The 72,089-nt window shown below is 41.6% G+C and overlaps 3 protein-coding genes across 3 annotated transcripts in view; all 3 read left to right on the forward strand.

The window, feature by feature from the left end:
• Positions 1-7,909: 7,909 nt before the first annotated feature.
• Positions 7,910-22,582, forward strand: LOC311227030 (caspase-3-like). Its single transcript, XM_084312537.1, has 6 exons — positions 7,910-7,992; positions 15,311-15,601; positions 16,059-16,132; positions 18,694-18,793; positions 19,458-20,106; positions 21,800-22,582. The coding sequence occupies exons 2-6, from the start codon at positions 15,313-15,315 to the stop codon at positions 21,960-21,962; spliced, it is 1,275 nt and encodes a 424-aa protein (XP_084168663.1). The 5' UTR covers positions 7,910-7,992; positions 15,311-15,312; the 3' UTR covers positions 21,963-22,582.
• Positions 22,583-31,910: 9,328 nt separating this feature from the next.
• Positions 31,911-45,300, forward strand: LOC311227870 (caspase-8-like). The gene is made up of 7 exons (XM_084313715.1): positions 31,911-31,942; positions 38,460-38,750; positions 39,209-39,303; positions 39,696-39,807; positions 40,423-40,550; positions 40,911-41,260; positions 43,838-45,300. The coding sequence occupies exons 2-7, from the start codon at positions 38,462-38,464 to the stop codon at positions 43,971-43,973; spliced, it is 1,110 nt and encodes a 369-aa protein (XP_084169841.1). The 5' UTR covers positions 31,911-31,942; positions 38,460-38,461; the 3' UTR covers positions 43,974-45,300.
• Positions 45,301-64,317: 19,017 nt separating this feature from the next.
• Positions 64,318-72,089, forward strand: part of LOC311226919 (uncharacterized protein) — a 60,884-nt gene continuing 53,112 nt past the window's right edge. The window contains exon 1 of the mRNA XM_084312385.1: positions 64,318-64,374. The gene's annotated coding sequence lies outside the window, so the exon portion shown is untranslated. The remainder of the gene's footprint in view (positions 64,375-72,089) is intronic.

The following is a 72,089-nucleotide window of genomic DNA, read 5'->3' on the forward strand; positions in this document are numbered from 1 at the left end:
GCAACGAACATCTGGCAAAGGGTTTTATTCCCCAAATAGATGTATTTGGGATTTATAGGAGCAAAACCCCTTCAGTCATTCTGCCCCGAGAGAAAAGATAATCTTTTGTTTTCATTTACGAGAGTGAGAGCTTTGTAAAGCATTGGACACTAACAACGTCCATGCTGTGGTTTCAAGTTAGGAGGATGGTGGGATGGGATTGGACACAGTCAATAATAATAATAATAATAATAATAATAATAATAGATTGGATTTTAAGAGAGAAGCGCCTTTCTCAGACTCAAGGACACTGCACAAGGAAAGGATGGAAAAATATAAATTTTGATAAAAAAATTAAATATAAAAATAAAAAAAACGATGAATATCTGTGTATAGTAACAACAGGAAGAAACAAATAAGATAAAAGAGATTAAAAAAAGGAAGCAAGGTGCTGTCCAATTGGATGAAGTGGTTGAAATTAACAAACAAAACAAACAACAAAACAAAACTACGGAATCTGTGGCTTAAGAGAGTCTGGGGTGACAGTAAATGTCACATGTCACCAGTAGCAAGTGCACTTCTACCCAGAAAATAACTATGACACTTTCACTACCACACTACAGGTTAACCCTTTACTACCACACTACAGAAGGTTAACCCTTTACTATCACACTATAGATGGTTAAGCCTTTCACTACCACACTACAGAAGGTTAACCTTTCACTGTAGTGTGTGATAGTAAAGGGTTAACCTTCTGTAGTGTGGTAATGAAAGGGTTAACCCTTTGTCGTGTGGCAGTGAAAGGGTTAACCTTCTGTATTGTCGCGGTGAAAGGGTTAACCGACTGTAGTGTGGTAGTGAAAGGGTTAACGACGTATTGTCCAGGATGCTTGTCATGTGACATTCAAGGGGCAAAGAAGTACGTGTTAGGGTGTGTCCTCTACAGAAGAACCTACAGCAGATTATTATTAAAATAAATCCAGTAGTGTTGCTTTCTCTTGTGCTATTATTGGTCATCACATTATGTAGTCATCTGGATGCGATGACTTGTTTTATAATAATAATAATTGTTATTATCATGATCAACGTGAGCAGTAACTCGGAGACCCACAGAGGAAGGTGGCACCCCCTGGTGTCTTCTTTAGGAATGGACAATAATACACAAAGCTATGGATGTATGCTGTTCAACATTTAGGCTATTATTTTATTACTAGATTATCTTTAAATCCCAAATCTGTGACCCCCCCATATCAATGTGCATGCATCATGATGCATGCATCCCGAAGTTGGTTAAGGTTAGAGTTTGGAATCAGGGCTGGTGTTCTATCGCCCTGCTCTAAGACAAACTCCCCCCTAACCATAACACTTTCAGTGCCCATCACGTCATGTGACGTTTTATCAGCCCAATGCCTGAATGCCCACGACGACAATTATCGTTTTATTTTTTTTATTAGCGATCTGAATTCATATTTCATCAACCGAGTCTCCCGTTGGTACACCAGCCCCATCAGCAGCTCAGAATGGAAAAAAGCGCCCCCTATCGTCTATCCCTGAGTAACTGCACGTCAGTCGCTTAGACTGACCTGGGATCAGTCGATATGTAGAGGCGGGGCCAGCTGGCTCCCTGAGCTGGCAAGCCGTCTGATGAACTTGGAAGTGATCGCGGGACGGGAATCAGCCTGGAATATATATTCACAGTAGCCAATCGATAGTAGACAGTAGTGATCGATTTTTGGAATGGCGATCAGGAATTGGAATGATCTTTTTGGAGAACATCTGATCTGAGGTAAGGAATCTATTTTACCAGTCTTGGGATAATCAGAGTTGTATTCGCTGAGATATCAACGTGTCCCCTATGTGTGTGTGTGCGCGATCGCTGTTGAGGAAATCAGATAATCGATTTTCAGTTCGCGTGTATACGTACACACTATCGATAATCTAGCGTTTATTTGAAAACGATTCATAAATAGGCCGAAAAATGACAAAGTTTGTGTATTCTAGAATATTCCAGTAAACGTCTTTTATCATGGAATCTTTTTATTTTCCTTGAAAACGAGGGCTTTTCAAAATGCTATAAAACGAAAATGAGCCGATAAAAAAACAATCCGCTTCGACAATGTTGACTGGAAAACGAGTCATTGATAAGCGACGGGCAGATTAGACACATAGCCATAATTTAAAACATAGATTAGGCGTTATTAACGCTAACATTGAAGTGGATGGTGGGCATTCAAGCACTAAATCGTGCGCCCCCAGCCGTCACTGAAAGTGTTAAGTACCAACTTCGAAAGAGTCGCCTAAACTTAACCAGTGATAAACTAGGCGTTAGGTAGTTTGCAGGCTGTTCGAGGCGGAAATAGGCGCAGAAGAAACAGGCGTCACGCGATTGGCGCACATGTCACACATGACCAGAAACAGTCAGTGGCCAATCAGATCGCGCAAACCGAACGCGGAAGTGCAACCCTGTTAGGGAAAATATTCACGCTGGTCAGGTGGAAGTAGTGGCTGTAGGCCCCCTGGTGGTCAGGTGGAAGTAGAGGCTGTACGCCCCCTGGTGGTCAGGTGGAAGTAGAGGCTGTACGCCCCCTGGTGGTCAGGTGGAAGTAGTGGCTGTACGCCCCCTGGTGGTCAGGTGGAAGTAGTGGCTGTACGCCCCCTGGTGGTCAGGTGGAAGTAGTGGCTGTAGGCCCCCTGGTGGTCAGGTGGAAGTAGAGGCTGTAGGCCCCCTGGTGGTGGTCAGGTGGAAGTAGTGGCTGTAGGCCCCCTGGTGGTGGTCAGGTGGAAGTAGTGGCTGTAGGCCCCCTGGTGGTGGTCAGGTGGAAGTAGAGGCTGTACGCCCCCTGGTGGTCAGGTGGAAGTAGAGGCTGTACGCCCCCTGGTGGTCAGGTGGAAGTAGAGGCTGTACGCCCCCTGGTGGTCAGGTGGAAGTAGAGGCTGTACGCCCCCTGGTGGTCAGGTGGAAGTAGAGGCTGTAGGCCCCCTGGTGGTCAGGTGGAAGTAGTGGCTGTAGGCCCCCTGGTGGTCAGGTGGAAGTAGAGGCTGTACGCCCCCTGGTGGTCAGGTGGAAGTAGAGGCTGTAGGCCCCCTGGTGGTCAGGTGGAAGTAGAGGCTGTACGCCCCCTGGTGGTCAGGTGGAAGTAGAGGCTGTACGCCCCCTGGTGGTCAGGTGGAAGTAGAGGCTGTATGCCCCCTGGTGGTCAGGTGGAAGTAGTGGCTGTAGGCCCCCTGGTGGTCAGGTGGAAGTAGAGGCTGTACGCCCCCTGGTGGTCAGGTGGAAGTAGAGGCTGTAGGCCCCCTGGTGGTCAGGTGGAAGTAGAGGCTGTACGCCCCCTGGTGGTGGTCAGGTGGAAGTATAGGCTGTACGCCCCCTGGTGGTCAGGTGGAAGTAGAGGCTGAAACGGTCGCACCTGTGACAAGATCTGGTACCTGCTTGGCGAATGTGATTCTGTCTTAAACTCAAAAGCGCGTTCCTGTTCAGGTCATTTGCATACAAAACAACGCCTCCAGAGCTCCTTATAAGGCAACTAGTGACGCAGCTGTGTGAAAATGGATGCGGAAGCGCGTTGCAAGTCTTGCGACCCATCAAAACTAGATTAGATTAATGTATTGGCATCATATACACCTGCCGCAGCGCGCACGTGCACACACACACACACACACACACACACGCGCAGTACTGTATATGAATGAATTAATGAAATATAATATATATAGCCTACTGCGTAATGAATGAACGCAGTATGGCTTGTTATTCCATTAATGACTTGTTTCATTAGGATTTGGTAGATGCTGTATGTGTGCTCTGCCCTACGTACAGTTTAGGTACAGTCTGTATACATGCAGACTGTGCTTGTACTGTGCATGGGGCAGAGCATGTGTATAGTGCTGGATCCTAATGAAACAGGTAACTGGAATATATTTATATTTTTTTTATCCACTTTTTCTCCCATTTTCTATATTTTCTCCCATCCCAATTTCGTATCATCCAATTCAACCCTCCCCTGTCATGAACGCTGTTTCTTGCCTCCCACAAGCCGGCTGCAATGTGGACTAAGTCATACATAGCACAAGTCCCCTCCGGTACTTGAGGTAACAGCAGTCGCATCTTTTCACCTGCGCAGCTCGATCTCTCAGTGGCGAGGAGTAACGCGTGGGAGGCTCACGCTGCCCCCGACACTTCCTGATTCTACTGCGCAGGCGCACCAACCGACGTGTAGGAGTCGCTGTCCACAACGCCCGATCCCCACCCATCAGTTTCCCACCCCCTAATACTGCCAATGTGTATTAGTATGAACGACCAGCTAAACTGAAAGCAAATGTGGAGCGCTGGGCTCGAACAGGCAAGCCCAGCGTCTCCAGATTTCATGGTGAGCGCCTTGCCCACTACGCCACGTAGCCGCCCTGTAACTGGAATATATTAAGCCTATACTGTTCATTCATTAGACACGTAGGCGCACACAAGACTTGTTATGGAATATTAATGCAGTCTATTTCCACTGATTAGCTTTAGTTCTTATTTATTTATTTATCCACTGTCATTTCAGTGTTGGTGTATAGGCTATATAGTGTATTTCAATATAAGTTTAATTGATTAATGATATATTTGAAGGAATGCAGGTTTATAGCTATATCAACCCCCTCCAATGTACAGTAAATGACCAAGTATGGTTTTGTCAATATTCCAATGTACAGTTTTGCTTGTACAGTGTCCCCCACCCACCCCTCCTACCCAACCTCCTCCAACAGTTTCTACGTCAAATGTACTCTCTTTTCTGGACTCTTTTTGTATCACAAACAGTACTGTATTTGCAAATCTGGTATGTCATAAATGTATAGATGTAGCAGTACTGTCTATCTGTATGTCATGTGTGTCATATGTTATGATGAATTGAAAATGGGGGACCCTGATGTAAACAAGACGAACGTCAGAGATGATTTGTGAATTATGGTAAATAAATCTTTATTGCGCCTCAGATACAACGCTCAACGTGATGTGATGCAGAAGCTGCGTTTATGGAAATGTTCCCTCCCTGGACATATTTTACATATTATTCTTATTCTTATTATTATTTTTTTTTTATTATTGATATTTTGCACAAATCTTTCCAATATTCACAAGACATCTTTCCACAGCATAATATGCATGAAGGGGGTGGGTACCTATTTATACGTTTTAACATACTACTACTACTACTACTACTACTACTACTACTACTACTACTACTACTACTACTACTACTACTACTACTACTACTACTACTACTACTGATGATGATGATTCAGATTCAGATTACTTTATTCACCATATTGTATTGATTGATTGATTGATTGATTGAAAACTTGAATTCACATATTGCAGAATGGGTACAGTACAGTACAGCTCAATATACACAATTGTTAAGGGGATGCAGACCAGAGAAAGACTTTCGTCTTGTTTACATCAGGGTCCCCCATTTTCAATTCATAATGACATTTATGACATACACAACATACAGATATAAGAATCTAATCTAATCATCTAATCTAATCATGACATTTATGACATACATGACATACAGATATACAGTACTGTTACATTTTTTTTTTCTTTTTTTAATTAATAGTTTGAAACACAAAACAGCTCAACATAAATACAGTACAATACAGACAAAACTAAACTCACAAACAGTACAATACAAATAATGCTAAACTCACAAACAATAAACAATACAATACAGACAAAACAAAACTCACAAACGGTACAATACAGACAAAACATACTAACAAAATGGGGGGGGGGGGGGTGCAGATCAAACACTCCTGCTTTCAGTCATAAGTATTCTCCAAATATGTCCTTATATAGATCCAGGGACCGTCCTCTCCATGGTCATGTTCAGCGAGCGTTGAGGCTGCTCGTTCCATTGTCAATAGGTCCATGAAATCCCTCATCCAGGTGTCCATGCAGAAACAATTTGGCTTTTGGATCTTCCAGTTCATCATGATTGTACGCTTAACTGACATATGTGCTAGTGTAATGATGCGTTGCGTAAGTGCTGATTGTATACCAACTACCCCTATGCCCAAGAGGCAGACTTTTGGACATAAGGGTATCTTAACACTGAGAATAGAGGATAGTCTTAAAATGACCTTGTGCCAAAAACTCTTCACTGTGGGGCAATGCCACAACATGTGGATGAGTGTTCCTACCTCCCCACATCCATGCCAGCACAAATCTGAAATGGCTTGATCCATTTTTTTTATTTTACATGGTGTAATATAGGCTCGATGAACTACCTTTAATTGTATCATTTTATATCTTACACATTTTGATGATGTTGTTGTATTTTTTAAAACCGTCTCCCATTGTGGAGCAGTCAAGGAGACCTTCAAATCCCTCTCCCACTATCGAGAGAGAGAGAGAGAGAGAGAGAGAGAGAGAGAGAGAGAGAGAGAGAGAGAGAGAGAGAGAGAGAGAGAGAGAGAGAGAGAGAGAGAGAGAGAGAGAGAGAGAGAGAGAGAGAGAACAACTCATTGACTGCCTTAAATTAGCACACACATCCCATCTCTCCAACTAATGTTATTTATTTAAATTGTTCCTGTTAATTAATAATTAACATAAGTAGCATAGTAATAATACGTAGGTTATTGATCAATAAATGTATTGATAAATTAATTTATATTACAAATGATACACCAGTAGATGTCATGTTATTTCCTCATTGTCCTTGCTGTGTCGCCTGCCGTCGCCTAAAAAAATAGGATTGAGGCAATATTTAGCCAGGCGACAGAAGTTGCTGTGCGATCGTCGCTCGAAAATCTCCTGCCGTGTGGGCTGTCTCATTCATAACAATGGAAGCGATACAATTCTGTCTGTCGCCTCGCTTAAACACCTGATATCAGAAGAATAGACAGTCAGAAAAAAAGTTTTTAGTTTTACTTTTTAGTACTTAACCCTAGAGTCACCCTTGTCACAGTTCTGGTCAAAAAGCCAATTTTTTTACGTGTGTTTGTGGATAGCGTTGGCTAGATTGTATGTATATGCCAAAAAAGTTGCTCAGTATCACATCTTGGACTCTCTTTCTTCCTGGCAGAAGGTTCAAACTGAAACAGGGGGGTTGCACAATGGTCACGGTCTGCTTTGACCCTAAAAATACACCAACCCCTCCTTCCTAATGTCCGGAGGGGTAGGCTTTTATGACATTACTGACCTCGCTGTGTGGGGTGTGGGGAAACGGTAATTTAACCCTACACAAGATGCATTCCTTACTGCTCGCTTTGACTTGTTCTAGTTGACTATTTTCTGACTTCAGAGCGTCATTCCTCCTTAAAGCTGTGAACATATATTTCCTTAAAACCCTAACCTTACTGTACCGTACATTTTTGATTCAATTAATTTACGACAGTACCTTTTTATAACAAGTAACACTTGAATTGGTACTTTTTTGGATTTACAATGGATTTGACTAACTAATTACTAATTAGTAACAAAATATATAAAAGTCATAATACAAAAGATTGTGTATCTTGTAGTTTAACTTGTATCCAACTTCAATGTGTAAAGTCTCACCCAGCACTGGGAGGGATTGATTGATTGATTGAAAACTTTATTAACAGATTGCAGAATGGGTACAATACAGTACAGCTCAATACACACAATTGTTAAGGAGATGCAGACCAGAGAAAGACTTTCGTCTTGTTTACATCAGGGTCCCCCATTTTCAATTCATCAGGACATATGACATACATGACATACAGATAGACAGTACTGCTACATCTATACATTTATGACATACCAGATTTGCAAATATAGTACTGTTTGTGATACAAAAATAGTCCAGAAAAGAGAGTATATACATTTGACGTAAAAACTGCACATTGGAGGAGGTTGGGTAGGTGGGGAATAAGGGGTGGGGTTGGGGGGGGGGGGGTTATCCTGTGTAGGAGGGGCGGTGATTGAAATCTGCACGCAACCGAAAGTATAAAGATGCTGAATACTCTGACTTGAAACAAGGACAAGGACATAGAACACATGAGGTAAGTTCCATTATTGTGTCGTTCATGTAGTAGGTTAAAGCTTTTACAGTAACCTTTAAATGGCTTTATTTAAAATGTATTTTAAATAGCCCTAAATCCAAAATGATAGCCTACTGTAATCCGAGGCGACGACGTGTCTTATGAGAAAATACTGTTTGTAAATCGAACATAACGTTTTAATGTAGAACGAACTTCTTGGAAGAAAAACAATGTTCTTGCAACAGAGTTCATGTTGGAAAGAGTCTGATCATATGAGCTAAAAACTGAAGTATGTTATTTTGTTGCAAGACATTGTCGGCTGTCCTAGAATACTTCCTTCCTATTATGTCATAATGTGTGTCGATTTTATAATAACCGTATCCGCACATTACGACTTTTAATCTGTAGAACGAGCTTCTTAGAAGAAAACCAATGTTCTGGCAACAGGGAATTGCAGCCTTAGTTGCGTCAGAGATGATTTGTGAATTATGGTCAATAAATCTTTATTGCGCCTCAGAGATACAACGCTCAACGTGATGTGATGCAAAAGCTGCGTTTATGGAAATGTTCCCTCCCTGCCTGGACATATTTTACATATTATATGTATTATGGTACTGTACTGTACGTGATGACGCTTTTATCCATTCCATTTCCATGGCATGTCATAGTATCTGTTGCATGAAGGGGGTGGGTATAGCCATGTATACGTTTCAACACGCTACTACTACCATAGAGGCTAGAGTTGTGAATCGCGCGGAGCGGCAATTTCGTTTCCTTTTTTGCGTTCACAAGTTGCGCAATGAAGGAAACGTTTTTCGTAATTTGGATCTGAATGAATGAATGAATGAACACTTTATTTAACAGATTGCAGAATGGGTACAATACGGATCTAGTCGGGCCACGTAGCATTATGTCGACAAAATAGAATAGAATAAACAAGTCTAAAACAAAGAATTTTAAACGAAGTTTAGCCTATTAAATCATTTTATAAGCGTTTGTTTATGGTCTGTGTGAGAACTGAGAAGCTCATCTGCAGAACAACAGCCAGCCCAGCTTTCTCTGTCCCCACGCTGGCGGTATATAAAGCAGACAGAGATAATAAATACTATGGTTCCCAAAGTCGGGGTCGCGACCCAAAGGTGGGCCGCGAGCAGCCACGGGAGGGCCGCGAGATGATTAAAAAAAGAAAAAGAAATACTTTTTTTTTTCTTTTTTCTTTTTATGCCACTGAACTTCAGGCCAGGACAGTGTTTCTAGTTGTATTCTAAAATTCTATTCTATTGTATTCTAAAATGTGACTATATGGTTTTATATTAACTTAATAAATAAACAAAAACGAAAAATATACTTACTTCAACGAACATTTCAAACTAAATAACAGATTATGTACATAAAACGCTGAAAACAACCGAAGCAACAATAGTATTTTAATGCGGCTATTATTATTATCATTATTATTTTGCAACAAGTTAGCCCTCTCATAAATAGCACATATAAACGAATAACTAACTTGAACTAACTTAATAGGATTGAAGTGATATTTGGCAAATCGGTCACCTGGCAAAAAAAAAAAAAAAAAAAAAGCCTGACGATGTGCATTGGGCCGCGGCTCTCTGACGCCTTATTTTCTGGGTCCCAGCCTGAAAAGTTTGGGAACCCCACTAGAGTAAGAAAAGGGCAGTTTACTCACCTATTTCAATGGCATACGACGAGCCTTGCGTTGTGCAAAATCCTCGACAATGTCTTTAATGTCCAACTCCCGGGCTCTGGTGTTTTCAATGGACAGGATTGCAAGCCCACTCAGTCTCTCCTGACCCATGGCGCTCCGCAGGTAGGTCTTAATACGTTTTAACTTGGAGAAGGATCGCTCGGCTGTCGCCACAGTCACAGGTAACGTCAGGAATAATAATATAATTAGGTGGGGGGATTGATTGATTGATTGATTGAAATGTTTATTAACATATTGCAGAATGGGTACAATACAGTACAGCTCAATACACACAATTGTTAAGGGGATGCAGACCAGAGAAAGATTAAGATTAAGATTTGTTTATTAAGGACAATGCAAATTAATGAACATCATTTACATGAGTGTATGCATAACATCACAGCATGACAAGGACGTAAATATGCCGGGAATAGCACAGGGCTCATTTCCACCCGTAGTCCTAACATAAAACAAACACAAAACGGACCTTACAACGTTCATTCATAAAAACTGACATCACTGACATGACCACGCACACTCGCATGACATTCAGTCAGTACAACATCACTAACATCCCTAATGAGTGCATATTTGGCTGTCTAACAGCCATTTCCTGAGTTGGCCCCTAAAGAAAGACTTTCGTCTTGTTTACATCAGGGTCCCCCATTTTCAATTCATCATAACATATTATGACATACATGACATACAGATAGACAGTACTGCTACATCTCTACATTTATGACATACCAGATTTACAAATACAGTACTGTTTGTGATACAAAAAGAGTCTAAAAAAGAGAGTATATTTGATGAAGAAACTGTACATTGGAGGAGGTTGGGTAGGTGGGGTGGAGGGGGGGTGGGGAAACTGTACATTGGAGGTGGTTGGGTGGGGGGGGGGGGGGTAACTGTACATTGGATAATCGACGATCCCTTACTTGGTCCCAAGAAGAGGGTCTCGTGTATTATTGGGTTAGGACATTTACTGTATATTGGAGGGGGTTGGGTTAGGACATTTACAGGGGCCAGTTTCGAATTGCAGTCTCCCGTAGGTGCTCTTTGAGAGTGGTTTTGAAAGTGGGTAGTGATTCACATTCCTTTACAGCTGTGGGTAGGGCGTTCCACATTGATGTGGCATAATTGCGAAAGGTGTTTAGTCCCTTGTTTGAGCCGAATCTGGGTTTAATTAACATGATTTGTGGTGCTCCCTCTGGTGTTGTGGTCGTATTCACTGACCTTTGGGAAGTATTTTGACATGTACATGGGTACCTTAGTCGTGTAGTGTATCTTGTAGACCAGGCCCATTGCAAGTTGCTGTACTCTGTCGTCTACTCTAAGCCATCCTAGGTTGTCAAAATGGGCAGGGGTGAGGTGGGTTTTAGGAGTAAGGTCAAGTAGTCTGACCAGTTTGTTTTGTGATGTTTGTAATCTTGTTTTTAGTGCATTTGAGGTGCTTTGGTACCATGAGTAAAACATTTAACATAGTTGTTAAGTTATTTAAAAAGAAAACAGGTGGACAGGAATTCAACAGGGTGGAAAGGACCCTAGGGTGGAATCACCAACAATGATATATTATACACTCCATATATAGTAACAACAGGAAAATATACCAATTTAAATTAAAAAGGAAGCAAGGTGCAGTCCATTTGGACAAAACAGTAACAAAAAATAATCAAAAAAACAAAAACAACAGGATCAGTAGTTTAAAAGAAAAGAGTCAGGGGGGGGAGGGGGTGGGCTACTTTGGAGCAGCGCCATGTTGCACGAAGGAAAGTTTGAACAGGTGTGTTTTTAGGTGGGTTTTGAAGAGGTTGATGGTCTCGGAGCCTTAGGTCGCTTTCACATATAGTTTTGGTGGACTCGGTGCGGTTCTGGTGGTGAAGTTGCAACATTGTTGCATTCTTCATTTGGTTCGTCTGCGTTCACATAGCAATTTGTGAGGCGCACTGAACTTTCTGAACAATGTCACGCGGTCGAAAAGGGCGCGTCTATTGGACAGTGGAAATGTGTGTGTGTGGCTGCGAGCCTGTGTGTGCGCGCGCGCACGTGTGTGTCTGTGTGTGGACTGCGAGCCCTCCAGATCAGCGGAGGCGAGTTTTGACGTGGCATTGATCCATTGTTCTATTGAAGCCCATTACCACCATCCTCTCGCTAAACAACTTGTACACCACGTTGTTTTTATGAGTGCCCACAAGTAGCTGTTTTATTTGGTCTTCTGCCCATATGTGTACAGTGTGCTTGTTTTGCAGTGAATGCCGTTCGCCTCGGTAATAATATAATAAGCCCCGTTTTTTCTTCCTTCTTCCCAAGATGCACAGTTAGATAGATAGATAGATAGATAGATAGATAGATAGATAGATAGATAGATAGATAGATAGATAGATAGATAGATAGATAGATAGATAGATAGATAGATAGATAGATAGATAGATAGATAGATAGATAGATAGATAGATGGATGGATGGATGGATGGATGGATGGATGGATGGATGGATGGATGGATGGATGGATGGATGGATGGATGGATGGATGGATGGATGGATGGATGGATGGATGGATGGATGGATGGATGGATGGATGGATGGATGGATGGATGGATGGATGGATGGATGGATGGATGGATGGATGGATGGATGGATGGATGGATGGATGGATGGATGGATGGATGGATGGATGGATGGATGGATGGATGGATAGATAGATAGAGATAGATAGATAGATAGATAGATAGATAGATAGATAGATAGATAGATAGATAGATAGATAGATAGATAGATAGATAGATAGATAGATAGATAGATAGATCATATCTATCTATACTGGGCGAACAGGGAGCTGAGGGAGAAACCTGCGGACAATGAATGCCTTATTCATGTTGACTTCAGTAAGAATTATGGCTGCAAGTACACTAATGAGGTTCAGTCTGTCCACTTTGGGGGATCCCATCAGCAAGCCACCCTCCACACTGGTGCTCTGTACACATCCTCCCAGTCCCCTCTGAGCATTTGTTCCATCTCCCCTTCTCTGAGGCACGACCCATCGGCCATCTGGGCCCACCTGTACCAGGTGCTGGATTTGACCTTTTGTTTAGTGCTTGAGGCTCTTCAATCAGGCGCAACCTGACTGTCAACATACCAGCTGAGATCTCTGCGAGGCCAGAAGGATTTGTTGACACCATTTCAATGCCGTAGACTAGAGGAAAACAACATCCAGGTGAACTGCATGGTATCAACAAATTCTTCTGGCCTTGGCCTCGCAGAGATCTCAGCTGGTATGTTGACAGTCAGCTTTGTCAGGTTTGGGTCGAGATGAGGGGAGATTACAGGTTTGATCATATTTACAATAACCCTTTTGAAACACTTCATGACCACACTTGTTAATGTAATGGGCCTAAAGTCCTTGTTGTCAACTGGAATAGGAATGATAGACTTTTTCCACAGCTCAGGGTCTGTGTAACTCTCAATAGAACTTTGGAAGATGGGGCACCAAGCCTCCGTTAGCTCGGCTGCACACTGCTTAAGCAGGAAGGAGGGCAAGCCGTCTGGGCCCACAGATCTCTTGCTCCCTGCCTTTGTGAAAACTGACTGTACCTGTTTTGGGTAAATTTTCACACAATCAACAGAGACAAATTGAGGAGGGTCAAGCGCCATCAAAGGAGAAGTGTTCTGTGCATCAAATCTTAAAAATAAGTCATTACGTTTATTAGCTCTGTTCTCGTCATTTAAGGTAATTAGCTGCTTTTTGTTAGAGTTCATGTTCGTTATTTTCTTCATAGAGTCCCACAGAGTTTTGTTGTCCATAGATCTGAAGCTCTGTTCAGCTTTAGCTCTGTTTTTCCCTGGCATTTCTTAGCTGCAGGTTGATCTCTTTCTGTGCTGCAGCTGCATCTGCCCTGTCCTTGGTGATGTGGGCCCACTTCTTATTGTTTATACAGGCCTCAACCTCTTTGGTGATGTGGGCCCACTTCTTATTGTTTATACAGGCCTCAACCTCTTTGGTGATGTGGGCCCCACTTCTTATTGTTTATACAGGCCTCAACCTCTTTGGTGATGTGGGCCCACTTCTTATTGTTTATACAGGCCTCAACCTCTTTGGTGATGTGGGCCCACTTCTTATTGTTTATACAGGCCTCAACCTCTTTGGTGATGTGGGCCCACTTCTTATTGTTTATACAGGCCTCAACCTCTTTGGTGATGTGGGCCCACTTCTTATTGTTTATACAGGCCTCAACCTCTTTGGTGATGTGCGGCTTATTGTTGCATGGGAAAGTGAACAATCACCTTTTGTGGGACCACATTGTCAATGCAGAATCTGATGTAGTCAGTTGTAGATTCCTTAGCCACATCTAGCTCCTGATTGTGGAAAATGCTCTAATCCATGGAAGCTAAACAGCCTCTCAAAGTCTCTATACTGTCCTTAGTCCACTGCAACACAGTCTTTTCCTGGGGCTTACTGTATTTCAGCGCTGTTTTGTAAGTGGGCAAGAGATTGACTGTAAAGTCCAATGCATACGCCGGGCGATTTTTGCCAGGCGACCGATTTTTTAAGACAGGCGACTGACAGAATTGTATCGCTTCCATTGTTATGAATGAGAGAACCCACACAGCAGCAGATTTTCGAGCGACGATCGCGCAGCAACTTCTGTCACCTGGCTAAATATCGCCTCAATCCAATTTTTTTAGGCAGACACGACTTCTACTGGTGTATCATTTGTAAAATAAATAAATGTATCAATACATTCATTGATCAATAACCTACGTATTATTACCATATTACTTGTTAATTATTATCATTCAAATAAGCTTTGTTCTTATTTGACACAAAAATTTTCAAACCAAGATGAATTTCCCTATATTGGGATTGAAGTGTAAACCTAACTTTCACCAATCTTCACTTAAAAATAATAATAATAAAAAAAAATATATATATATATATATATATAAAAGGTTACTTAATCAAACAAAGATGAATGTCCCTATTGGGATTAATAGTGCAATAACTTGCTTTTTCACCAAATTTCACTTAAAACAAATAAAAGGTGCCTCTTGATCATCAAACAGGAATGAATTTCCCTATTGCGATTAATAAAGTGCAAATCTAACTTTCACCAAACATCACTTTTTGTAAAATAAAAGGTGACAAAAAAAATCGTTTTGAAAATCGTTTTCTTTTGGAAAATCGTCCTAAATCATTCATTTGAATCTCCCAGCCCTACTATACTACTACTATTACTACTACTACTATACTACTACTATACTACTGCTGCTGCTGCTACTACTACTACTACTACTACTACTACTACTACTACTACTACTACTACTACTACTACTACTACTACTACTACTACTACTGCTGCTGCTGCTGCTGCTACTACTACTACTACTACTACTACTACTACTACTACTATTACTACTATTACTACTACTACTTCTATTACTATTGCTACTACTAATACTACTACTACTACTACTACTACTACTACTACTACTACTACTACTACTACTACTACTACTACTACTACTACTACTATTACTGCTACTACTATTACTACTACTATTATTATTATTATTACTACTACTAATACTATTACTATACTATTACAACTTCTTCTCATGTCTTTCTGTTTGCAGTGATGGAAAGTAACGTGACAACCCAGTTGAAGAGATATCTGGATCAACTGAAGGCTGATCAACTAAATGTGTTTATATGGCACCTGACTAAAGAGGGCCCAGATGGCCTTTCAGACATACCACCTGGTGATCTGCCACGGAACTCCCCAACGCAAGATGTTGTGAACAAGATAGTGGAGACCCATGAAGATGATGCCATTATTATTGTCTGTGGAATTCTGAGGATCATGCAACAAAACAAACTGGCCACAAATTTGCAGAAAGAAGCGACTCGTCTTGGTCTCAAAATAGGTACAGCAGTGATGCATGATACATATTCATTCTTAGCCTACAATAATTAATCTGGAGTAGAAATGTATGAATTTAGAGTTTAATGTGGAGTAGAGATGTATGAATTTAGACGTTTAATCTGGAGTAGAGATTTCTGGGTCAACTGAAGCCTGATCGAATTTATATGGTACCTGACTAAAGAGGGCACAGATGGCCTTTCAGACATACCACCTGGTGATCTGCCATGTGGTTCCTCAAAGCTACATGTTGTGGACATGATAGTGGCGACCCATGCAGATGATGCCAGCCATCATTATCACCTGTAGAAATCTGAGGGAGATGAGCCTAATCAAACTGGCCTTAAATTAGGAGAAAGCAGGTATCATAATAGGTACAGCAGCGATGCATGATACATATTCATGGAAAAATAGAAGACCTGTTGCTCTTTTGATTTTTTTTAAATATTTTTCCATTACAGCAGCTCCAGCTCCACGCCAAGCTGCCTTCACAGCTCCAGCTCCAAGTAATGGAAGTAATGCCATTGCAGAAAGGGTACGCAAAGCTTTTCCTTTGTAACAAAGTATATCTGTTGCTAAATAGAGATACTCCAGGTTAGGGTTGGACGGTATGGTCTTAAATGTATATCACCGTATAATTTGAAGCATAGACGGTAACGGTATATATCACGGTATATTCATTTATCTTAAAATGTCTATATAAATGCTTCTGAAGGGGTAAAACACTGGCAGCTATTACTGTACTCTTGTATTACTAGGACATATTTCACATAGTACAGCGGTATTTAAGAACATTTATTGTGCAAAACTGCAATAGAAAAATGTGAAAGTAAAAACGACTGCAGGACAGGAGGTTTCTTTCCCTCAAACAACTCAAACACAATAAAACTCCAACATAACTTCAATTTAGTGTACATGTTTGACAACGTAGAGAGAGAGCGAGAGAGCGTGATGTAATAGGTTTGAGTTTGAGGTTTGAGCGTCCTAAGTTGCCGTAGTTGATGATGTCACACCAGGATGTCATTGTCAACACAGAGTTGGAAACGAGAGCAGCCCGATGGATAAAGCGATATAAAGAAACGAATAGCCAATAAATGTGAAGTTATCTTTGAACCTCTGTTGTCAAGCCTCGTCAATATACCCCCCCCCCCCCCCCCCCCACCTTTCCTCACTAATGAAACTGGTGCTGCGGAGTCATGTTAGAACGTTAGCTTAGCGGCTAACGTTACCCCGTTGCTGCGCTAAAGCAAGTCTCCTCTCAGCCTCCTTAGCCAAATTGAAATGCCCAAACTATATGGCAAGTTCCGTGAGCAAGTGGAGAAAAACTGTCGCTTTCACATAGAGTTTTGGAGGACTCGGTGCGGTTCTGGGGGTGAAGTTGCAACATTGTTGCATTCTTCATTTGGTTCGCCTGCTTTCACACAGGTTTCTGTGAGGCGGACCGAGACCTTCTGAACAATGTCACGCGGTCGAAAAGGGCGCTTGTCTATTGGACAGTGGAAATGTGTGTGTGGCTGCGATCCTGTGTGTGCGCGCGCGCGCGTGTGTGTGTCTGTGTGTGTACTGCAGAGCCCAGATCAGCGGAGCCGAGTTTTGACATGGCATTGATCCATTGTTCTATTGAAGCACATTACCACCATCCTCTCGCTAAACAACTTGTAGACCACGGTGTTTTTATGAGTGCCCACAAGTAGCTGTTTTAATAATATAATAAGCCGCGCGCCTCGGTAATAATAATAAGCCGCGTTTTTTCTTCCTTCTTCCCAAGATGCACAGACATATATAGATAGATAGATAGATAGATAGATAGATAGATAGATAGATAGATAGATAGATAGATAGATAGATAGATAGATAGATAGATAGATAGATAGATAGATAGATAGATAGATAGATAGATAGATAGATAGATAGATAGATAGATAGAGAGATTAGATGCAGTGTGCTTGTTTTGCAGTGAGTACTGCGAGCAGTGGTAATAATAATCACTTCCTATATTTGGTTCGCGTTTGGTCCGCTGAAGCCGAACCGAGACCTACGTTTTCAGGCGGACCAGAGTTCGCCTGCTTGGTCCGCGGACCGAGTTCGACGCGCATTCACACAGACCCGAAAAACCGGACTATCGAATTCTGGTCCGAAAGTCCGGACCAAACAGCCCCTGTGTGAAAGCGACCTCATCAGAGTACAATGAAACACTATGCAACGACCACTACAAACGTCGAGTGAATCGTCAAGTAACGTTAACGATTCAGCTGTTAACGACTAGAGCAGCTGTGACTAGCTGCTCTAGTCTACCGGTCACAAGGTATATATAGTCAAAGGTAGTCAAAATCCATACCGTAGCGCAAATTCATACCGTTTATACTGTATACCGGTTATACCGTCCACCCCTACAGGTTGTAAGCACATTTTGAAGCATGATAATCATCTGGTCACAGCCGTGGTCTTCATCCTGGTCACAGCCATGGTCTTCATCCAGGGTGCAGCCAGAGCAGGAACGACCCATGTTTCAGAATCAATGGAATCCAGCAGCACACCTGGAGTTCAACATCAACTTTAGTTTAATTCAGAAACATTGGAGTCTAAGGTCCACTTGTGCTGCCGGATTACTTGGTATATTTAGTAGTAGTTTAGTACTAAATATTGGCTGACTCAACCCCAGACGGATTTATACCTTGTTTATGACAATCATCTTTCCCCTGGAGATTATTATTAACAGTTTCTATTAATTCATTGGTCAGTCGTCCCTATGAACACAATGTTCACGGGTGGGAAGCCGGTGAGCGTATGACATGTGGTAGTCTACACCCTCCCGACACCAACAGAGAAGACATGTGGTAGTCTACACCCTCCCGACACCAACAGAGAAGACATGTGGTAGTCTACACCCTCCCGACACCAACAGAGAAGACATGTGGTAGTCTACACCCTCCCCAGACCCACAGAGGAGACATGTGGTAGTCTACACCCTCCCCACTGATTGTAGGGCAGCGCAATGACCAGGAAGGGTATAGGCATAATGACTCAATTGCGGGACGGGAGAAAAAGATAGAAAGACAAAATACATCTTTGATTCATTCTGTCACCTCTCTCTAGAAATACAAGATGGACAGCTTGCCTCTAGGTGTCTGTGTGATCATCAACAACAGGTTTAATGAAGACGAAAAACCAAGATATGGAACTGAGAAGGACGCCGGTGAGTCATTCTCATAATATTGTTTTATTTCTCTTTATGTAAGTCAATTATCAAATGTCCAGAAATAATTTTTTAACACGCAGCAACGTTGATGTTCAATGTGTGAAGAATTTTAGGGAGAAGAATCATATTACAGTGAGAAACAACGTAATGATGAGTTACCCTATTATAATCAAACCACATTCAGACGTCATCTCTAATAACTAAAGCAAGATATCATTTTCAAATGGATAGAGTTAGTGGGCACCCTTTCCTTGACTTTATGTTTATTTTTAATTTTTTTGTAGGATCCTCATTAGCTGTTAGATTAATAACGGCTAGTCTTGCTGGGGTCCAAGTAGTTAACAGAATACAAATACAGAATGTGATTGATAATAGAGTAAGTTAAAATAAGAAAATACAATGAATGGTTGTATAGATTCACATTCCCCCTAAAAGACTCATACAGTACCTGAAAGGGTAACTGAAATTGTAAAAAAGAAAAATACAGTACAAATAATCTCTCCTCTCCTCTCCTCTCCTCTCCTCTCCTCTCTCTCCTCTCCTCTCCTCTCCTCTCCTCTCCTCTCCTCTCCTCTCCTCTCCTCTCCTCTCCTCTCCTCTCCTCTCCTCTCCTCTCCTTTTTTCCATGTTCTCTTTGCACTGCCCCCTTCTTCTGATGTAGAGGACCTGGCGAAGGTGTTCAGCTGGCTGGGCTTCAAGGTGGTGATGTGTGAAGAGAAGACCAAAAAGGACATGTCTGTAATCTTGGAGCTCATCAGTAAACTAGATCCACTCACCCAGAAGCCGTCCCTGAGCCTTACAAATGATCTACTAAAGCACAAATTGAAAAAATGGGACGGCGGTAACTTTGTTGAGCTGAAAGAGCTCCCCAGACACGGGGACGCCTTCGTCTGCTGCATCCTGAGCCACGGGAACAAGGAGGGCGTCCGGGGAGTCGACAAGAAGATCCTTCCCAATGACAAGATCTACTTGCCCTTCTATGGGAATAACTGTCCCGCTCTCGCCGGAAAACCCAAGATCTTCATCATCCAGGCGTGTCGGGGGTCAGAGGAAATGGCTGAGGCGTCGTTCGAGGCGGACGACGGGGCGGACGACAGGGTCGCCATCTTCGACTTCTTCTTGGACTCCTACAAGCCGGACCACTTTGAGACCGACGACAATGACTGCGAGCCAGATGGAGCTAACTTCCTGATCGCGCGGGCGGTCGTTTCCGGTTTTGTCTCCATCAGAGCTACTGATCCTAATAGAAGCTCCTATGGATCCTGGTTCATCCAGACCCTCTGCGACCAACTGAAGAAGGACTGCCAAAGGTAATACCAACCCCCTACTAAATACTCACACACACATGTGATTGGTCCTAGTCTTTCTTACTTAGAGATAGGGTTGCTGTGGTGATGTGGAATTTCCTATGATTAACCTCTTAACCTCTTAACACATTCGGGGCCATTTGGATCCGTCTAATATCACTCTAGACGGCCAGCATTTCTAAACAGACTTGCATAGTTCGTGAGGCTGTTTGTAGAGCTAAATCTATACTTTATAGTATTGCTATCTGTCCATTCTCATTGTCAATTGAGACCATAAACCGTCCCTTCAAAATGGCTTAAAGAAATATTTTTTTCATCAATACGTTCTCATTTGATAGCTAAGCTAAGCTAGTAACGTTAAATCCAATGGTATTTCGGCACTACAGAAGCTAGAGTTAAAAATCAAACTGCATATGATCGATATGATGGTCCACCATGAATGCATGAAAGGGGGGGGGGGGGGGGGGGGGGCGGGAGACGTCGTTTCTGATTATTGATTACCAATAACCGCGTTAGCCTCAGTAGCCACATTCGCTGATCGGGTGGATGGCTATCATAACAAGGCCTGATCAGCATGTGATTTACGTGAAAATTATCTTACCATGGGCTGGTTGGATCCCCAAAAGGATTTCCCAGTTATCGATCGCCATCTGGTAGATCGATATGTCCATTGGCATTCCTTTACTGCACACTGAAATCAGCGTCCCAAAACGTATTCCGTGCTACAGGCTACAGGCATAGCTTCATGTTAGCAGAAAACTACATTGGAGACCCAGAAAAAACAAGACAACTTCTGCCACAGGGAACACTGCATTATCGAGATAGCGCCCCTAAGAGGATCTGGCCGGTAATGCACTTTTTCGAATTCAAAGAGTAGGGTACTTCTGCAGTGCTGCTCGTGACATTGAGTAGGTTATTAAAATGGAATAAAAGCCAAAACAACCTTGCCACGGACATGTCCGTGGATGGCCCTCTAGCGGTGGATCCGAAACACAGACATCTCCGTGGTTGGCCGGGAAACGGTTAAGCATCAGGCAAAAACGGGGCAATTTTTTGTTGTGTTTGTGACGATTTATTATACTTTATACTTATAGCACATGCATGAGTCTGGTCTCTTTTGAAAGGTAACATTCTGACGTTTCTTACACAATAAAGACAAATCTGTGCTAATGAAATAGAGTAACAGAGATTTGAACACACTGAAGTAAAAGTTTTGTGTACTCACATTTCTGTTTAGTGGTTGCCAGATGCCTGTTTTTAAGTTCCAGCTGAGAGGAAAAACATAACATAGCCTGAAGTCTTATGTAGTACAGGTCCAAAGTTTAAAAAAATCCCACGGAAAATGAGTGTTTCACAAAGGTTTTTGTAATGTTTGTACTGGTAAAGATTCTGCGTGATTATCCAAAATGGCCTTCCACTTCCATTCATTTCGCCTCTTGAGTCAAAACAAAGGACTTCTTTGACTTCACACACAAACGGCAGAGGCAACCATGCAAGGTGCCAACCTGCTCATCGGGAGCAATTAGGGGTTAAGTGTCTTACTCAAGGACACTTCTACACACTTCCCGGGAGGAGCGGGAATCAAACTGGGAACCTCCAGATTACCAGACGACTGCTCTACCTCCCTCGGGAGACACTGTCGGCCCCAGTTGTTGATGTTTTAACAGCTATTGTTTGCTCTGTGTTCTCTGTCCAGGGGAGAAGACGTCTACAAAATTCTTCAGGAGGTCAACTACCGGATTGGACAGTTTGCATGTAAACTATCACCATCATCAAAAAGGACCAAACAGGCCCCAGAGTTCTCCAGCACCATGGGCAAAGCTCTGGTCTTCCCTCAGCCCTCTGTCCAGTACGAGTGACGCATTATCCGAGAGACCTACCCGTCATGAAACCTTTGGTCGATACCGATGACACATGTTCTGTTTTGGGCTCATAACAAGTGATATTTACACATATCAATATGATTTGGTTTCTATAAAAATAATTGTGGTGCTATAGATAACAGTAAGATTTATTGTAAATTGTAGATTTATAATAAAAAAATACATCCGGATACTCAAGTAGAGATATGCATAGATAATGTTCATCTTGAAAGAGTAGATGAATATACTTTTTTGGGTGTCGTGATAGACCAAAACCTCAGCTTTTATTTTATTTTTATGTACTCTTTTATTACCATATCTAACTTACTGTATAGAAACTTGGGGAAACACATACAAAACGAATCTGAATCCTATTATCATCTTACAGAAAAAGGCAATAAGGGTTGTGAACAATGTTAGTTATCTCCATCCTACAAACACACAGTTTTTTTTAACTAAGGGCATTAAAGTTCCTCGACTTAATTGACCTTAAAACAGCAGAGATAGTTTTTAAAGCTAGAAGTTATCAACTGCCATGTAACTTAATTTTTTTTAAAGAACGAGAGGTGACGTATAATTTAAGAAGAACACTCAATTTGAAACAGCTTAGAGCTCGAACCACACTTAAAAGTATGTCTGTGTCAGTTAAAGGAGTGAAACTCTGGAACAATATACCGGATGAAATAAAAAACAGGAGTTTTTTTTTTTTTTTTGATCCACTTTTTCTCCCATTTTCTATATTTTCTCCCATCCCAATTTCGTATCATCCAATTCAACCCTCCCCTGTCACGAACGCTGTTTCTTGCCTCCCACAAGCCGGCTGCAATGTGGACTAAGTCATACATAGCACAAGTCCCCTCCGGTACTTGAGGTAACAGCAGTCGCATCTTTTCACCTGCGCAGCTCGACCTCTCAGTGTCGAGGAGTAACGCGTGGGAGGCTCACGCTGCCCCCGACACTTCCTGATTCTACTGCGCAGGCGCACCAACCGACTTGTAGGAGTCGCTTGTTCACAACGTTCGATCCCCACCCTTCAGTTTTTCCCTCCCCGTAATACGGCCAATGTGTATTACTGCGGACGACCAGCCAAACTGAAAAACAATGTGGAGAGCTGGATTCGAACACGCGAATCCTAGCGTCTCCACACTGGTGGCGAGTGACTTGTCCACTACACCACCTAGCCGCCCAAAACAGGAGTATTTTTAAGTTTAAAAAGATGTTAAAAAACAGGGTTCTAGAATCTTATATAAAAATGTTACCTACAATCTGTTTTTCTCTACTGAAACTCTGGTATTGCAGATGAATTTTTGATTTTCCTATGTTGGCTTATGTTCTTTTCAGGGACGGTTTTTGTTGATTGTTGATTTTTTGTTTATTTGTTTGTTTTATCTTGCAAACTTTAACTTTTTTTTGTTCTTTTCTGGATCGGTTTTTGTTGATTTCTGATTGTTGATTTATTTTTTTGTTTGTTATATTTCGAAAACTTTAACTTTTTTGAATTTGTTTTTTGAATTAGGGGTAGGTTGCTCTATAAGCCTTCGGCTTCAAACCTATCCGTTTAGTTTGTTTATTTGTAAACATTTTCGAAAAATTATTTGTTTGTTTATTTATTTGTATTTGTAAACATTCTAAATAAAATAATTCATTCATTCATTGTGATGGATAAATCCATGGATTTGTAAGAGTCCATCTGACATTTGGGTAAAAAAAAAGTTGTTCCTATAATGTAAAAGTATTTGTCTCTATATTTTTACAAAGTTAGATTTTTTAACATATTTAAATGTGCTATAGATACAAATAAAAGTATTGCTTCCCCCCAAAAAAACAATTATTGATTAATGACTTCATCATAAAGATCATAAAAAAATATTTGGCGGGTCCAAAATGAATGTTGTTGTTTACATGTTGTGTGCTCCCTACTTCCTATTTCCCCACATGGAACACCAGACATAGCTGTACACCAGACATACAGTAGCTGTACACCAGACATACAGTAGCTGTACACCAGACATAGCTCGACACCAGACATACAGTAGCTGTACACCAGACATACCTTTATACCTGACATACCTTTATACACGAGCTTGATTGTAATCATGTACACACTTTTCAAAATGGATTAACTGTGGGGTTCCACAAGGAAGCTGCCTAGGGCCTTTGTTATACTCCATCTTTACTAATGATTTACCGTTGGGTGTAAAACATGTTAGAACAATTATGTATGCTGATGACAACATTATACAGTGCAGCTACATCTGAGAAAGCTGTAACTGACACCTTAAACAGGGCCTCAACAGACATTTATGAATGGATTGAGTGTCAATAAATGTAATATCATAAAAATGGGAAGAGGAATTGTTATGACTAGGATTGATTGATTGAAAACTTTATTAACAGATTGTAGAATGGGTTTTGATTGAAAACTTTATTAACACATTGCAGAATGGGTACAGTACAGTACAGCTCAATACATACAATTGTTAAGGGGATGCAGACCAGAGAATGACTTTCGTCTTGTTTACATCAGGGTCCCCCATTTTCAATTCATCATAACATATATGACATACATGACATACACATAGACAGTACTGCTACATCTATACATTTATGACATACCAGATTTGCAAATACAGTACTGTTTGTGATACAAAAAGAGTCCAGAAAAGAGAGTATATACATTTGACGTAGAAGCTGTATATTGGAGGAGGTTGGGTAGGTGGGGTGGGGTTGAGTGGGTGGGGGGGGGGACTGTACATTGGAGGTGGTTGGTTGGGTGGGTGGGGGGGGGTTGGGTAGGAGGGGACACTACAACTGTACAAGCAAAACTGTACATTGGAATATTGACAAAACCATACTTGGTAATTTACTGTACATTGGAGGGGGTTGGGTTAGGACATTTACAGGGGCCAGTTTCGAATTGCAGTCTCCCGTAGGTGTTCTTTGAGAGTGGTTTTGAAAGTGGGTAGTGATTCACATTCCTTTACAGCTTTGGGTAGGGCGTTCCACATTGATGTGGCATAATTGCGAAACGTGTTTAGGAAATATATATATATATAATATATATAGGAAATGTTCTGCTTTCATCACTCCCTCCATAATGAAATCAGTTATTAATTCTTTGGTTCTGTCTCACTTAGAATACTGCCCAGCTAACCTGGTCGTCAGCTACAACATCTGATTTGAAAAAGTTGCAGGTTTCTCGGAATAAAGTGGCTCGTCTGGCACTAGGCTGTTCATACAGGACATACAAGTATTAGTTTTATGCATGAACATCTGGCATGGCTAATGGTTGAAAATAAATGATCGGTGAGTCTTCTAATGCTACTGCAGAACATTATCAGCACTGGTAAGCCATCTAGCTTGGCTCATCAGTTGCAAATTACTTCTGAACATGGTTACAACACTAGAGTGGCTGCTTCTGGTAACATCAGAACAAAAACCCACCAAAATCTAATTTTCTCAAACTCACTGGCATAGGTCAATAGTACTCTGGAATGCTCTGCCGAAAAACATCTTATCTACAATAAAACAGGCGAAATAGTTGGTATGTATGTACATATATGTGTAATAAAACAAAAATATGTACATGCAATAGCAACTGGGGTACATACAGTAAGACATTTTTTTAAATATTGAAATAGAATAGACCTAAGAACAACAAAAGAGAAAGCATAGGGAAACGAGCACTAGTATGATAATAGGATAAAGGCTAAATGTCAAGGCTCGGAGCTCAAAATATCAGTCATATTCCGTTTGCACATGAGTATGTATTCCATTCGGATCCATTTGAAGTATGGGGGCGACTAGAGAGGATTGCATCATCTTGGCCATCACCACGGGACATCCACCACCTTCGTCATCACCATGAGACATCCACCACCTTCGTCATCACCATGAGACATCCACTCACAGAGAGACAGGGAGACGGGGACAGGCGTTAGACAGTTTGCGTGTTTGTGATGGGCGGACATATAGCAATAGATACATGTAGTAAGCATATGTGAATAGGATAGATACACGTAGTAAGCATGTATGTGAATAGAATAGATACATGTAGTAAGCATATGTGAACAGAAGAGAAGTATTTAACCCAGCAATGAACTAGAGTAGGCATGGTTTAGACTTGTAGGTCAGACAGAAGACGGTATGAAGCTGATCCATGACCTCAATGGTGCTCCTAACCAATGTGGGGGTAGAACAGTCATATTAGGGTCTTGAGGTGGGACCAAGTCATTGTTTTGCAAGTCTCAAGTCAGTCTCAAGTCTTGGTACTCAAGTCCCGAGTCAAGTCCCAAGTCAAGACAGGCAAGTCCCGAGTCAAGTCCCAAGTCAAGACAGGCAAGTCCCGAGTCAAGTCCCAAGTCAAGACTGACAAGTCCCAAGTCGAGTCCCAAGTCCTAACCTTTGAGTTTCGAGTCCTAAACAAGTCATAATACGCGCTTCACCAAGAAATTTCATTATCAACTTGTTGGCAAAACATAATCTAATTTCTATAAATGTAATAATATTCAGAATCAGGGTTAGTCTTACAACTAGATACAACTGGGCAAGAGCTGCTTGAGAAAACCAGTTCAGGAGTATATTGAGAAAAAAATGAATAAGGATCACCATATCCATTTTAAAGGTAGGATAACAATAACCAACATATTGTCTTCCCACTTGGACCAATCATTTATTTAACGTCTGCCTGCCCTGTATATACAGTCTAATGAGTCTATGGCACATTATCCATAATAGCAGACCTCGGTTGAACTAACTAGTCTACCTTAACCCTTTATCAATTTTGGGGTATAAAAAATCTGTACTGTAATGACAAGGCATCTCTGCATTTCATATATTAGGTAGTTTATTAGGTATTAGAATTAGGTAGGGCCTAATTCGTGTGCGAGTTCTCTCTCTCTCTTGGATAAAATAACAAACTCAGCAAGGCCAACGGCTTCTCTGTTACAGTGGGTGACAATATTGTCACAAGGAAAGATGAAATTACCAACCTGGGTTCCATCCTGTGACAAAATGGCAACCAATGTAATAAAAAAAGTCAACCAACGAACAAGATTCTTGTACCGGATCTCCTCACTGGTAAACAAGAATACCTTGAAGACTAACAGGAGCACTCATTCAAGGGTACTACGACTATGCTTGTACCTCATGGTACCAAAGCACCTCAAAGGCCCTAAAAACAAGACTACAAGCATCACAAAACAAACTGGTCAGACTACTGCTTAACCTTACCCCTGTCCATTTTGACAACCTAGGATGGCTTGAGTAGACAACAGAGTACAGCAACTTGCAATGGGCCTGGTCTACAAGATACACTACTACACCACTAAGATACCCATGTACAAGTCGAAATACTTCCCAAAGGTCAGTGAATTCCAGGACCACAACACCAGAGGGAGTTCCACAAATCATGTTCAACCCAGATTCAGCTCAAACAAGGGACTAAACATGTTTCACAATTATGCTAAAACAATGTGGAACGCCCTACCCACAGCCGTAAAATAATGTAAATCCCTACCCTCCTTCAAAACCGCTCTCATATAGCACCTAGGGGTGGCTGCAATTAAAAACTGGCCCCTGTAAATATCCAATCCCCCCCCCAACCCCCTCCAATGTACAGTTTCTTCCCCTTCGAATGTAGTATATATTTCTGTTTCTTATGATCTATGTCTCTTATATAGTACTGTATACTTGTTGTATGTCATAAATGTCTTGATAAAACAGTACTGTATAGCTGTATATCATGTATGTCATAAGTGTCATGGTGAATTGAAAATGGGGGACCCTGATGTAAACAAGACGAGATTTCTCTGGTCTGCATCAGGGGCGGGGCTAGGCGGTGGCTACTTGGGCTCAAGCCCTGAATGTTTTCTGAAAAGCCCAGAATCTATTTAAAAAGAAATATATATATATAATTAATTTTTATTTTTTTATTTATTTTTTTGGACAATTAATCATTGTTACATGAAAATATGTTTGCACCAGATTTAGCAGAAGCTAATTTCCATCTGTAGTCTATCCAGCTGCTAACTGTATTTGAGTGAGTTAAGTCTTGGTGTTATGGTAGACTCAGACCTAAGCTTTAAATCACAATCAACAAGTTGACAAAAACATAATTCTTCCACCTTAGAAACATAGCTAAAGTACGGCCATTTATAAATCAAAAGGACGCTGAAAACCAGATCCATGCCTTTATCTCAAGCCGACTCGACTACTGTAATGCACTCCTTACCGGCCTCCCGAAAAAATACGATGATAACTATTTTATTGCAATGCACTATTGCATTATTTTATTCTATTTTACTAACTATTTTATTGCACTGCACTATTTTACTTTGTATCAGTGATAATCAAACCGTAAACAAAGACGCATATTAACACTTTCAGCGCCAGATGGCGCTGTTTACTGTTACTGTTGAAAGGCCAGCGCCTTTTAACATGGGGATACGTGGCTGTGTTTGCAGGCCTAAAGCTATATTATATATATACTGTATTAGAGAGAGAGAGAGAGAGAGAGAGAGAGAGAGAGAGAGAGAGAGAGAGAGAGAGAGAGAGAGAGAGAGAGAGAGAGAGAGAGAGAGAGAGAGAGAGAGAGAGAGAGAACAACTCATTGACTGCCTTAAATTAGCACACACATCCCATCTCTCCAACTAATGTTATTTATTTAAATTGTTCCTGTTAATTAATAATTAACATAAGTAGCATAGTAATAATACGTAGGTTATTGATCAATAAATGTATTGATAAATTAATTTATATTACAAATGATACACCAGTAGATGTCATGTTATTTCCTCATTGTCCTTGCTGTGTCGCCTGCCGTCGCCTAAAAAATAGGATTGAGGCAATATTTAGCCAGGCGACAGAAGTTGCTGTGCGATCGTCGCTCGAAAATCTCCTGCCGTGTGGGCTGTCTCATTCATAACAATGGAAGCGATACAATTCTGTCTGTCGCCTCGCTTAAACACCTGATATCAGAAGAATAGACAGTCAGAAAAAAAGTTTTTAGTTTTACTTTTTAGTACTTAACCCTAGAGTCACCCTTGTCACAGTTCTGGTCAAAAAGCCAATTTTTTTACGTGTGTTTGTGGATAGCGTTGGCTAGATTGTATGTATATGCCAAAAAAGTTGCTCAGTATCACATCTTGGACTCTCTTTCTTCCTGGCAGAAGGTTCAAACTGAAACAGGGGGGTTGCACAATGGTCACGGTCTGCTTTGACCCTAAAAATACACCAACCCCTCCTTCCTAATGTCCGGAGGGGTAGGCTTTTATGACATTACTGACCTCGCTGTGTGGGGTGTGGGGAAACGGTAATTTAACCCTACACAAGATGCATTTCTTACTGCTCGCTTTGACTTGTTCTAGTTGACTATTTTCTGACTTCAGAGCGTCATTCCTCCTTAAAGCTGTGAACATATATTTCCTTAAAACCCTAACCTTACTGTACCGTACATTTTTGATTCAATTAATTTACGACAGTACCTTTTTATAACAAGTAACACTTGAATTGGTACTTTTTTGGATTTACAATGGATTTGACTAACTAATTACTAATTAGTAACAAAATATATAAAAGTCATAATACAAAAGATTGTGTATCTTGTAGTTTAACTTGTATCCAACTTCAATGTGTAAAGTCTCACCCAGCACTGGGAGGGATTGATTGATTGATTGAAAACTTTATTAACAGATTGCAGAATGGGTACAATACAGTACAGCTCAATACACACAATTGTTAAGGAGATGCAGACCTGAGAAAGACGTTCGTCTTGTTTACATCAGGGTCCCCCATTTTCAATTCATCAGGACATATGACATACATGACATACAGATAGACAGTACTGCTACATCTATACATTTATGACATACCAGATTTGCAAATATAGTACTGTTTGTGATACAAAAATAGTCCAGAAAAGAGAGTATATACATTTGACGTAAAAACTGCACATTGGAGGAGGTTGGGTAGGTGGGGAATAAGGGGGGGGGTTGGGGGGGGGGGGGGGGGGTTATCCTGTGTAGGAGGGGCGGTGATTGAAATCTGCACGCAACCGAAAGTATAAAGATGCTGAATACTCTGACTTGAAACAAGGACAAGGACATAGAACACATGAGGTAAGTTCCATTATTGTGTCGTTCATGTAGTAGGTTAAAGCTTTTACAGTAACCTTTAAATGGCTTTATTTAAAATGTATTTTAAATAGCCCTAAATCCAAAATGATAGCCTACTGTAATCCGAGGCGACGACGTGTCTTATGAGAAAATACTGTTTGTAAATCGAACATAACGTTTTAATGTAGAACGAACTTCTTGGAAGAAAAACAATGTTCTTGCAACAGAGTTCATGTTGGAAAGAGTCTGATCATATGAGCTAAAAACTGAAGTATGTTATTTTGTTGCAAGACATTGTCGGCTGTCCTAGAATACTTCCTTCCTATTATGTCATAATGTGTGTCGATTTTATAATAACCGTATCCGCACATTACGACTTTTAATCTGTAGAACGAGCTTCTTAGAAGAAAACCAATGTTCTGGCAACAGGGAATTGCAGCCTTAGTTGCGTCAGAGATGATTTGTGAATTATGGTCAATAAATCTTTATTGCGCCTCAGAGATACAACGCTCAACGTGATGTGATGCAAAAGCTGCGTTTATGGAAATGTTCCCTCCCTGCCTGGACATATTTTACATATTATATGTATTATGGTACTGTACTGTACGTGATGACGCTTTTATCCATTCCATTTCCATGGCATGTCATAGTATCTGTTGCATGAAGGGGGTGGGTATAGCCATGTATACGTTTCAACACGCTACTACTACCATAGAGGCTAGAGTTGTGAATCGCGCGGAGCGGCAATTTCGTTTCCTTTTTTGCGTTCACAAGTTGCGCAATGAAGGAAACGTTTTTCGTAATTTGGATCTGAATGAATGAATGAATGAACACTTTATTTAACAGATTGCAGAATGGGTACAATACGGATCTAGTCGGGCCACGTAGCATTATGTCGACAAAATAGAATAGAATAAACAAGTCTAAAACAAAGAATTTTAAACGAAGTTTAGCCTATTAAATCATTTTATAAGCGTTTGTTTATGGTCTGTGTGAGAACTGAGAAGCTCATCTGCAGAACCCCAGCTTTCTCTGTCCCCACGCTGGCGGTATATAAAGCAGACAGAGATAATAAATACTATGGTTCCCAAAGTCGGGGTCGCGACCCAAAGGTGGGCCGCGAGCAGCCACGGGAGGGCCGCGAGATGATTAAAAAAAGAAAAAGAAATACTTTTTTTTTTCTTTTTTCTTTTTATGCCACTGAACTTCAGGCCAGGACAGTGTTTCTAGTTGTATTCTAAAATTCTATTCTATTGTATTCTAAAATGTGACTATATGGTTTTATATTAACTTAATAAATAAACAAAAACGAAAAATATACTTACTTCAACGAACATTTCAAACTAAATAACAGATTATGTACATAAAACGCTGAAAACAACCGAAGCAACAATAGTATTTTAATGCGGCTATTATTATTATCATTATTATTTTGCAACAAGTTAGCCCTCTCATAAATAGCACATATAAACGAATAACTAACTTGAACTAACTTAATAGGATTGAAGTGATATTTGGCAAATCGGTCACCTGGCAAAAAAAAAAAAAAAAAAAAAACCTGACGATGTGCATTGGGCCGCGGCTCTCTGACGCCTTATTTTCTGGGTCCCAGCCTGAAAAGTTTGGGAACCCCACTAGAGTAAGAAAAGGGCAGTTTACTCACCTATTTCAATGGCATACGACGAGCCTTGCGTTGTGCAAAATCCTCGACAATGTCTTTAATGTCCAACTCCCGGGCTCTGGTGTTTTCAATGGACAGGATTGCAAGCCCACTCAGTCTCTCCTGACCCATGGCGCTCCGCAGGTAGGTCTTAATACGTTTTAACTTGGAGAAGGATCGCTCGGCTGTCGCCACAGTCACAGGTAACGTCAGGAATAATAATATAATTAGGTGGGGGGGGGGATTGATTGATTGATTGATTGAAATGTTTATTAACATATTGCAGAATGGGTACAATACAGTACAGCTCAATACACACAATTGTTAAGGGGATGCAGACCAGAGAAAGATTAAGATTAAGATTTGTTTATTAAGGACAATGCAAATTAATGAACATCATTTACATGAGTGTATGCATAACATCACAGCATGACAAGGACGTAAATATGCCGGGAATAGCACAGGGCTCATTTCCACCCGTAGTCCTAACATAAAACAAACACAAAACGGACCTTACAACGTTCATTCATAAAAACTGACATCACTGACATGACCACGCACACTCGCATGACATTCAGTCAGTACAACATCACTAACATCCCTAATGAGTGCATATTTGGCTGTCTAACAGCCATTTCCTGAGTTGGCCCCTAAAGAAAGACTTTCGTCTTGTTTACATCAGGGTCCCCCATTTTCAATTCATCATAACATATTATGACATACATGACATACAGATAGACAGTACTGCTACATCTCTACATTTATGACATACCAGATTTACAAATACAGTACTGTTTGTGATACAAAAAGAGTCTAAAAAAGAGAGTATATTTGATGAAGAAACTGTACATTGGAGGAGGTTGGGTAGGTGGGGTGGAGGGGGGGTGGGGAAACTGTACATTGGAGGTGGTTGGGTGGGGGGGGGGGGGTAACTGTACATTGGATAATCGACGATCCCTTACTTGGTCCCAAGAAGAGGGTCTCGTGTATTATTGGGTTAGGACATTTACTGTATATTGGAGGGGGTTGGGTTAGGACATTTACAGGGGCCAGTTTCGAATTGCAGTCTCCCGTAGGTGCTCTTTGAGAGTGGTTTTGAAAGTGGGTAGTGATTCACATTCCTTTACAGCTGTGGGTAGGGCGTTCCACATTGATGTGGCATAATTGCGAAAGGTGTTTAGTCCCTTGTTTGAGCCGAATCTGGGTTTAATTAACATGATTTGTGGTGCTCCCTCTGGTGTTGTGGTCGTATTCACTGACCTTTGGGAAGTATTTTGACATGTACATGGGTACCTTAGTCGTGTAGTGTATCTTGTAGACCAGGCCCATTGCAAGTTGCTGTACTCTGTCGTCTACTCTAAGCCATCCTAGGTTGTCAAAATGGGCAGGGGTGAGGTGGGTTTTAGGAGTAAGGTCAAGTAGTCTGACCAGTTTGTTTTGTGATGTTTGTAATCTTGTTTTTAGTGCATTTGAGGTGCTTTGGTACCATGAGTAAAACATTTAACATAGTTGTTAAGTTATTTAAAAAGAAAACAGGTGGACAGGAATTCAACAGGGTGGAAAGGACCCTAGGGTGGAATCACCAACAATGATATATTATACACTCCATATATAGTAACAACAGGAAAATATACCAATTTAAATTAAAAAGGAAGCAAGGTGCAGTCCATTTGGACAAAACAGTAACAAAAAATAATCAAAAAAACAAAAACAACAGGATCAGTAGTTTAAAAGAAAAGAGTCAGGGGGGGGGAGGGGGTGGGCTACTTTGGAGCAGCGCCATGTTGCACGAAGGAAAGTTTGAACAGGTGTGTTTTTAGGTGGGTTTTGAAGAGGTTGATGGTCTCGGAGCCTTAGGTCGCTTTCACATATAGTTTTGGTGGACTCGGTGCGGTTCTGGTGGTGAAGTTGCAACATTGTTGCATTCTTCATTTGGTTCGTCTGCGTTCACATAGCAATTTGTGAGGCGCACTGAACTTTCTGAACAATGTCACGCGGTCGAAAAGGGCGCGTCTATTGGACAGTGGAAATGTGTGTGTGTGGCTGCGAGCCTGTGTGTGCGCGCGCGCACGTGTGTGTCTGTGTGTGGACTGCGAGCCCTCCAGATCAGCGGAGGCGAGTTTTGACGTGGCATTGATCCATTGTTCTATTGAAGCCCATTACCACCATCCTCTCGCTAAACAACTTGTACACCACGTTGTTTTTATGAGTGCCCACAAGTAGCTGTTTTATTTGGTCTTCTGCCCATATGTGTACAGTGTGCTTGTTTTGCAGTGAATGCCGTTCGCCTCGGTAATAATATAATAAGCCCCGTTTTTTCTTCCTTCTTCCCAAGATGCACAGTTAGATAGATAGATAGATAGATAGATAGATAGATAGATAGATAGATAGATAGATAGATAGATAGATAGATAGATAGATAGATAGATAGATAGATAGATAGATAGATAGATAGATAGATAGATGGATGGATGGATGGATGGATGGATGGATGGATGGATGGATGGATGGATGGATGGATGGATGGATGGATGGATGGATGGATGGATGGATGGATGGATGGATGGATGGATGGATGGATGGATGGATGGATGGATGGATGGATGGATGGATGGATGGATGGATGGATGGATGGATGGATGGATGGATGGATGGATAGATAGATAGATGGATGGATGGATGGATGGATGGATGGATAGATAGATAGATAGATAGATAGATAGATAGATAGATAGATAGATAGATAGATAGATAGATAGATAGATAGATAGATAGATAGATAGATAGATAGATAGATAGATAGATAGATAGATCATATCTATCTATACTGGGCGAACAGGGAGCTGAGGGAGAAACCTGCGGACAATGAATGCCTTATTCATGTTGACTTCAGTAAGAATTATGGCTGCAAGTACACTAATGAGGTTCAGTCTGTCCACTTTGGGGGATCCCATCACCAAGCCACCCTCCACACTGGTGCTCTGTACACATCCTCCCAGTCCCCTCTGAGCATTTGTTCCATCTCCCCTTCTCTGAGGCACGACCCATCGGCCATCTGGGCCCACCTGTACCAGGTGCTGGATTTGACCTTTTGTTTAGTGCTTGAGGCTCTTCAATCAGGCGCAACCTGACTGTCAACATACCAGCTGAGATCTCTGCGAGGCCAGAAGGATTTGTTGACACCATTTCAATGCCGTAGACTAGAGGAAAACAACATCCAGGTGAACTGCATGGTATCAACAAATTCTTCTGGCCTTGGCCTCGCAGAGATCTCAGCTGGTATGTTGACAGTCAGCTTTGTCAGGTTTGGGTCGAGATGAGGGGAGATTACAGGTTTGATCATATTTACAATAACCCTTTTGAAACACTTCATGACCACACTTGTTAATGTAATGGGCCTAAAGTCCTTGTTGTCAACTGGAATAGGAATGATAGACTTTTTCCACAGCTCAGGGTCTGTGTAACTCTCAATAGAACTTTGGAAGATGGGGCACCAAGCCTCCGTTAGCTCGGCTGCACACTGCTTAAGCAGGAAGGAGGGCAAGCCGTCTGGGCCCACAGATCTCTTGCTCCCTGCCTTTGTGAAAACTGACTGTACCTGTTTTGGGTAAATTTTCACACAATCAACAGAGACAAATTGAGGAGGGTCAAGCGCCATCAAAGGAGAAGTGTTCTGTGCATCAAATCTTAAAAATAAGTCATTACGTTTATTAGCTCTGTTCTCGTCATTTAAGGTAATTAGCTGCTTTTTGTTAGAGTTCATGTTCGTTATTTTCTTCATAGAGTCCCACAGAGTTTTGTTGTCCATAGATCTGAAGCTCTGTTCAGCTTTAGCTCTGTTTTTCCCTGGCATTTCTTAGCTGCAGGTTGATCTCTTTCTGTGCTGCAGCTGCATCTGCCCTGTCCTTGGTGATGTGGGCCCACTTCTTATTGTTTATACAGGCCTCAACCTCTTTGGTGATGTGGGCCCACTTCTTATTGTTTATACAGGCCTCAACCTCTTTGGTGATGTGGGCCCACTTCTTATTGTTTATACAGGCCTCAACCTCTTTGGTGATGTGGGCCCACTTCTTATTGTTTATACAGGCCTCAACCTCTTTGGTGATGTGGGCCCACTTCTTATTGTTTATACAGGCCTCAACCTCTTTGGTGATGTGGGCCCACTTCTTATTGTTTATACAGGCCTCAACCTCTTTGGTGATGTGGGCCCACTTCTTATTGTTTATACAGGCCTCAACCTCTTTGGTGATGTGGGCCCACTTCTTATTGTTTATACAGGCCTCAACCTCTTTGGTGATGTGGGCCCACTTCTTATTGTTTATACAGGCCTCAACCTCTTTGGTGATGTGGGCCCACTTCTTATTGTTTATACAGGCCTCAACCTCTTTGGTGATGTGGGCCCACTTCTTATTGTTTATACAGGCCTCAACCTCTTTGGTGATGTGGGCCCACTTCTTATTGTTTATACAGGCCTCAACCTCTTTGGTGATGTGGGCCCACTTCTTATTGTTTATACAGGCCTCAACCTCTTTGGTGATGTGGGCCCACTTCTTATTGTTTATACAGGCCTCAACCTCTTTGGTGATGTGGGCCCACTTCTTATTGTTTATACAGGCCTCAACCTCTTTGGTGATGTGGGCCCACTTCTTATTGTTTATACAGGCCTCAACCTCTTTGGTGATGTGGGCCCACTTCTTATTGTTTATACAGGCCTCAACCTCTTTGGTGATGTGGGCCCACTTCTTATTGTTTATACAGGCCTTGACCTCTTTGGTGATGTGGGCCCACTTCTTATTGTTTATACAGGCCTCAACCTCTTTGGTGATGTGGGCCCACTTCTTATTGTTTATACAGGCCTCAACCTCTTTGGTGATGTGGGCCCACTTCTTATTGTTTATACAGGCCTCAACCTCTTTGGTGATGTGGGCCCACTTCTTATTGTTTATACAGGCCTCAACCTCTTTGGTGATGTGGGCCCACTTCTTATTGTTTATACAGGCCTCAACCTCTTTGGTGATGTGGGCCCACTTCTTATTGTTTATACAGGCCTCAACCTCTTTGGTGATGTGGGCCCACTTTTTATTGTTTATACAGGCCTCAACCTCTTTGGTGATGTGGGCCCACTTCTTATTGTTTATACAGGCCTCAACCTCTTTGGTGATGTGGGCCCACTTCTTATTGTTTATACAGGCCTCAACCTCTTTGGTGATGTGGGCCCACTTCTTATTGTTTATACAGGCCTCAACCTCTTTGGTGATGTGCGGCTTATTGTTGCATGGGAAAGTGAACAATCACCTTTTGTGGGACCACATTGTCAATGCAGAATCTGATGTAGTCAGTTGTAGATTCCTTCGCCACATCTAGCTCCTGATTGTGGAAAATGCTCTAATCCATGGAAGCAAAACAGCCTCTCAAAGTCTCTATACTGTCCTTAGTCCACTGCAACACAGTCTTTTCCTGGGGCTTACTGTATTTCAGCGCTGTTTTGTAAGTGGGCAAGAGATTGACTGTAAAGTCCAATGCATACGCCAGGCGATTTTTGCCAGGCGACCGATTTTTTAAGACAGGCGACTGACAGAATTGTATCGCTTCCATTGTTATGAATGAGAGAACCCACACAGCAGCAGATTTTCGAGCGACGATCGCGCAGCAACTTCTGTCACCTGGCTAAATATCGCCTCAATCCAATTTTTTTAGGCAGACACGACTTCTACTGGTGTATCATTTGTAAAATAAATAAATGTATCAATACATTCATTGATCAATAACCTACGTATTATTACCATATTACTTGTTAATTATTATCATTCAAATAAGCTTTGTTCTTATTTGACACAAAAATTATCAAACCAAGATGAATTTCCCTATATTGGGATTGAAGTGTAAACCTAACTTTCACCAATCTTCACTTAAAAATAATAATAATAAAAAAAAATATATATATATATATATAAAAGGTTACTTAATCAAACAAAGATGAATGTCCCTATTGGGATTAATAGTGCAATAACTTGCTTTTTCACCAAATTTCACTTAAAACAAATAAAAGGTGCCTCTTGATCATCAAACAGGAATGAATTTCCCTATTGCGATTAATAAAGTGCAAATCTAACTTTCACCAAACATCACTTTTTGTAAAATAAAAGGTGACAAAAAAAATCGTTTTGAAAATCGTTTTCTTTTGGAAAATCGTCCTAAATCATTCATTTGAATCGCCCAGCCCTACTATACTACTACTATTAGTACTACTACTATACTACTGCTGCTACTACTACTACTACTACTACTACTACTACTACTACTACTACTACTACTACTACTACTACTACTGCTGCTACTACTACTACTACTACTACTACTACTACTACTACTACTACTACTACTACTACTGCTGCTACTACTACTACTACTACTACTACTACTACTACTACTACTACTACTGCTGCTACTACTACTACTACTACTACTACTACTACTACTACTACTACTACTACTACTACTACTATTACTACTATTACTACTACTACTTCTATTACTATTGCTACTACTAATACTACTACTACTACTACTACTACTACTACTACTACTACTACTACTACTACTACTACTACTACTACTATTACTGCTACTACTATTACTACTACTATTATTATTATTATTACTACTACTAATACTATTACTATACTATTACAACTTCTTCTCATGTCTTTCTGTTTGCAGTGATGGAAAGTAACGTGACAACCCAGTTGAAGAGATTTCTGGATCAACTGAAGGCTGATCAACTAAATGTGTTTATATGGCACCTGACTAAAGAGGGCCCAGATGGCCTTTCAGACATACCACCTGGTGATCTGCCACGGAACTCCCCAACGCAAGATGTTGTGAACAAGATAGTGGAGACCCATGAAGATGATGCCATTATTATTGTCTGTAGAATTCTGAAGATCATGCAACAAAACAACCTGGCCACAAATTTGGAGAAAGCAGCGACTCGTCTTGGTCTCAAAATAGGTACAGCAGTGATGCATGATACATATTCATTCTTAGCCTACAATAATTAATCTGGAGTAGAAATGTATGAATTTAGAGGTTTAATGTGGAGTAGAGATGTATGAATTTAGACGTTTAATCTGGAGTAGAGATTTCTGGGTCAACTGAAGCCTGATCGAATTTATATGGTACCTGACTAAAGAGGGCACAGATGGCCTTTCAGACATACCACCTGGTGATCTGCCATGTGGTTCCTCAAAGCTACATGTTGTGGACATGATAGTGGCGACCCATGCAGATGATGCCAGCCATCATTATCACCTGTAGAAATCTGAGGGAGATGAGCCTAATCAAACTGGCCTTAAATTAGGAGAAAGCAGGTATCATAATAGGTACAGCAGCGATGCATGATACATATTCATGGAAAAATAGAAGACCTGTTGCTCTTTTGATTTTTTTTAAATATTTTTCCTTCACAGCTCCAGCTCCACCCCAAGCTGCCTTCACAGCTCCACCCCAAGCTGCCGTCACAGCTCCAGCTCCAAGTAATGGAAGTAATGCCATTGCAGAAAGGGTACGCAAAGCTTTTCCTTTGTAACAAAGTATATCTGTTGCTAAATAGAGATACTCCAGGTTAGGGTTGGACGGTATGGTCTTAAATGTATATCACTGTATAATTTGAAGCATAGACGGTAACGGTATATATCACGGTATATTCATTTATCTTAAAATGTCTATATAAATGCTTCTGAAGGGGTAAAACACTGGCAGCTATTACTGTACTCTTGTATTACTATAGGACATATTTCACATAGTACAGCGGTATTTAAGAACATTTATTGTGCAAAACTGCAATAGAAATTCGTGAATTCATTAACAAATCGATTGATTTGAAATCAATTACAAAGTTGTCATTGGAGCAAATTGTGTTTTCTTTTTTTTGTATACGTGTACACTTTCCTGCAGACGGAGTGCTACACACTGACCCATAATCCTCGTGGGTTATGTTTAATCATCAACAACGAGCATTTTGCGGGGAATGAGCTGAAGAATCGACCAGGAACTCGGGAGGACGAGAGTAAGTACCACTGTATTTGATTAGCTCAGGGCCAGATGCCACTCTGATCCGGTGTGTGTGTCTCTCTCTCTCTCTCTCTCTCTCTCTCTCTCTACAGCTAGGGCTGAGCCCGAACATTCGGACCTTCGTTCGTTACGTTGTCATTCGAATTCTAAATCAACATTCAAATTTTTTATTAAGAAATATTATTATTATTTTATCTTTTAATAATTTTTTTCATGTGTCTATTCATTCTGTTTAAACCAATGGGGTTTTTCTTCACAGTTGCAGATAAAGATTAGGCTACACTAATATTATAGTATTAAAACTGATGAGTTATATTCATTAAAGAAAGTTGATTTAATAAAAAAAATATATATACTAATTTAATCAGATTAATCACTTTATTCAAATTGAGGATTTAGTTTGAGGATATTTATATATATATTTTTTTATTATTAAAAACGAAGGTTCGAACGTCCGTTCGAAAAACCCTGACGAAGTTCGCAGCCCAAAAACGGGCTTCGGGGAAACAGCCCTATCTACAGCTAGAGTCGATGTAGTTCTCTCTGTTCAGAGTTGGCATTAATCATCTTTGATATGCTATTCAAAGTTCTCTCCGTCCATCTCTCACAGAGGCTCTGCGTAGCGTCTTCTCCAAGCTCGGCTTCGCGGTGAAAGTGCATAAAGATATGACCGCGAACGAAACACGGAAAGTCCTGGAGTCTCTGGGAAAAGAGGATTTCATGAAGGCAGACGCCTTGGTGAGTGACATGACATTACAGTTTATCCAAATGTACATAATCTCTAGCGATATGCAATCCCCGTTCTTTCAGACGGCTCGACTGAAGTCATGACCCATTCGACCTCTTAATACCCACCCACTACCGTCTGACACTGTGATTGTTATTTTGTATATTGTTATTTTGTATATTGTTGTTATTTTGTATATTGTACAGTATTGTAACATTGTTTTATTGTATAGTATTTTATGTTTCACTTTTATTACTTGTGTGATTTTATATTTGCTTCCACTACTGCACCTTAAGTTTTGAGTCCCAAATCTCGTTGTATGCCAATATAATGACAATAAAGGCATATAATCGAATCTAATCTGACCTCAGGTGGTGTGCGTGCTGTCCCACGGAGATATGGGGTGCGTGTTCGGGACCGACGGGCAGAAGGTGTATCTCCGCGAATTAACCCAGCCCTTCACGGACGGGCGCGCCCCCACCCTGGCGGGGAAACCCAAGCTCTTCTTCATCCAGGCGTGCCAGGGCAGGGCTTACCAGCGGGGCGCGTTGCCCAGCTGGCAGGAGGACGCCAGCTCGGCCCCGGGCGAGTCGGTCCCGTGGGCCGCTGACGTCCTGGTGGGCATGGCGACGGTGGAGGAGTGCAAGTCGTTCCGCAACACTAGCACGGGTTCCATCTACATCCAGGAGCTGTGTCGGCAGCTGGAGATGGCTGCGGCCAGGTGAGAGGGGGGAGGGGCTCCAGAGACCAACGCACGTGATGTGAACCATAGACGTATATAAAGGCTAGATGACTCACCCGCGCTGCTGGCCAATGGAGACCGACGTTGCCACATGGCGGCCATCTTGCCACAGGCAGCACGCCCACTCATAACATGAATGTCTATGGTGCCTGTACTATTGAAATAACCATAGCTTGCTCAACTTTCAACCGATTTTCAAAACGGTTTGGTTTGTTATAAACGCCAGAGATGTAGTTATCATATTGCATTACTTATAATGGACTTTCATATGAAAATAATTTCAACATGTCCAAGCGTCCTGAATCATAGCCACGTAAATAATGTTTGTAATAAACCAAACCGTTTGTACATCGGTTGAAAATTGAGCACGCTATGGTTATTTCAATAGTACATGCACCATAGACATTCATGTTATGAGTGGGCGTGCTGCCTGTGGCAAGGTGAACTACGCTGGAGACTCCGCCTTGCACCATCTAGTTATATATATCTAGGATGTGAACAGCTCGGCTTAAAACTCACACGTCACAGAGGGTTAAAGGGGAATACCGCCCAATTTAATTCACAGATTCCCAGGGCCTTAAACGGTGTAATACAAAACAAAACAAAAAAAGTGAAAGCTCAAACAGGGTATCTGCAGGGTATTAAAATGTCTTAAATTCATAATTCTCTATTTAAGGCCTTAAAAGGTTTTAAAAAGTCTTACATTTAATTTGCATGGGATATATATTGAATATATTAAATGTTTTTGTATTCAAGGCGTTGTTTCTTGCAGGGCTACCAGGAGCTTGGTGCGTCTGGCAAGAGCTTATATGGAACGCGCAAGAATTTTGCGCAAGTGCAGCCGCCAGTTTGCATGGATAAAAATGGACTCCAATCTTACATTTAAAAAAAACAAATCAAATCGGTAGTAAACAACGCAAAGTTTCACTTATCAAACTTCCGTCACATCAGAAACTCTCGGTCAACAAAAGCAGCAGCACTGTATTTTAATGCCATTATTATGTCACATTTAACATACTGTGGGGCGGCGTGGCTCAGGGGTAGAGCGGGGCGTCCAATGATCGAAGGGTTGGTGGTTCGAATCCCGCTCAAGCCCATGTCCATCCCATTGCCGTTGTGTCCTTGGGCAAGACACTTAACCTACTTGCCTCGTATGAATGTGTATGCATGTGAATGAATGTTGGTGGTGGTCGGAGGGGCCGTAGGCGTTGATTATTCGCCACGCTTCCGTGAGTCTGCCTCAGGGCAGCTCTGGCTGCAATTGTAGCTTACCACCACCGGTATGACTGTGTATGAACGAATAATGGACTCTGTGAAGCGCTCTGAGTCAGAGCAACAGTCAGTCAGAGAAGAGCGCTATATAAATCCAATCCATTATTACTGTCTGACTAGCTGGACACAAGCCTCCTGTACAACACTACGATCTGAAAAGGTAGTTTACCATCAGGCTGTGAAAGTTCTGGACAGGAAAACAAACAGCCACCACCATTGTCATAGCATAGCAAACCAGAACCTACTGAGCTGGGACAATCTCGTCAAATTCAAAGATGCCTGCCTTACCTATAAAATCCTACATGGCTTGGCTCCTCCCCCCCTCTGTACTTTCATAAAACAGAAAGCATCTGCTGACAGATATACCAGGTCTGTAGTCAGAGGGGACTGTGTAGTCCCAAACAGGAGGTCTGCTTTTAGTCAGGCAGCCTTTTCCATGAGAGCAGCCCACACCTGGGAACAGTCTGCCAATACGGCTCAGGGAGTATCAAAGTTACATTTCATTTCAAACTAACTTAAAATCATGGTTGAGAGATGGTCATGTGTGCGACCATTTTAACTGAGGGGTTGTGATGTATTGTAATGTATTTTAATGTATTTATTTGTATGTATTTTAGTGTATTGTAACCTATACTGATTCCTACTGTGTTTTAATTATTGTACTATGTCTTAATTATTGTAGTGCTCATGTCACCTGCCCCAGAGACTACAGTTGAAAATTAGCCAAGCTGGCTAAACTGGCATATTTACAGTCAAATGTTCCTTAATATGCACTGTCTCTGTATTTTAAACCAATAAATACAAGTTCAGTGTCGCTATGTGTTTTTTATTAAAATATTTTGCTAGTATGGTCGTGAAATTGGTATAAAATTGCTATTAAAAAGGTCTTTAAAAGTCTTAAATTGTACTTGTTGAAACCTGCAGATACCCTTAAAACCCACTCACAAATACTGCCCAATTTAATTAAGTAATTATGATTCCCAGGGCCTTAAACGGTCTAATACAAAACAAAGTGAAAGCTCAAACATTTAATTAAGACCTTTCACATCCTGATGTCTTTCATTACAGTGCCAGCAGTTCTTAATCGGAAAATGTACTCTTATTAAATAATATATATTTAATAAGAGTATATATAATAGTATATAAATTCCTTCTCAGTGGGGCTGTACGGGGGACGTGACATCTCATGCAGGACAGGCCGAAGCACGTAGCGATGGCAAACTGTTTAAGCTGAAACACAATACCTTTCCTTTCTGTAATGTTTACCTACTGTCTTCTGTGCAGCAAGGAGGACATTCTCACAGTCCTGACGCGTGTGAACCGGGAGGTCAGCAGAGGAGAGTACAAGGAGGAGAGGCACAAGCAAATGCCAGAGCCAAAATACACGCTCACCAAGAAACTCATCCTCACCTTCGTCTGAGAAGGCTGTGACCAAGTTGGAAAACGTGCCAAATCTGGGAATTGACTGAGATATCCCATAATAACGACTTCTCAAGTCATGTGTATTATGTATGTGGACATTTGAACCCTTGCATTGAAGAACCATATGAATCCCGTCTTGCCATGTTTTGGACAGCCCATGTATTAGCAAGTTGATCCATATCGCTTGCAGTGTGAAATGTGAATGCGATGCATCAGAAGAAAGTACTCGATTTCTACTGCCTTTGATAATAAAGTTTTAAAACATTGTTCCTCCTTATATGGTTCTTAGTCCGAAATACTAATTTGATCTTGAGAATAATGTGCTATTATATGCATGCTGTATGCTAAGTTTGAATGTTTATTGTTGGTGGTGTGTTGTCAAAGAAAGTTTGTTGAATGTGATCTGCCGTTTAAGTTTTGTTTTGTTTGTCACATATAATATTGATATTGAAGTGAAGATATAATGTTTGTAATGTTTGTGCTGGAGCCACTTGATCCAGAACAGCAACTCCGGTCAGAGAGCAGAGCGGACACAGAGACAGAACAGTCCTTTGTATTTTAATGTTGTTCAAGAGGCTTGAGCGATTGAGTGAGTGAATCTAGCAGAGAATGAGTGAGTGCACATTGTTAGCATTGTGATAATGCTGAATAGCATCCTTTCAGTTTTGTGCATTCTGAATACCAGCATGTTATACTTACCCCTGCTAATTACTTGTTCTGTTATTGGGTTGCAGGAAACCACTCAATCATTCTGATCCTCATTCAAATACAAAGGACTATTCTCGGCCTGTGTCCGCTCTGCTCTCTGACCGCAGTTGCCGTTCTGGATAAAGTGGCTCCAGCAAAAAAACATTACAAACATTATATCTTCAATACCTCATATGATAATTGCCTAAGTAATTTTTCCAAGATGTTTGGAAAAGAAGAAAAAACACATTTTCCAGCAAATGTGTAAAGAGTTTTTCATTTATATTTTTATATAAGTGAACTTATATTTAATAAGTGCCACAAGGTGTATCAACAAGTTTGCAAAAAATACAGTAAAAAGAATAAAGTCCAAACACTATACAATATATAAACTAAAGTACAACCTAAAGGACAAATGAAGTACAAAATGCAAACGTTAGGTAGGGAGGGATGTAGTGCAAATATTTTTGTAATGGAGAGATTGGTGTATGGTGTATATATATTTTGAACTCTTGCACTGTTTGTATTTCATGTGTTTTGGATAGACTACAGATGGAAATGAGCTTCTGCTAAATCTGGTGCAAACATATTTTCATGTAACAATGATTAATGTAAATGCACATTGTCTATAAAAAAGATGGTGTAGTGTTAAAGAGTTTGATCTTGCGTTCATTCACTGGTGGTGTTGGATTGATTGATTGATTGATTGATTGATTGATGAATGAATTAAAACTTTATTTAACAGATTGCAGAATGGGTATACAATACAGTACGGCTCAATACACACAATTGTTAAGGGGATGCAGACCAGAGAAAGACGTTTGCCTTGTTTACATCAGGGTCCCCCATTTTCAATTCATAGTGACATTTATGACATACACAACATACATGACATCATGATATTCATGGCATAGTACACTCATTTGAGTAGTGGAAAAGGGGTAGGATTAAAAAAGTGTATACTTCTTCTTACTCCTTTTCGAACATGTAGATTGAGTTGTGTTTTGCTTTTGTTATTGTTTGTTTGTATTCATTGCATGTTCGAAATAAAGATTTCAAATAAAAAATAAATAAATAGGGACATACATGACATACAGTGATACAGGTATATAGTACTGTTACATTTGTGACATATACGATATGCAAATATACAGTACTGATATTATAGATTACATTAATTGGAAACTTTTCAACATGCTGCCTGCTGTTGAAACAGCTTTGGTTTCTTGTCAAGCTGTGCTTAATTTAACACAGGAAACCCAGAATGCCACACCTCTCTCGCTGTATTACCACATCTCGAGATAAAGCTGGGAACGAGGTTATTACCACACTGACTCGCGCACTAGTCACACACACACACTGTATGGAAGGCATGGGCAGAATCCACTGGTCTCCATGTTGGCTCCCCGGGCTCCACCCTGGTCTCCATGTTGGCTCCCCGGGCTCCACCCTGTAACTCACGCACAAAGTTCCAGGAAATGTTCGCAACAAGCCTGACATCTGGCCGCTGCTGCATCTGCTAGTGCTACACAGAACATAATAAGGAGCGGCTTGGTTTAACGTCGGACAAGAAGAAAGGACGGGGCGGTCTGAATGAATGAATGAATGAAAACTTTATTTAACAGATTGCAGAATGGGTACAATACAGTACGGCTCAATACATACAGGGGATGCAGACCTGAGAAAGACGTTTGTCTTGTTTCCATCAGGGTCCCCCATTTTCAATTCATATAGAGGATGAGGTTTTCGAAGGAGATGGTGGGAGGCTCAGTGTTGCAGTGCTGGTATAACTCGGTATAACGGCGTTATACCTCACTCACTGAGGCTGAAGTACGCGCAATCGCTTTTTACATGGCATTATCCAACCGGACTCCCGGAGAAGCATGCAGCTGCAGAGCCGCAGAGCCAGCGGCGCTCTCTGGGCCGCGCGCTGACGGCCGCGCTGTGAGGCAATAGTATCCAGCTGCAGGACGAGAGCAGCCAAAAAAAACTGTGCATGCGCGCGCACGCGCGCACGTGCACGCGCGTGGAGCGTTTGACCTACTGTCAATTTGCCACTGCAACACTGGGGAGGGGGGATGTAAGGGGGTGATAGCTGGGGTACCGGTTGAGGTTAGCGTGGAGCAGCTGGTGGAAGGGCTAGGGAAGGACGGGCGTAATGGCATAGTTAAGGGCAGTGTGCGATCCATATCAGGATCTTTGGGGGAGCGGGGGGGGGGGGGGGGGGGTTGGTCAGGCGCAAAAAAAAATCTCAAAGCGCTTCCCTAAGTCTCGCAACTGCCGTGAGAGAGAGAGAGAGAGAGAGAGAGACGCCCGCGGAGAGAGAGAGAGAGAGAGAGAGAGAGAGAGAGAGAGGGGGGGGGGGGGACGCCCGCGAGAGAGAGAGAGAGAGACGCCCGCGGAAAGAGAGAGAGAGCCTGCTTGCCTCAACGACTACCGCCCTGTAGCTCTCACCTCCATAGCCATGAAGTGCTTTGAGAAGCTAGTAAAGGGCTACATCTGCTCCTCCCTCCCCATCAACATGGACCCCCTGCAATTTGCATACCGCCCCAACAGGTCCACGGAGGACGCCATATCCCATGTGCTGCACACAGCAGCATCACACCTGGACAAGAGGCAGGGGAACTATGTGAGAATGCTATTCATCGACTACAGCTCGGCATTCAATACCATAGTCCCCTCCATACTCATAGCCAAGCTCAGGGACCTGGGCTTGGGCTATGACCTCTGCCAGTGGGTCTTGGACTTCCTGACTGGCAGACCCCAGGTGGTGAGAGCAGGCAACTGCACCTCCTCATCCATCACCCTCAACATAGGGGCCCCCCAGGGCTGTGTTCTGAGTCCCCTCCTCTACTCCCTGTACACACACGACTGTGTGGCTCAGCGGAGTAGCAATACAATCGTCAAATTTGCTGACGACAGTGGTGGTGGGCCTGATCTCTGCCAACGACGAGAGGGCCTACCTGGAAGAGGTCAAGGTCCTGGCGGGATGGTGCCAGGAAAACAGCCTCTCCCTGAACGTCAGCAAAACAAAGGAGATGATTGTGGACTTCAGGAGGTCGGGGGTCAAGGACTACAGCCCCCTCAGCATCGACGGGGCACCGGTTGAGAGAGTCAACAGCTTTAAGTACCTCGGAGCCTACATATCCGAGGACTTGACATGGACCACACACATTAACAGTGTTGTGAAGAAGGCACGACAACGCCTCTACTTCCTCAGGCGCCTAAGGAAGTTCCAAGTCAGCCAGAAGATCCTTAAGAACTTCTACTCATGTACAATAGAGAGCATCTTGACCGGCAACATCACCTCCTGGTTTGGGAATAGCACTGCACAAGACCAAAGCAGACTACAAAGAGTGACATGTTCAGCCGAACGCACAATTGGAGGGGGGCTCCCCACCCTCCAGAACATTTACTACAAGCGTTGCAAGGGCAAGGCTAAGAGAATCATTAAAGACTCCAGTCACCCGAACAACTGCCTCTTTGAACTGCTGCGGTCAGGCAAGCGATACAGGAGTCTCAAGGCGAGCACAGAAAGACTCAGAAGAAGCTTCTATCCCCAGGCCATCAGGCTGCTAAACGAACAATGAATGAACACTACACAACAACAACCACATAGCACACACATCCACACGCACACACTCACTTTAAACAAACACACTGTAGCACCCACTCCACACACTTATAGCACACACCCACTTTAAACAAACACACTGTAGCACCCACTCCCCACACTTTATATTTATGGATGAAGGATTGCACTACAACTCGTACACCTTACTGTAAATTGTACCTAAAATTGTACCTCATCCCATTTCTGCTTTGCACTAGATAGTACTGTACATTAGTACACTGCATAGTATTGTGTATTGTATATTATATGGTAACTCAGAACATTGTACATATGTCTATACCGAACACTGTGACCTCATTTTCTTCCTTTTCTTCTTCTAAATTCATGCTATATTATGTTATTATGTTATTTGATACTATCTTGTCTAGCACAGTCTCTGGAGCGTAACAGTAAGAAGCATTTTGTATGAAAGTATTCTGTACTTCTGTATGACAACTATTAAAGAACTTGAACTTGAACTTGAACTTGAGAGACGCCCGCAAGAGAGAGAGAAAGAGAGAGAGAGTCCAGCTCACTGCACTGCCGCGGAGAGAGAGAGAGAGACTCCAGCTCACTGCCGCGGAGAGAATTACATTTGTTTTTCTTGCAGTTTTATTAAAAGTCACTCCTCATCTCCAGTAGTCAGTGTTGCAGTGCTGGTATCACTCGGTATAACGCCGTGATACCTCACTCACTGAGGCTGAAGTACGCGCAATCGCTTTTTACATGGCATTATCCAACCGGACTCCCGGAGAAGCATGCAGCTGCAGAGCCGCAGAGCCAGCGGCGCTCTCTGGGCCGCGCGCTGACGGCCGCGCTGTGAGGCAATAGTATCCAGCTGCAGGACGAGAGCAGCCAAAAAAACCTGTGCATGCGCGCGCACGCGCGCACGCGCACGCGCGTGGAGCGTTTGACCTACTGTCAATTTGCCACTGCACCACTGCCAGTAGTAAAAAAAATGCAACATTATCGCCACCGACCTGTCCTGATGGTCCGTCTGCCCAATTCTCAAAATCTGCATGTCACAGAAGTAGTCCCCGCAGCAAGTTGCTTCGTCTTCTTTGTAAAATCAAAATTGGTTAGAAAAACTTTCGACATTATCCTGGATGCGTCTATTTGTGCCTGCAGAGTGCAGACTGCAGTGCAGCGCCGCCACGCTCCGAATGGTGAACGCAAGAATAGCATGCATGTTCCATGCGTATTACGAGTAGGGTATATCTGCAGTGCCGCCCGCAACCTATTGTCTATTACGGTGAATTTTTGCGGAAATCATTTATACATCAAAATAGCCTAATTTTATTATTATACACGATGATGACGATATAGAAAAGTACAGAAAAATTTGAAATGCATGGCAAAAGTAGCATTTATTTTCAGTAATTTAGAGACCCCCCAAAGATTCACAAATCATGTATTCAGGTGAGCTGATGTCTGATCTAAGGGAGCCATGGCTCACTGAGCTCCCCTCGTGGATCGCACCCTGGTTAAGGGTGCAGAAAGGATGAAGAGGGGAGCAGATAGGGTAGAGACGAAGACGGTAGTGATTAAGTTTGAGGGTAAGGTTGTTCCTAGTGTAGTGTTTGTAGGGTGTAGGTTGTTTAGGGTTAGGGAATTTGTTCAGAGTCCTCTTAGGTGTTATAGGTGTCAGGAATTTGGCCATGTAGCTGTTTCTTGTAAGAAGGGACAGAGGTGTGCTAGGTGTGGAGGGGAACATGAATATGGGAAGTGTGGAGAGGGAGTGAAGCTGAAGTGTTGTAGTTGTGGTGGGGAGCATAGTGTAGCGTTTAGGGGTTGTGAGGTGATGAGGAGGGAGGTTGAGGTTCAGAGAGTGAGAAGGGATGATAGGATTTCGTATGCGGAGGCAGTTAGGAAGTTAGGTCAGGGAAAGCAAGGTGAGGAAGGAGAAGGGCATTTGGCAGTAAGGGTAGTGCAGGAGGATCAGGGGAAGCAAGGTGTGGATAAGGGGTTTAGAAAAGGGCATTTGTCGGTAGAGGAAGTACAAGAGGAGAAAGAGAGGGTGTGGGGGGTGAAGTTGGAGATAGTGGCATTTGTGACGAGAGTAGTGAATACTATAGTGATGGTTAGCAGTAGGACAGAGAGGTTAAGATTAGTAGTTGAGGCGGCAGTACTAGACATGGGTATGAAGGGGTTGACAATGGGGCAAGTAACGAGGGAGTTAGGGAAGTCAGGGAAGAAGGTTGTTGTGAGTGATCAAGTAAGAGAGTTAGGGAAGGGGGAGGTGAGTGTTCAGGAAGGCCAGAGTCAGCCGCAGGAGGCAATGAGTGACTCATAGATTAGGTTGGATAGGGTGGTGATGTTTTTTTTTTTTTTTTTTGGTGTGTTAGGGGGTTGAATGGATTTGGTCGCGATCTGACATTGAACCGTTGAAAAAAAAAAGAAAAAGAAGAGGGGAGAATGGAAGACTGGCCCGATTTCCGGGTCGGTAGGTGGCGGTAAATGGCCCAATTTTGGTGCCCGTCCGCCGTAAAACACCAAATAGAAGAAGAAGAAGAAGAAGAAAGGACAAACTATACGCTAGCTTTTGTGTGTTTGTATTTGGACTGTGTGTGATTGGACTTATAAGTTAATAAGTGTCGTTTACTTTCGCATATCGCAGCCAGTGTTTCCTTCTCTCTTGGGACTTTTGGATTTTTTTTTTTTATTGGTGAGTCGTACTTGTTTTGGTATTAATTTCCGCCACACATTCTGTTTGTGTTAGATCATTAAGTCGTAGTCTAAAATTAAGTTATCTACGATTTTTACAGCGAGTTCGCCATCATTTTCTATGTGGGCTCTTTTCAGATCAGCCAATAATATAATAGGCTATTCATTACAGATCTACCTTGTCAGCTACAGTACCTGAATAGCCGCCTTGTACACTTCAGTTTCCACCTTGGTAAGCGAAGGGAGTCGGCCATGTAGGTCTCGCACTTAAGTTATTGGCTCAAATAGACAGTATATGTCGTGTAAGTGTATATGTTATGATGAATTGAAAATGGGGGACCCTGATGTAAACAAGACGAAAGTCTTTCTCTGGTCTGCATCCCCTTAACAATTGTATGTATTGAGCCGTACTGTACTAGTCTGTACCCATTCTGCAATCTGTTAATTCAATCAATCAATAGAAAGTCCAATACCTCCAGATAATTTCATAGCCTACAATATGTAGGATTCAATGGCCAGGGTTGGTGACCCAACTGCTACTGGAAAATGCCAAGTGACAGTCATGTTCCGGCTGGTTCATTCAGTGATTTACACACCCTATAATAATATAGCCTCTTCCCCCTACACACAGCATGTCTGCCTACATGCAAAGACAACATCATCAAAAAAGATTAGCCTGCCTAAATAGTCAGTTTCCAGTCCTCCAGTTTAAATTGACATGTTTCTACGTCAAATGTATATATACTCTCTTTTCTGGACTATTTTTGTATCACAAACAGTACTGTATTTGCAAATCTGGTATGTCATAAATGTATAGATGTAGCAGTACTGTCTACCTGTATGTCATATATGTTATGATGAATTGAAAATGGGGGAACCTGATGTAAACAAGACGAAAGTCTTTCTCTGGTCTGCATCCCCTTAACAATTGTGTGTATTGGTTAACGTTTGTAAATAGTTTTTTTTAGGAGCAGTACTGTTAGGCTACTGCTGGCCATTCATGAAGCGAGACATTGCTGATTGTTTATTTATTTTATAACACAAGACTATGACTACCAACTGCCTAGCCAGCCGTGTATCAATCTTGGATGCAATAATAACGTTACCCACACTGACTATGTCGATGGCTCATTGATTTAACTACTGCAGCTCTCTCGGATTGAAAATACGTGGATTATGGCTTGTTCAATATCGTCTATGTTTGAATGAATGAATGAATGAATGAGAACTTTATTAACAGATTGCAGAATGGGTACAATACAGTACGGCTCAATACACACAATTGTTAAGGGGATGCAGACCAGAGAAAGACGTTTGTCTTGTTTACATCAGGGTCCCAGATTTTCGATTCATATCGATAGTTTAATAGCTAGCCTTGGCTCGTTTAACAATATGCAAAATATGTGTACAGCCCTGTACTCATACTGAAGTTATTCTTGGTATATAATAGGTCTGATTGTGTAACGAATCGATTCCACGTCGCGCTGTGTGTGAGAGAGAGAAGGAGAGAGGGAGAGATCTGCCTGTGTTTGGAGACGGGGCGAGTTTTGTTTCTAAGTTGTGAATTAGAGTCTAGACTATACTTTATTTGACTGGTTGTGTGTTGTTGTAGTAACGGCTGAGCGACTCGTTCATAAGAGCCGATTCATTGCCGTGAGCGTGAGTCGAATCGCTCACGTCTTGCCATGAGTCTGTTGCGTGGTACTGTACTGTACATGTTTGCAAAATGTTTGGTATAGCGCCCCTAGTGGCAAAGTACCCACCAGCCGCCACTGGAAGGTATAGTCAAAATCCATACCGTAGCGCAAATTCATACCGTTTATACTGTATACCGGTTATACCGTCCACCCCTACTCCAGGTGGTTGTAAGCACATTTGAAGCATGATAATCATTGGGTGCTCTGGTCACAGCCGTGGTCTTCATCCTGGTCACAGCCGTGGTCTTCATCCAGGTCACAGCCATGGTCTTCATCCTGGTCACAGCCGTGGTCTTCATCCTGGTCACAGCCGTGGTCTTCATCCAGGGTGCAGCCAGAGCAGGAACGACCCATGTTTCAGAATCAATGGAATCCAGCAGCACACCTGGAGTTCAACATCAACTTTAGTTTAATTCAGAAACATTGGAGTCTAAGGTCCACTTGTGCTGCCGGATTACTTGGTATATTTAGTAGTAGTTTAGTACTAAATATTGGCTGACTCAACCCCGAGACGGATTTATACCTTGTTTATGACAATCATCTTTCCCCTGGAGATTATTTAAACAGTTTCTATTAATTCATTGGTCAGTCGTCCCTATGAACACAATGTTCACGGGTGGGAAGCCGGTGAGCGTATGACATGTGGTAGTCTACACCCTCCCGACACCAACAGAGAAGACATGTGGTAGTCTACACCCTCCCCAGACCCACAGAGGAGACATGTGGTAGTCTACACCCTCCCCACTGATTGTAGGGCAGCGCAATGACCAGGAAGGGTATAGGCATAATGACTCAATTGCGGGACGGGAGAAAAAGATAGAAAGACAAAATACATCTTTGATTCATTCTGTCACCTCTCTCTAGAAATACAAGATGGACAGCTTGCCTCTAGGTGTCTGTGTGATCATCAACAACAGGTTTAATGAAGACGAAAAACCAAGAAAAGGAACTGAGAAGGACGCCGGTGAGTCATTCTCATAATATTGTTTTATTTCTCTTTATGTAAGTCAATTATCAAATGTCCAGAAATAATTTTTTAACACGCAGCAACGTTGATGTTCAATGTGTGAAGAATTTTAGGGAGAAGAATCATATTACAGTGAGAAACAACGTAATGATGAGTTACCCTATTATAATCAAACCACATTCAGACGTCATCTCTAATAACTAAAGCAAGATATCATTTTCAAATGGATAGAGTTAGTGGGCACCCTTTCCTTGACTTTATGTTTATTTTTAATTTTTTTGTAGGATCCTCATTAGCTGTTAGATTAATAACGGCTAGTCTTGCTGGGGTCCAAGTAGTTAACAGAATACAAATACAGAATGTGATTGATAATAGAGTAAGTTAAAATAAGAAAATACAATGAATGGTTGTATAGATTCACATTCCCCCTAAAAGACTCATACAGTACCTGAAAGGGTAACTGAAATTGTAAAAAAGAAAAATACAGTACAAATAATCTCTCCTCTCCTCTCCTCTCCTCTCCTCTCCTCTCCTCTCCTCTCCTCTCCTCTCCTCTCCTCTCCTCTCCTCTCCTCTCCTTTTTTCCATGTTCTCTTTGCACTGCCCCCTTCTTCTGATGTAGAGGACCTGGCGAAGGTGTTCAGCTGGCTGGGCTTCAAGGTGGTGAAGAGAAGACCAAAAAGGACATGTCTGTAATCTTGGAGCTCGTCAGTAAACTAGATCCACTCACCCTAAACACCCAGAAGCCGTCCCAGAGCCTTACAAATGATCTACTAAAGCACGAATTGAAAAAATGGGACGGCGGTAACTTTGTTGAGCTGAAAGAGCTCCCCAGACACGGGGACGCCTTCGTCTGCTGCATCCTGAGCCACGGGAACAAGGAGGGCGTCCGGGGAGTTGACCATCAGACCCTTCCCAACGACGAGATCTACTCGCCCTTCTATGGGAATAACTGTCCCGCTCTCGCCGGAAAACCCAAGATCTTCATCATCCAGGTGTGTCGGAGGTCAGAGAAAATGGCTGAGGCGTCGTTCGAGGCGGACGACGGGGCGGACGACAGGGTCGCCATCTTCGACATCTACTTGGACTCCTACAAGCCGGACCACTTTGAGACCGACGACAATGACTGCGAGCCAGATGGAGCTAACTTCCTGATCGCGCGGGCGGTCGTTTCCGGTTTTGTCGCCATCAGATATACTGATCCTAATAGGAGCTCCTATGGATCCTGGTTCATCCAGACCCTCTGCGACCAACTGAAGAAGGACTGCCAAAGGTAATACCAACCCCCTACTAAATACTCACACACACATGTGATTGGTCCTAGTCTTTCTTACTTAGAGATAGGGTTGCTGTGGTGATGTGGAATTTCCTATGATTAACCTCTTAACCTCTTAACACATTCGGGGCCATTTGGATCCGTCTAATATCACTCTAGGCGGCCAGCATTTCTAAACAGACTTGCATAGTTCGTGAGGCTGTTTGTAGAGCTAAATCTATACTTTATAGTATTGCTATCTGTCCATTCTCATTGTCAATTGAGACCATAAACCGTCCCTTCAAAATGGCTTAAAGAAATATTTTTTTCATCAATACTTTCTCATTTGATAGCATCTTGAATATAAGCGTTATATGGGATTTGGGCTAGTATATTTCCTGGAAGGCGAGATACAGGGCGCTAAGCTAGTAACGTTAAATCCAATGGTATTTCGGCACTACAGAAGCTAGAGTTAAAAATCAAACTGCATATGATCGATATGATGGTCCACCATGAATGCATGAAAGGGGGGGGGGGGGCGGGGGACGTCGTTTCTGATTATTGATTACCAATAACCGCGTTAGCCTCAGTAGCCACATTCGCTGATCGGGTGGATGGCTATCATAACAAGGCCTGATCAGCATGTGATTTACGTGAAAATTATCTTACCATGGGCTGGTTGGATCCCCAAAAGGATTTCCCAGTTATCGATCGCCATCTGGTAGATCGATATGTCCATTGGCATTCCTTTACTGCACACTGAAATCCGCGTCCCAAAACGTATTCCGTGCTACAGGCTACAGGCATAGCTTCATGTTAGCAGAAAACTACATTGGAGACCCAGAAAAAACAAGACAACTTCTGCCACAGGGAACACTGCATTATCGAGATAGCGCCCCTAAGAGGATCTGGCCGGTAATGCACTTTTTCGAATTCAAAGAGTAGGGTACTTCTGCAGTGCTGCTCGTGACATTGAGTAGGTTATTAAAATGGAATAAAAGCCAAAACAACCTTGCCACGGACATGTCCGTGGATGGCCCTCTAGCGGTGGATCCGAAACACGGACATCTCCGTGGTTGGCCGGGAAACGGTTAAGCATCAGGCAAAAACGGGGCAATTTTTTGTTGTGTTTGTGACGATTTATTATACTTTATACTTATAGCACATGCATGAGTCTGGTCTCTTTTGAAAGGTAACATTCTGACGTTTCTTACACAATAAAGACAAATCTGTGCTAATGAAATAGAGTAACAGAGGTTTGAACACACTGAAGTAAAAGTTTTGTGTACTCACATTTCTGTTTAGTGGTTGCCAGATGCCTGTTTTTAAGTTCCAGCTGAGAGGAAAAACATAACATAGCCTGAAGTCTTATGTAGTACAGGTCCAAAGTTTAAAAAAATCCCACGGAAAATGAGTGTTTCACAAAGGTTTTTGTAATGTTTGTACTGGTAAAGATTCTGCGTGATTATCCAAAATGGCCTTCCACTTCCATTCATTTCGCCTCTTGAGTCAAAACAAAGGACTTCTTTGACTTCACACACAAACGGCAGAGGCAACCATGCAAGGTGCCAACCTGCTCATCGGGAGCAATTAGGGGTTAAGTGTCTTACTCAAGGACACTTCTACACACTTCCCGGGAGGAGCGGGAATCAAACTGGGAACCTCCAGATTACCAGACGACTGCTCTACCTCCCTCGGGAGACACTGTCAGCCCCAGTTGTTGATGTTTTAACAGCTATTGTTTGCTCTGTGTTCTCTGTCCAGGGGAGAAGACGTCTACAAAATTCTTCAGGAGGTCAACTACCTGATTGGACAGTTATCATGTAGACTATCATCATCATGTAAACTGACCAAACAGGCCCCAGAGTTCTCCAGCACCATGGGCAAAGCTCTGGTCTTCCCAACCCCCTACCCGTCATGAAACCTTTGGTCGATACCGATGACACATGTTCTGTTTTGGGCTCATAACAAGTGATATTTACACATATCAATATGATTTGGTTTCTATAAAAATAATTGTGGTACTGCTATAGATAACAGTAAGATTTATTGTAAATTGTAGATTTATAATAAAAAAATACATCCGGATACTCAAGTAGAGATATGCATAGATAATGTTCATCTTGAAAGAGTAAATGAATATACTTTTTTGGGTGTCGTGATAGACCAAAACCTCAGCTTTTATTTTATTTTTATGTACTCTTTTATTACCATATCTAACTTACTGTATAGAAACTTGGGGAAACACATACAAAACGAATCTGAATCCTATTATCATCTTACAGAAAAAGGCAATAAGGGTTGTGAACAATGTTAGTTATCTCCATCCTACAAACACACAGTTTTTTGAACTAAGGGCATTAAAGTTCCTCGACTTAATTGACCTTAAAACAGCAGAGATAGTTTTTAAAGCTAGAAGTTATCAACTGCCATGTAACTTAATTTTTTTTAAAGAACGAGAGGTGACGTATAATTTAAGAAGAACACTCAATTTGAAACAGCTTAGAGCTCGAACCACACTTAAAAGTATGTCTGTGTCAGTTAAAGGAGTGAAACTCTGGAACAATATACCGGATGAAATAAAAAACAGCACGAGTATTTTTAAGTTTAAAAAGATGTTAAAAAACAGGATTCTAGAATCTTATATAAAAATGTTACCTACAATCTGTTTTTCTCTACTGAAACTCTGGTATTGCAGATGAATTTTTGATTTTCCTATGTTGGCTTATGTTCTTTTCAGGAACGGTTTTTGTTGATTGTTGATTTTTTGTTTATTTGTTTGTTTTATCTTGCAAACTTTAACTTTTTTTGTTCTTTTCTGGATCGGTTTTTGTTGATTTCTGATTGTTGATTTATTTTTTTGTTTGTTATATTTCGAAAACTTTAACTTTTTTGAATTTGTTTTTTGAATTAGGGGTAGGTTGCTCTATAAGCCTTCGGCTTCAAACCTATCCGTTTAGTTTGTTTATTTGTAAACATTTTCGAAAAATTATTTGTTTGTTTATTTATTTGTATTTGTAAACATTCTAAATAAAATAATTCATTCATTCATTGTGATGGATAAATCCATGGATTTGTAAGAGTCCATCTGACATTTGGGTAAAAAAAAGTTGTTCCTATAATGTAAAAGTATTTGTCTCTATATTTTTACAAAGTTAGATTTTTTAACATATTTAAATGTGCTATAGATACAAATAAAAGTATTGCTTCCCCCCAAAAAAACAATTATTGATTAATGACTTCATCATAAAGATCATAAAAAAATATTTGGCGGGTCCAAAATGAATGTTGTTGTTTACATGTTGTGTGCTCCCTACTTCCTATTTCCCCACATGGAACACCAGACATAGCTGTACACCAGACATACAGTAGCTGTACACCAGACATACAGTAGCTGTACACCAGACATAGCTCGACACCAGACATACAGTAGCTGTACACCAGACATACCTTTATACCTGACATACCTTTATACACGAGCTTGATTGTAATCATGTACACACTTTTCAAAATGGATTAACTGTGGGGTTCCACAAGGAAGCTGCCTAGGGCCTTTGTTATACTCCATCTTTACTAATGATTTACCGTTGGGTGTAAAACATGTTAGAACAATTATGTATGCTGATGACAACATTATACAGTGCAGCTACATCTGAGAAAGCTGTAACTGACACCTTAAACAGGGCCTCAACAGACATTTATGAATGGATTGAGTGTCAATAAATGTAATATCATTAAAATGGGAAGAGGAATTGTTATGACTAGGATTGATTGATTGAAAACTTTATTAACAGATTGTAGAATGGGTTTTGATTGAAAACTTTATTAACACATTGCAGAATGGGTACAGTACAGTACAGCTCAATACATACAATTGTTAAGGGGATGCAGACCAGAGAATGACTTTTGTCTTGTTTACATCAGGGTCCCCCATTTTCAATTCATCATAACATATATGACATACATGACATACACATAGACAGTACTGCTACATCTATACATTTATGACATACCAGATTTGCAAATACAGTACTGTTTGTGATACAAAAAGAGTCCAGAAAAGAGAGTATATACATTTGACGTAGAAGCTGTATATTGGAGGAGGTTGGGTAGGTGGGGTGGGGTTGAGTGGGTGGGGGGGGGGACTGTACATTGGAGGTGGTTGGTTGGGTGGGTGGGGGGGGGGTTGGGTAGGAGGGGACACTACAACTGTACAAGCAAAACTGTACATTGGAATATTGACAAAACCATACTTGGTAATTTACTGTACATTGGAGGGGGTTGGGTTAGGACATTTACAGGGGCCAGTTTCGAATTGCAGTCTCCCGTAGGTGTTCTTTGAGAGTGGTTTTGAAAGTGGGTAGTGATTCACATTCCTTTACAGCTTTGGGTAGGGCGTTCCACATTGATGTGGCATAATTGCGAAACGTGTTTAGGAAATATATATATATATAATATATATAGGAAATGTTCTGCTTTCATCACTCCCTCCATAATGAAATCAGTTATTAATTCTTTGGTTCTGTCTCACTTAAAATACTGCCCAGCTAACCTGGTCGTCAGCTACAACATCTGATTTGAAAAAGTTGCAGGTTTCTCGGAATAAAGTGGCTCGTCTGGCACTAGGCTGTTCATACAGGACATACAAGTATTAGTTTTATGCATGAACATCTGGCATGGCTAATGGTTGAAAATAAATGATCGGTGAGTCTTCTAATGCTACTGCAGAACATTATCAGCACTGGTAAGCCATCTAGCTTGGCTCATCAGTTGCAAATTACTTCTGAACATGGTTACAACACTAGAGTGGCTGCTTCTGGTAACATCAGAACAAAAACCCACCAAAATCTAATTTTCTCAAACTCACTGGCATAGGTCAATAGTACTCTGGAATGCTCTGCCGAAAAACATCTTATCTACAATAAAACAGGCGAAATAGTTGGTATGTATGTACATATATGTGTAATAAAACAAAAATATGTACATGCAATAGCAACTGGGGTACATACAGTAAGACATTTTTTTAAATATTGAAATAGAATAGACCTAAGAACAACAAAAGAGAAAGCATAGGGAAACGAGCACTAGTATGATAATAGGATAAAGGCTAAATGTCAAGGCTTGGAGCTCAAAATATCAGTCATATTCCGTTTGCACATGAGTATGTATTCCATTCGGATCCATTTGAAGTATGGGGGCGACTAGAGAGGATTGCATCATCTTGGCCATCACCACGGGACATCCACCACCTTCGTCATCACCATGAGACATCCACCACCTTCGTCATCACCATGAGACATCCACTCACAGAGAGACAGGGAGACGGGGACAGGCGTTAGACAGTTTGCGTGTTTGTGATGGGCGGACATATAGCAATAGATACATGTAGTAAGCATATGTGAATAGGATAGATACACGTAGTAAGCATGTATGTGAATAGAATAGATACATGTAGTAAGCATATGTGAACAGAAGAGAAGTATTTAACCCAGCAATGAACTAGAGTAGGCATGGTTTAGACTTGTAGGTCAGACAGAAGACGGTATGAAGCTGATCCATGACCTCAATGGTGCTCCTAACCAATGTGGGGGTAGAACAGTCATATTAGGGTCTTGAGGTGGGACCAAGTCATTGTTTTGCAAGTCTCAAGTCAGTCTCAAGTCTTGGTACTCAAGTCCCGAGTCAAGTCCCAAGTCAAGACAGGCAAGTCCCGAGTCAAGTCCCAAGTCAAGACAGGCAAGTCCCGAGTCAAGTCCCAAGTCAAGACTGACAAGTCCCAAGTCGAGTCCCAAGTCCTAACCTTTGAGTTTCGAGTCCTAAACAAGTCATAATACGCGCTTCACCAAGAAATTTCATTATCAACTTGTTGGCAAAACATAATCTAATTTCTATAAATGTAATAATATTCAGAATCAGGGTTAGTCTTACAACTAGATACAACTGGGCAAGAGCTGCTTGAGAAAACCAGTTCAGGAGTATATTGAGAAAAAAATGAATAAGGATCACCATATCCATTTTAAAGGTAGGATAACAATAACCAACATATTGTCTTCCCACTTGGACCAATCATTTATTTAACGTCTGCCTGCCCTGTATATACAGTCTAATTAGTCTATGGCACATTATCCATAATAGCAGACCTCGGTTGAACTAACTAGTCTACCTTAACCCTTTATCAATTTTGGGGTATAAAAAATCTGTACTGTAATGACAAGGCATCTCTGCATTTCATATATTAGGTAGTTTATTAGGTATTAGAATTAGGTAGGGCCTAATTCGTGTGCGAGTTCTCTCTCTCTCTTGGATAAAATAACAAACTCAGCAAGGCCAACGGCTTCTCTGTTACAGTGGGTGACAATATTGTCACAAGGAAAGATGAAATTACCAACCTGGGTTCCATCCTGTGACAAAATGGCAACCAATGTAATAAAAAAAGTCAACCAACGAACAAGATTCTTGTACCGGATCTCCTCACTGGTAAACAAGAATACCTTGAAGACTAACAGGAGCACTCATTCAAGGGTACTACGACTATGCTTGTACCTCATGGTACCAAAGCACCTCAAAGGCCCTAAAAACAAGACTACAAGCATCACAAAACAAACTGGTCAGACTACTGCTTAACCTTACCCCTGTCCATTTTGACAACCTAGGATGGCTTGAGTAGACAACAGAGTACAGCAACTTGCAAATGGGCCTGGTCTACAAGATACACTACTACACCACTAAGATACCCATGTACAAGTCGAAATACTTCCCAAAGGTCAGTGAATTCCAGGACCACAACACCAGAGGGAGTTCCACAAATCATGTTCAACCCAGATTCAGCTCAAACAAGGGACTAAACATGTTTCACAATTATGCTAAAACAATGTGGAACGCCCTACCCACAGCCGTAAAATAATGTAAATCCCTACCCTCCTTCAAAACCGCTCTCATATAGCACCTAGGGGTGGCTGCAATTAAAAACTGGCCCCTGTAAATATCCAATCCCCCCCCCAACCCCCTCCAATGTACAGTTTCTTCCCCTTCGAATGTAGTATATATTTCTGTTTCTTATGATCTATGTCTCTTATATAGTACTGTATACTTGTTGTATGTCATAAATGTCTTGATAAAACAGTACTGTATAGCTGTATATCATGTATGTCATAAGTGTCATGGTGAATTGAAAATGGGGGACCCTGATGTAAACAAGACGAGATTTCTCTGGTCTGCATCAGGGGCGGGGCTAGGCGGTGGCTACTTGGGCTCAAGCCCTGAATGTTTTCTGAAAAGCCCAGAATCTATTTAAAAAGAAATATATATATATAATTAATTTTTATTTTTTTATTTATTTTTTTGGACAATTAATCATTGTTACATGAAAATATGTTTGCACCAGATTTAGCAGAAGCTAATTTCCATCTGTAGTCTATCCAGCTGCTAACTGTATTTGAGTGAGTTAAGTCTTGGTGTTATGGTAGACTCAGACCTAAGCTTTAAATCACAATCAACAAGTTGACAAAAACATAATTCTTCCACCTTAGAAACATAGCTAAAGTACGGCCATTTATAAATCAAAAGGACGCTGAAAACCAGATCCATGCCTTTATCTCAAGCCGACTCGACTACTGTAATGCACTCCTTACCGGCCTCCCGAAAAAATACGATGATAACTATTTTATTGCAATGCACTATTGCATTATTTTATTCTATTTTACTAACTATTTTATTGCACTGCACTATTTTACTTTGTATCAGTGATAATCAAACCGTAAACAAAGACGCATATTAACACTTTCAGCGCCAGATGGCGCTGTTTACTGTTACTGTTGAAAGGCCAGCGCCTTTTAACATGGGGATACGTGGCTGTGTTTGCAGGCCTAAAGCTATATTATATATATACTGTATTAGAGAGAGAGAGAGAGAGAGAGAGAGAGAGAGAGAGAGAGAGAGAGAGAGAGAGAGAGAGAGAGAGAGAGAGAGAGAGAGAGAGAGAGAGAGAGAGAGAGAGAGAGAACAACTCATTGACTGCCTTAAATTAGCACACACATCCCATCTCTCCAACTAATGTTATTTATTTAAATTGTTCCTGTTAATTAATAATTAACATAAGTAGCATAGTAATAATACGTAGGTTATTGATCAATAAATGTATTGATAAATTAATTTATATTACAAATGATACACCAGTAGATGTCATGTTATTTCCTCATTGTCCTTGCTGTGTCGCCTGCCGTCGCCTAAAAAATAGGATTGAGGCAATATTTAGCCAGGCGACAGAAGTTGCTGTGCGATCGTCGCTCGAAAATCTCCTGCCGTGTGGGCTGTCTCATTCATAACAATGGAAGCGATACAATTCTGTCTGTCGCCTCGCTTAAACACCTGATATCAGAAGAATAGACAGTCAGAAAAAAAGTTTTTAGTTTTACTTTTTAGTACTTAACCCTAGAGTCACCCTTGTCACAGTTCTGGTCAAAAAGCCAATTTTTTTACGTGTGTTTGTGGATAGCGTTGGCTAGATTGTATGTATATGCCAAAAAAGTTGCTCAGTATCACATCTTGGACTCTCTTTCTTCCTGGCAGAAGGTTCAAACTGAAACAGGGGGGTTGCACAATGGTCACGGTCTGCTTTGACCCTAAAAATACACCAACCCCTCCTTCCTAATGTCCGGAGGGGTAGGCTTTTATGACATTACTGACCTCGCTGTGTGGGGTGTGGGGAAACGGTAATTTAACCCTACACAAGATGCATTTCTTACTGCTCGCTTTGACTTGTTCTAGTTGACTATTTTCTGACTTCAGAGCGTCATTCCTCCTTAAAGCTGTGAACATATATTTCCTTAAAACCCTAACCTTACTGTACCGTACATTTTTGATTCAATTAATTTACGACAGTACCTTTTTATAACAAGTAACACTTGAATTGGTACTTTTTTGGATTTACAATGGATTTGACTAACTAATTACTAATTAGTAACAAAATATATAAAAGTCATAATACAAAAGATTGTGTATCTTGTAGTTTAACTTGTATCCAACTTCAATGTGTAAAGTCTCACCCAGCACTGGGAGGGATTGATTGATTGATTGAAAACTTTATTAACAGATTGCAGAATGGGTACAATACAGTACAGCTCAATACACACAATTGTTAAGGAGATGCAGACCTGAGAAAGACGTTCGTCTTGTTTACATCAGGGTCCCCCATTTTCAATTCATCAGGACATATGACATACATGACATACAGATAGACAGTACTGCTACATCTATACATTTATGACATACCAGATTTGCAAATATAGTACTGTTTGTGATACAAAAATAGTCCAGAAAAGAGAGTATATACATTTGACGTAAAAACTGCACATTGGAGGAGGTTGGGTAGGTGGGGAATAAGGGGGGGGGTTGGGGGGGGGGGGGGGGGGTTATCCTGTGTAGGAGGGGCGGTGATTGAAATCTGCACGCAACCGAAAGTATAAAGATGCTGAATACTCTGACTTGAAACAAGGACAAGGACATAGAACACATGAGGTAAGTTCCATTATTGTGTCGTTCATGTAGTAGGTTAAAGCTTTTACAGTAACCTTTAAATGGCTTTATTTAAAATGTATTTTAAATAGCCCTAAATCCAAAATGATAGCCTACTGTAATCCGAGGCGACGACGTGTCTTATGAGAAAATACTGTTTGTAAATCGAACATAACGTTTTAATGTAGAACGAACTTCTTGGAAGAAAAACAATGTTCTTGCAACAGAGTTCATGTTGGAAAGAGTCTGATCATATGAGCTAAAAACTGAAGTATGTTATTTTGTTGCAAGACATTGTCGGCTGTCCTAGAATACTTCCTTCCTATTATGTCATAATGTGTGTCGATTTTATAATAACCGTATCCGCACATTACGACTTTTAATCTGTAGAACGAGCTTCTTAGAAGAAAACCAATGTTCTGGCAACAGGGAATTGCAGCCTTAGTTGCGTCAGAGATGATTTGTGAATTATGGTCAATAAATCTTTATTGCGCCTCAGAGATACAACGCTCAACGTGATGTGATGCAAAAGCTGCGTTTATGGAAATGTTCCCTCCCTGCCTGGACATATTTTACATATTATATGTATTATGGTACTGTACTGTACGTGATGACGCTTTTATCCATTCCATTTCCATGGCATGTCATAGTATCTGTTGCATGAAGGGGGTGGGTATAGCCATGTATACGTTTCAACACGCTACTACTACCATAGAGGCTAGAGTTGTGAATCGCGCGGAGCGGCAATTTCGTTTCCTTTTTTGCGTTCACAAGTTGCGCAATGAAGGAAACGTTTTTCGTAATTTGGATCTGAATGAATGAATGAATGAACACTTTATTTAACAGATTGCAGAATGGGTACAATACGGATCTAGTCGGGCCACGTAGCATTATGTCGACAAAATAGAATAGAATAAACAAGTCTAAAACAAAGAATTTTAAACGAAGTTTAGCCTATTAAATCATTTTATAAGCGTTTGTTTATGGTCTGTGTGAGAACTGAGAAGCTCATCTGCAGAACAACAGCCAGCCCAGCTTTCTCTGTCCCCACGCTGGCGGTATATAAAGCAGACAGAGATAATGGTTCCCAAAGTCGGGGTCGCGACCCAAAGGTGGGCCGCGAGCAGCCACGGGAGGGCCGCGAGATGATTAAAAAAAGAAAAAGAAATACTTTTTTTTTTCTTTTTTCTTTTTATGCCACTGAACTTCAGGCCAGGACAGTGTTTCTAGTTGTATTCTAAAATTCTATTCTATTGTATTCTAAAATGTGACTATATGGTTTTATATTAACTTAATAAATAAACAAAAACGAAAAATATACTTACTTCAACGAACATTTCAAACTAAATAACAGATTATGTACATAAAACGCTGAAAACAACCGAAGCAACAATAGTATTTTAATGCGGCTATTATTATTATCATTATTATTTTGCAACAAGTTAGCCCTCTCATAAATAGCACATATAAACGAATAACTAACTTGAACTAACTTAATAGGATTGAAGTGATATTTGGCAAATCGGTCACCTGGCAAAAAAAAAAAAAAAAAAAAAAACCTGACGATGTGCATTGGGCCGCGGCTCTCTGACGCCTTATTTTCTGGGTCCCAGCCTGAAAAGTTTGGGAACCCCACTAGAGTAAGAAAAGGGCAGTTTACTCACCTATTTCAATGGCATACGACGAGCCTTGCGTTGTGCAAAATCCTCGACAATGTCTTTAATGTCCAACTCCCGGGCTCTGGTGTTTTCAATGGACAGGATTGCAAGCCCACTCAGTCTCTCCTGACCCATGGCGCTCCGCAGGTAGGTCTTAATACGTTTTAACTTGGAGAAGGATCGCTCGGCTGTCGCCACAGTCACAGGTAACGTCAGGAATAATAATATAATTAGGTGGGGGGATTGATTGATTGATTGATTGAAATGTTTATTAACATATTGCAGAATGGGTACAATACAGTACAGCTCAATACACACAATTGTTAAGGGGATGCAGACCAGAGAAAGATTAAGATTAAGATTTGTTTATTAAGGACAATGCAAATTAATGAACATCATTTACATGAGTGTATGCATAACATCACAGCATGACAAGGACGTAAATATGCCGGGAATAGCACAGGGCTCATTTCCACCCGTAGTCCTAACATAAAACAAACACAAAACGGACCTTACAACGTTCATTCATAAAAACTGACATCACTGACATGACCACGCACACTCGCATGACATTCAGTCAGTACAACATCACTAACATCCCTAATGAGTGCATATTTGGCTGTCTAACAGCCATTTCCTGAGTTGGCCCCTAAAGAAAGACTTTCGTCTTGTTTACATCAGGGTCCCCCATTTTCAATTCATCATAACATATTATGACATACATGACATACAGATAGACAGTACTGCTACATCTCTACATTTATGACATACCAGATTTACAAATACAGTACTGTTTGTGATACAAAAAGAGTCTAAAAAAGAGAGTATATTTGATGAAGAAACTGTACATTGGAGGAGGTTGGGTAGGTGGGGTGGAGGGGGGGTGGGGAAACTGTACATTGGAGGTGGTTGGGTGGGGGGGGGGGGGGTAACTGTACATTGGATAATCGACGATCCCTTACTTGGTCCCAAGAAGAGGGTCTCGTGTATTATTGGGTTAGGACATTTACTGTATATTGGAGGGGGTTGGGTTAGGACATTTACAGGGGCCAGTTTCGAATTGCAGTCTCCCGTAGGTGCTCTTTGAGAGTGGTTTTGAAAGTGGGTAGTGATTCACATTCCTTTACAGCTGTGGGTAGGGCGTTCCACATTGATGTGGCATAATTGCGAAAGGTGTTTAGTCCCTTGTTTGAGCCGAATCTGGGTTTAATTAACATGATTTGTGGTGCTCCCTCTGGTGTTGTGGTCGTATTCACTGACCTTTGGGAAGTATTTTGACATGTACATGGGTACCTTAGTCGTGTAGTGTATCTTGTAGACCAGGCCCATTGCAAGTTGCTGTACTCTGTCGTCTACTCTAAGCCATCCTAGGTTGTCAAAATGGGCAGGGGTGAGGTGGGTTTTAGGAGTAAGGTCAAGTAGTCTGACCAGTTTGTTTTGTGATGTTTGTAATCTTGTTTTTAGTGCATTTGAGGTGCTTTGGTACCATGAGTAAAACATTTAACATAGTTGTTAAGTTATTTAAAAAGAAAACAGGTGGACAGGAATTCAACAGGGTGGAAAGGACCCTAGGGTGGAATCACCAACAATGATATATTATACACTCCATATATAGTAACAACAGGAAAATATACCAATTTAAATTAAAAAGGAAGCAAGGTGCAGTCCATTTGGACAAAACAGTAACAAAAAATAATCAAAAAAACAAAAACAACAGGATCAGTAGTTTAAAAGAAAAGAGTCAGGGGGGGGGAGGGGGTGGGCTACTTTGGAGCAGCGCCATGTTGCACGAAGGAAAGTTTGAACAGGTGTGTTTTTAGGTGGGTTTTGAAGAGGTTGATGGTCTCGGAGCCTTAGGTCGCTTTCACATATAGTTTTGGTGGACTCGGTGCGGTTCTGGTGGTGAAGTTGCAACATTGTTGCATTCTTCATTTGGTTCGTCTGCGTTCACATAGCAATTTGTGAGGCGCACTGAACTTTCTGAACAATGTCACGCGGTCGAAAAGGGCGCGTCTATTGGACAGTGGAAATGTGTGTGTGTGGCTGCGAGCCTGTGTGTGCGCGCGCGCACGTGTGTGTCTGTGTGTGGACTGCGAGCCCTCCAGATCAGCGGAGGCGAGTTTTGACGTGGCATTGATCCATTGTTCTATTGAAGCCCATTACCACCATCCTCTCGCTAAACAACTTGTACACCACGTTGTTTTTATGAGTGCCCACAAGTAGCTGTTTTATTTGGTCTTCTGCCCATATGTGTACAGTGTGCTTGTTTTGCAGTGAATGCCGTTCGCCTCGGTAATAATATAATAAGCCCCGTTTTTTCTTCCTTCTTCCCAAGATGCACAGTTAGATAGATAGATAGATAGATAGATAGATAGATAGATAGATAGATAGATAGATAGATAGATAGATAGATAGATAGATAGATAGATAGATAGATAGATAGATAGATAGATAGATAGATAGATAGATAGATAGATAGATAGATAGATAGATAGATGGATGGATGGATGGATGGATGGATGGATGGATGGATGGATGGATGGATGGATGGATGGATGGATGGATGGATGGATGGATGGATGGATGGATGGATGGATGGATGGATGGATGGATGGATGGATGGATGGATGGATGGATGGATGGATGGATGGATGGATGGATGGATGGATGGATGGATGGATGGATGGATGGATGGATGGATGGATGGATGGATGGATGGATGGATGGATGGATGGATGGATGGATGGATGGATGGATGGATGGATGGATGGATGGATGGATGGATGGATGGATGGATGGATGGATGGATGGATGGATAGATAGATAGATAGATAGATAGATAGATAGATAGATAGATAGATAGATAGATAGATAGATAGATAGATCATATCTATCTATACTGGGCGAACAGGGAGCTGAGGGAGAAACCTGCGGACAATGAATGCCTTATTCATGTTGACTTCAGTAAGAATTATGGCTGCAAGTACACTAATGAGGTTCAGTCTGTCCACTTTGGGGGATCCCATCACCAAGCCACCCTCCACACTGGTGCTCTGTACACATCCTCCCAGTCCCCTCTGAGCATTTGTTCCATCTCCCCTTCTCTGAGGCACGACCCATCGGCCATCTGGGCCCACCTGTACCAGGTGCTGGATTTGACCTTTTGTTTAGTGCTTGAGGCTCTTCAATCAGGCGCAACCTGACTGTCAACATACCAGCTGAGATCTCTGCGAGGCCAGAAGGATTTGTTGACACCATTTCAATGCCGTAGACTAGAGGAAAACAACATCCAGGTGAACTGCATGGTATCAACAAATTCTTCTGGCCTTGGCCTCGCAGAGATCTCAGCTGGTATGTTGACAGTCAGCTTTGTCAGGTTTGGGTCGAGATGAGGGGAGATTACAGGTTTGATCATATTTACAATAACCCTTTTGAAACACTTCATGACCACACTTGTTAATGTAATGGGCCTAAAGTCCTTGTTGTCAACTGGAATAGGAATGATAGACTTTTTCCACAGCTCAGGGTCTGTGTAACTCTCAATAGAACTTTGGAAGATGGGGCACCAAGCCTCCGTTAGCTCGGCTGCACACTGCTTAAGCAGGAAGGAGGGCAAGCCGTCTGGGCCCACAGATCTCTTGCTCCCTGCCTTTGTGAAAACTGACTGTACCTGTTTTGGGTAAATTTTCACACAATCAACAGAGACAAATTGAGGAGGGTCAAGCGCCATCAAAGGAGAAGTGTTCTGTGCATCAAATCTTAAAAATAAGTCATTACGTTTATTAGCTCTGTTCTCGTCATTTAAGGTAATTAGCTGCTTTTTGTTAGAGTTCATGTTCGTTATTTTCTTCATAGAGTCCCACAGAGTTTTGTTGTCCATAGATCTGAAGCTCTGTTCAGCTTTAGCTCTGTTTTTCCCTGGCATTTCTTAGCTGCAGGTTGATCTCTTTCTGTGCTGCAGCTGCATCTGCCCTGTCCTTGGTGATGTGGGCCCACTTCTTATTGTTTATACAGGCCTCAACCTCTTTGGTGATGTGGGCCCACTTCTTATTGTTTATACAGGCCTCAACCTCTTTGGTGATGTGGGCCCACTTCTTATTGTTTATACAGGCCTCAACCTCTTTGGTGATGTGGGCCCACTTCTTATTGTTTATACAGGCCTCAACCTCTTTGGTGATGTGGGCCCACTTCTTATTGTTTATACAGGCCTCAACCTCTTTGGTGATGTGGGCCCACTTCTTATTGTTTATACAGGCCTCAACCTCTTTGGTGATGTGGGCCCACTTCTTATTGTTTATACAGGCCTCAACCTCTTTGGTGATGTGGGCCCACTTCTTATTGTTTATACAGGCCTCAACCTCTTTGGTGATGTGGGCCCACTTCTTATTGTTTATACAGGCCTCAACCTCTTTGGTGATGTGGGCCCACTTCTTATTGTTTATACAGGCCTCAACCTCTTTGGTGATGTGGGCCCACTTCTTATTGTTTATACAGGCCTCAACCTCTTTGGTGATGTGGGCCCACTTCTTATTGTTTATACAGGCCTCAACCTCTTTGGTGATGTGGGCCCACTTCTTATTGTTTATACAGGCCTCAACCTCTTTGGTGATGTGGGCCCACTTCTTATTGTTTATACAGGCCTCAACCTCTTTGGTGATGTGGGCCCACTTCTTATTGTTTATACAGGCCTCAACCTCTTTGGTGATGTGGGCCCACTTCTTATTGTTTATACAGGCCTCAACCTCTTTGGTGATGTGGGCCCACTTCTTATTGTTTATACAGGCCTCAACCTCTTTGGTGATGTGGGCCCACTTCTTATTGTTTATACAGGCCTCAACCTCTTTGGTGATGTGGGCCCACTTCTTATTGTTTATACAGGCCTCAACCTCTTTGGTGATGTGGGCCCACTTCTTATTGTTTATACAGGCCTTGACCTCTTTGGTGATGTGGGCCCACTTCTTATTGTTTATACAGGCCTCAACCTCTTTGGTGATGTGGGCCCACTTCTTATTGTTTATACAGGCCTCAACCTCTTTGGTGATGTGGGCCCACTTCTTATTGTTTATACAGGCCTCAACCTCTTTGGTGATGTGGGCCCACTTCTTATTGTTTATACAGGCCTCAACCTCTTTGGTGATGTGGGCCCACTTCTTATTGTTTATACAGGCCTCAACCTCTTTGGTGATGTGGGCCCACTTCTTATTGTTTATACAGGCCTCAACCTCTTTGGTGATGTGGGCCCACTTTTTATTGTTTATACAGGCCTCAACCTCTTTGGTGATGTGGGCCCACTTCTTATTGTTTATACAGGCCTCAACCTCTTTGGTGATGTGGGCCCACTTCTTATTGTTTATACAGGCCTCAACCTCTTTGGTGATGTGGGCCCACTTCTTATTGTTTATACAGGCCTCAACCTCTTTGGTGATGTGCGGCTTATTGTTGCATGGGAAAGTGAACAATCACCTTTTGTGGGACCACATTGTCAATGCAGAATCTGATGTAGTCAGTTGTAGATTCCTTCGCCACATCTAGCTCCTGATTGTGGAAAATGCTCTAATCCATGGAAGCAAAACAGCCTCTCAAAGTCTCTATACTGTCCTTAGTCCACTGCAACACAGTCTTTTCCTGGGGCTTACTGTATTTCAGCGCTGTTTTGTAAGTGGGCAAGAGATTGACTGTAAAGTCCAATGCATACGCCAGGCGATTTTTGCCAGGCGACCGATTTTTTAAGACAGGCGACTGACAGAATTGTATCGCTTCCATTGTTATGAATGAGAGAACCCACACAGCAGCAGATTTTCGAGCGACGATCGCGCAGCAACTTCTGTCACCTGGCTAAATATCGCCTCAATCCAATTTTTTTAGGCAGACACGACTTCTCACGACTATCATTTGTAAAATAAATAAATGTATCAATACATTCATTGATCAATAACCTACGTATTATTACCATATTACTTGTTAATTATTATCATTCAAATAAGCTTTGTTCTTATTTGACACAAAAATTATCAAACCAAGATGAATTTCCCTATATTGGGATTGAAGTGTAAACCTAAC

The sequence above is a fragment of the Notolepis coatsorum genome (genome assembly GCF_963971535.1).
Source record: "Notolepis coatsorum genome assembly, chromosome: 4".
Taxonomy (NCBI): Eukaryota; Metazoa; Chordata; class Actinopteri; order Aulopiformes; family Paralepididae; genus Notolepis; species Notolepis coatsorum.

What these genes read in the sequence shown, in the direction of transcription:
- LOC311227870 (XM_084313715.1), top strand. Translation starts at nt 38,462, where the DNA reads ATGGAAAGTAACGTGACAACCCAGTTGAAGAGATTTCTGGATCAACTG. An exon ending in GTAATGCCATTGCAGAAAGG is followed by an intron (nt 39,304 to 39,695) that starts GTACGCAAAGCT and finishes ACTTTCCTGCAG; the next exon opens with ACGGAGTGCTACACACTGAC. An exon ending in TCATGAAGGCAGACGCCTTG is followed by an intron (nt 40,551 to 40,910) that starts GTGAGTGACATG and finishes ATCTGACCTCAG; the next exon opens with GTGGTGTGCGTGCTGTCCCA.
- LOC311227030 (XM_084312537.1), top strand. Translation starts at nt 15,313, where the DNA reads ATGGAAAGTAACGTGACAACCCAGTTGAAGAGATATCTGGATCAACTG. An exon ending in TGGAACTGAGAAGGACGCCG is followed by an intron (nt 18,794 to 19,457) that starts GTGAGTCATTCT and finishes CTTCTGATGTAG; the next exon opens with AGGACCTGGCGAAGGTGTTC. An exon ending in CTGAAGAAGGACTGCCAAAG is followed by an intron (nt 20,107 to 21,799) that starts GTAATACCAACC and finishes TTCTCTGTCCAG; the next exon opens with GGGAGAAGACGTCTACAAAA.